General features: G+C 38.2%; 3 protein-coding genes across 6 annotated transcripts; 2 read left to right on the plus strand and 1 right to left on the minus strand.

Annotated features, from left to right (window-relative positions):
• The first annotated feature begins 37,109 nt into the window (after positions 1–37,109).
• On the plus strand, positions 37,110–39,375 carry LOC132059712 (pentatricopeptide repeat-containing protein At1g13040, mitochondrial). Of its 3 annotated transcripts, none has more exons than XM_059452442.1 (2): positions 37,110–39,036; positions 39,290–39,375. In XM_059452442.1, exon 1 carries the CDS (start codon positions 37,481–37,483, stop codon positions 39,014–39,016), a length of 1,536 nt encoding a protein of 511 aa, XP_059308425.1. In that variant the 5' UTR covers positions 37,110–37,480; the 3' UTR covers positions 39,017–39,036; positions 39,290–39,375. The 3 variants fall into 3 exon arrangements, with proteins under 3 accessions (XP_059308425.1, XP_059308427.1, XP_059308426.1); XM_059452444.1 differs by having other exon boundaries at positions 39,341–39,375; XM_059452443.1 differs by having other exon boundaries at positions 37,110–39,028; positions 39,338–39,375.
• On the plus strand, positions 39,260–45,856 carry LOC132059714 (uncharacterized). 2 transcript variants are annotated; one of them, XM_059452447.1, is made up of 3 exons: positions 39,260–39,403; positions 41,976–42,085; positions 45,020–45,856. In XM_059452447.1, the coding sequence occupies exons 1-3, from the start codon at positions 39,328–39,330 to the stop codon at positions 45,242–45,244; spliced, it is 411 nt and encodes a 136-aa protein (XP_059308430.1). In that variant the 5' UTR covers positions 39,260–39,327; the 3' UTR covers positions 45,245–45,856. The 2 variants fall into 2 exon arrangements, with proteins under 2 accessions (XP_059308430.1, XP_059308429.1); XM_059452446.1 differs by lacking the exon at positions 39,260–39,403 and having other exon boundaries at positions 41,561–42,085.
• A 567-nt stretch (positions 45,857–46,423) lies between these two features.
• LOC132059713 (proteasome subunit beta type-7-A) lies at positions 46,424–54,489 on the minus strand. Its single transcript, XM_059452445.1, has 9 exons — positions 54,328–54,489; positions 54,099–54,250; positions 47,708–47,849; positions 47,509–47,605; positions 47,343–47,412; positions 47,164–47,268; positions 46,971–47,069; positions 46,789–46,873; positions 46,424–46,677 (listed from the first exon to the last, which is right to left on the minus strand). Exons 2-9 carry the CDS (start codon positions 54,243–54,245, stop codon positions 46,601–46,603), a joined length of 822 nt encoding a protein of 273 aa, XP_059308428.1. The 5' UTR covers positions 54,246–54,250; positions 54,328–54,489; the 3' UTR covers positions 46,424–46,600.
• Between the last annotated feature and the right edge of the window lie 9,120 nt (positions 54,490–63,609).

Consider the following 63,609-nt stretch of genomic DNA (forward strand, 5'->3'; position numbering starts at 1 on the left):
GAGCAAACTAACATAAGCTCGGAGAGGTCATGGAACCCTTCTAAGGTTAAAAAATACTCTTAACAAGCGTTAAGCAAGTGTCTAAAGGTTTCGGGATCAAGCAAATCGAAGAAAATAAGTTTGTCAAAAATTTGGGAAAATTTGACAGAATTTTGGACAGGAAATTTTGAGTCAACTTTAGAGGGGCATATCTCCTAGAATACGAGGAGTTACGGAATCCATAACCCATGTAAATTGAATTTAATTGAGTCTAGTTTCCAATGCAATAAACCGTTCGTCGATCTAACATCAGAGTAGAAAGTTATGGGCATTTCAAGATTGGCTGGCAGAGGCCCTTCACGAACGCGAAGGCCAATTTTGGAGTCGGTGGAACCGACTTTCAAGGGGTAAAAATACCCCCCATCAACCCCATTTTTTCATCATCCTACACCCTCACGAGTTGTAGAAACCTCCAAACATATCCCCTAATCACCTATAGCCCATTAGATCAAGAATTCAACAAGATTACGCTAAACTAGTCTGTGGACAGTGATTGTTCGTGCTTCTACGTGATGTTGTAGTGAGTTTGGTTTTGAAGCAAGTTGTGTGATTTGAAGTTCTTCAAGTATAAGGTATGTTATTCATCTTGAATTTGATATTAAGTTGTTTTTGGAGGATTTTAATAGTTTAAAGTAAAGGAAAACGTAGCATAAATGCCGTAGTTTGATATGTTGATGTTATTGGCCTATGGACTGATTTTCGAAGGAAGTTTTGGATGGATTTGTATATGTTTGTCATGTAGTATCTTGATTATGTTGTTTTTGATGTTGTTATTGATGTTTGGGAGCTGTTTTGGAAATTGGAGGAAGTAGATGATATAGGGGAAATGCTGTCCGATTTTTGTTAGCTTACCAATTAAAGTAGTTTGATCTTATAAGCGTTTCAACAACTTAACCTTGGTGCGAATCATCTTGAATGTAGATTTACAAGTTCAGGAGGATAAGCGTTAAGTAGCAAGGAGACGACAAGGTATGTTAAGGCTATCCCTTTCTTTCTTAAGGCATAATCCTATTGCTATAAACTTTCACAAATGATGTCCATAATGATTCATTACATATAAATGCTAGAAACTTACATTCTTGATGTTCTTACGATATTATTGATGTTGGTCTCACCTTATGATTATTGTTCCTTCAAGGTGAGATATGCCAATGATGTTAGCTCCATAATGAAAATCGGAGGTTTACAGACCTTACGTCACTCCGATGAATTTAAAAATGTGTTCTTAAGGAATGTTTTGTAGGAAATGAATAGTATGCTAGTTGTGAGATCCCTAATGAGGTATTTAGTGCTAGAAGAGAGGTTTATGATGTACCTCAGGATTTGGTTAAGGTTTAGTTAATCGGGAAGAAGTCCTAATGGCCCAGAAATGTGCTTATAAGTCTTATGTGATCATGTAGGCATTAACGGATAAGTGATGACCATGAGAAGTGCATAGAGATTACTCATAGAGGTCTGGTTATGATGTTGACTATATTTACCACTGGTCTGCAGCCAGTTGGGCAGTTATTACCACCGAGCTATGGCCAGTTGGGTAGATATGTATTTACCACCATGCTATGGTTGGTTGGGTAATTACCACCGAGCTACGGCCGGTTCGGTAGATATGTATTTACCACCATGCTATGGCTGGTTGGGCGGTTAATTACCAAATCGTACTACTACGCCGAGCGGAAGCCACCGATCAGTTGGGCAGTTAGCACAAGGATAATAAGTAGTTCAGGACCACAGTATTGTGCATAGATGTAGCTAAGCACAGGAAATCATAGAGAGACATAGATGCTAGATTCTCATTGGAAAGTCAAAAATGCTAGGTTGATTCTTATCCTTCTTCCCTTCAGTATATGACTATTTTCTTACATTTTTCGCCTTACATACTTGGTACATTATTCGTACTGACGTCCCTTTGTTGTAGGCGCTGCGTTTCATGCTCGCAAGTCTTTAGATATAGGTTGACGGATCTCTCAGTAGGATACCAGCTCAGCAGGCAGAGTCGTGGCACTCCACTTGCTTTGGAGTTGCTATGTGAGTCAGCATGGTTGCATATGCATTTGCATGGGTATGGCAGGGCCCTGTTCCAGCCATATTATGTCATGTACTCTAGTAGAAGCTCGTAGACAGATATGCACAGTTAGATGTCTTATGATCATCTCGGTTTATAGTTTGTTATATTATTAGTATGGATAGCCTTACCGGCATATGTACTTGGGATGAGCTTGATGACGTATGTATATTATCTTTTGGGCTTGTGTCCCTTACAGTTTATGATATTTATGAGTTAACATGATGGCCCACTCAGGTATGACTAAGAGATGCATGTATGTGGTGCTCGGTAGGTTATCTCCGGGTGCCCGTCATGGCCCTCCGGTTGGGTCGTGACAGAAGTGGTATCAGAGCAGTTCTGTCCTAGGGTTATGTACGAGTCGTGTTCAGTAGAGTCTTGTTAACTGGTAAGAGCGCGCCACACTTATAAACAGGGGGCTGCAGGATATTAAGGATGGTTACCCTTTTTTGTATCCTAGATTGTGCTATAGAGCTGAGTCATAGGGTGTAAATTTTCAACCCTGGCCTCAGTTGTTTTACAGTTTGACGAAGACTCCTTCAGAAAGGACTACAGGTGATTTGAGGACTGCAATGACGACAAGGGGAAAAGAAAAAGAGTAATATTAAAGAGGAACGTGGAATGGAATTTGTGGTTAGGAAATGGGTTAAAATTGTGAATACATTGATAGTAAGGTGGAAAAGAATATGTTGTGGTAATAAGGCTAAAGTATGATTAATCCAGAAGGGCACGTGTGGGGAACATGGTTCGATGAAGAGACTATATGTACAGAATTATGAATGATGGGTAATAAAAGGAATCAGTAAGATATGAATGACTTGTAGGTAAGAGGAGATAGTATAGTATGAGGAGATGACTTGAGAAGTTAAGAAGGTATGAGGTTCAGGTATGTGCACTTGTATCTACCCCCAGAGAAGGTCCAGACAGAGACATCAGTGTCTTCAGGTGCATAATGTTCCATTCCTTATGACCACGAGTCCTCTGAGGCTATTACTGTTATTACTTGTTGTGGCCCTGTGCGGCGTTGTATACTTTGGTTTACTGCATGACAGGATGGTAGTACTATAATTACAGAAGAAGTACTGCCAAAATTTCCATAAGATCTCTTAGTGTTTAATATTCGAGGACCAATTTTTTTTAAAAGAGGGGAGAATGTTACACCACGAAAATTTATGCGTCGTTTGCGTTGTGAGTAAACTAACGCAAGCTTGGAGAGGCTATGGAACCCTTATAAAGTTAAGGAATACTCTTAACAATTGTTAAGCAAGTGTCTAAAGGTTCCGAGATCGAGCAAATCGAAGAAAATAAGTTGGTAGAAAATTTGAAAAAATTTGGCAGAATTTTGGACAGGAAATTTTGAGTCAAATTTAGAGGGGCATCTCTCCTAGAATACGAGGAGTGACAGAATCCAAAACCTATGTAAATTGAAGTTCATTGAGTCTAGTTTCCAATGCAATAAACCGTTCGTCGATCTAACATTGGAGTAGAAAGTTATGGGCGTTTCAAGATTGGCTGGCAGAGGCCCTTCGCGAACGCGAGCCAAAGGTCTCGCGAAGGCCAATTTTGGAGTCGGTGGAACCGACTTTCAAGGGGTAAAAATACCCTCCCCCCCCCCCCTCCCATCAACCCCATTTTTTCATCATCCTACACCCTCACGAGTTCTAGAAACCTCCAACCACATCCCCTAATCACCTATAGCCTATTAGATCAAGAATTTAACAAGATTACGCTAAACTAGTCCGTGAAAAGTGATTGTTCTTGCTTCTACGTGATGTTGTAGTGAGTTTGGTTTTGAAGCACGTCATGTGAGTTGAATTTCTTCAAGTATAAGGTATGTTCTTCATCTTGACTTTGATATTAAGTTGTTTTTGGAGGATTTTAATAGTTTAAAATAAAGGAAAACGTGGCATAAATGTCGTAGTTTGATATGTTGATGTTGTTGGCCTATGGACTGATTTTCAAAGGAAGTTTCGGATGGATTTGTATATGTTTTTCATGTAGTATCTTAATTATGTTGTTGTTGATGTTGTTATTGATGTTTGGGAGCTATTTTGGAAATTGGAGGAAGCAGATGATATAGGGGAAATGTTGTCCGATTTTTGTTAGCTTACCAATTAAAGTAGTTTGATATTATAAGCGTTTCAACGACTTAACCTTGGTGCAAATCATCTTGAATGTAGATTTACAAGTTCGGGAGGATAAGTGTTAAGTAGTAAGGAGATGACAAGGTATGTTAAGGCTATCCCTTTCTTTCTTAAGGCATGATCCTATTGCTATGAACTTTCACAAATAATGTCCATAATGATTCATTACATATAAATGCTAGAAAATTACATTCTTGATGTTCTTACGATATTATTGATGTTGGTCTCACCTTATGATTATTGTTCCTTCAAGGTGAGATATGCCAATGATGTTAGCTCCATAATGGAAATCGGAGGTTTACAGACCTTACGTCATTCCGATAAATTTAAAAATGTGTTCTTAAGGAATGTTTTGTAGGACATGAATAGTATGCTAGTTACGAGATCCCTAATGAGGTATTTAGTGCTAGAAGAGAGGTTTATGATATACCTCAGGATTTGGTTAAGGTTTAGTTAATCGGGAAGAAGTCCTAATGGCCCAGAAATGTGCTTATAAGTCTTATGTGATCATGTAGGCATTAACGGATAAGTGATGACCATGAGAAGTGCATAGAGATTACTCATAGAGGTCTGGTTATGATGTTGATTATATTTACCACTGGTCTGCAGCCAGTTGGGCAGTTATTACCACTGAGCTATGGCCGGTTGGGCAGATATGTATTTACCACCATGCTATGGATGGTTGGGCAGTTATTACCACCGAGCTACGACTGGTTGGGCAGATATGTATTTACCACCATGCTACGGCTGGTTGGGCAGTTATTACCAAAGTGCTACTGCCGGTCGGGCAGTTACCACTGATCAGTTGGGCAGTTAGCATAAGGATAATAAGTAGTTCAGGACCACAGTATTGTACATAGATGTAGCTAAGGACAGGAAAGCATAGAGAGACATAGATGATAGATTCTCATCGGAAAGTCAAAAATGCCAGGTTGATTCTTGTCCTTCTTCCCTTCAGTATATGACTATTTTCTTACATTTTTCGCCTTACATACTCGGTACATTATTCGTACTGGCGTCCCTTTATTGGAGGCGCTGCGTTTCATGCTCACAGGTCTTTAGATATAGGTTGACGGATCTCTCAGTAGGATACCAGCTCAGCAGGCAGAGTCGTGGCACTCCACTTGCTTCCAAGTTGCTCTGTGAGTCAGCATGGTTGCATATGAATTTGCATGGGTATGGCAGGGCCCTGTTCCAGCCATATTATGTCACGTACTCTAGTAGAGGCTCGTAACAGATATGCACAGTTAGATGTCTTATGGGTTTATATTCTGTTGTATTATTAGTATGGATAGCCTTACCGGCATATGTACTTGGGATGAGCTTGATGACGTATGTATGTTATCTTTTGAGCTTGTGTCCCTTACAGTTTATGATATATGAGTTAACATGATGGCCCACTCAGATATGATTAAGAGATGCATGTATGTGGTGCTCGGTAGGTTAGCTCCGGGTGCCCGTCATGCCCTCCAGTTGGGTCGTGACAATACTATTCAGGTCTTTGAGGATATTTTACAGGCCTATGTGTTTGACTTTGGTAGTCATTGGGATCAGTTCTTGCCTCTGGTGGAGTTTGCTTACAAAAATAGTTACCATTCGAATCATTATATGGTAGGAGGTGTCGTTCCCCGATTAGTTGGTTTGATGCATTTGAGGTTAGGCCTTGGGGTACAGACTTGTTGCGAGATTCATTGGAGAATGTCAAGTTGATTTAGGAGAGACTTCTCACAGCTCAGAGTAAGCAAAAGAGTTATGCTAATCAGAAGGTTCGCCACTTGGAGTTCATAGTTGGTGAGCGGGTTCTGTTAAAGGTTTCACCCATGAAGGGTGTGATGAGGTTTGGGAAGAAGGGCAAGTAGAGCCCCAGGTACTTTGGTCCTTTTGAGATTGTTCAAAGATATTGGTGAGGTAACCTATGAGTTGGCTCTGGCTCCTGGTTTGTCGGGTGTTCATCCCATGTTCCATATTTCTATGCTCAAGAAGTATCACTCGGATGGTTCTCATGTGATTTAGTGGGATTAAGTGTTGAGGTCCAAGGAGATTGCTTCGGTAAAGGTTCAATGGAGGCATCGTCTAGTCGAGGAGGCTACTTGGGATACTGAGTCGGACATGCGGAGTAGATATCCCAAGCTTTTTGGCGATTCGGGTATTTCATTTCTCTTTTATGTTTGAGGACGACATGTGTTTAAGTGGTGGATGATGTAACGATCTGTTAGGTCGTTTTGATTGTTTAGCCTATTTTACCTTAAATGACCCTTCCAACTAGTTTCTTTATGGTATATTTGACTTGCAGAGATGAGTGGTGCAATCCCTTAGGCTTTTTGGTGGTTTTGGTTAAGAAAAGGAGTTTTTGGAAATCCTTATGCAACGGGTTGACCATAGTTAACATTTGGGGCAAATGAGTCTTTTTGGAAGTTTCATCGATTTCATTGGGTCCGTGATGTCGAGTATTGATATAGTCTATGCGTCCACCAAACAGTATATGAGGGACCTGGTTGTGTACCAGTTCCCTTTTGCAATGCAATAAGTAAAAAAGGTATTGTTTTTACCGTGGAAAACTCCTTGCTTAAGGGATTAAAAACCACGACCTACCCCAGTAGGATTTCCACTCCACTACACGAGCAACTTCCGATTACAACCTATTATAAGTTAGGAACTAACTCCCATAATCCCTCAACCCTTACAGTAGTAGCAACCTAGGAACTAACTCCCGTAGTCCCTGAACTTTACAATACGCCAATTGTGTTACACCCCGTAGTTCTGTACGTTGAAATTCTGTTACACCTCGGAAAATTTCCCCTTAGCGTGCAGTGAATAGACTAACGAAGGGCATGATGTATACGAGGTTTGGACAAGTGAGAAATAGTCTTTAATGGTCCTAATTAAGATTTCCAAAGACATTCGAGTTAAGGAAAGAAAGTTATGAAGGAAAGCGAGTTATAAGTCGTGTGTCGGGCAAATTACGAGCATCAATACAATGATGACTTAATGATATGTTGGGGAAGGGTTATAACGCCCCTTATATTGTTAATGAAATGATAAACAAGTGCTAAGAAGGTTCCATAAGGATTGGAGATCAAACGACGCGACGGGAACAACTTCGGTGGAACTGTGAGTACCACGACCATGTTCCACGGACAGCACCCTTATCCACGAACCGTGGATGAGTCCGTGGAACTGCCAGCAGAAACGGTGGCTGGCTGGTCGTGAACCACGACCAGTTCCACGGCCAACACTAGGTTCCACGGACCGTGGAACAGTCCGTGGAACTCCCGACGGGCTGAACTTAGTTCAATTATATAATGATGTTCCCACTTCTTTTATTTCATTTCCACACTTTTCTTCAACTTCTCAAGACCTCTAGAACCTTCCACATATTTCATCCACAAGAAAACCAAGGAAATCAAGGATCAACAACAAGAATTGGAGTGAATCAAGTGTATGAAAACTCACTAAAGTCAAGAAATCTCAAGAAAGGTGAAATAGGGTTTTGGTGCTAAAGGAGTACTTCCACTCAAGGTTTGTTTCTACGTTATCTAAGGTAAGTTTTATGATATTTTCATGATGTTTGAAGTGTTAATAAGTTGAAACACTTGGATTGTAGAGGAATATAGAAAATGGGTCATAAAAGGGTGAATAGTGTCATTATTGGGTAATAGTTGAAATGAATCATGAAAATGGATATGTTGAGATTATAAATACGTTATAAATGACATTTAGAATAGGGAATAAGTATTGTATGAGAAAGAACGCGATAATGGACTTTGGTCATGATTATGGAGAATTGGAGTGAAATCGTGAAATGCGAATAATGTAAATGAATGACGATTGTTGTTATGAATGTTGGGGGTTGATATGGAATATGGCGGAAAGTAGTACAAACAAAGGAAATGCTTCCCAGTAGGATCTCCCCTCAGCCGCAATCAGTGCGCTCCATTGGTCCGGAGTTGCAGCCCTTTTTGGTATGCTATCTTGATATGTAGATATGTGAGTACGACAAGGCCTTGTCCTGTCTTTTCTACAGTTTATATTCCATAGAGTTCTGTAGATAGTGGGAACGTCATGTAGCTTTGTGGTCTCCTATTTTATGTACAGTACGTGTAGTGGCCGTGTCGGACTGCATTGTCACCCTTTGCACGTATACTCTTATATATATATACATGTGTATAATTTATGAGTCTTCGAGGTAGAGTTTATTGCATAAATTTTACAGTAGATGCTATCGTTCAGATATAAGTTAGAAATGGGCCACCAGGTTATTTAGGATATGGCAAGTACGAGTTTAGGGGTGCTTGGTCAGTAGTGGTCGGCACTCATCACGGCCCATTGATTTGGGTCTTGACAGATTGCAAACACCTCCATTTGACTAACTCTAACCAAAGACACTAAGGTTGACTACCTCTAGCCAAACCCAACTATTACACCTTAGACTACACACTAGCTAAGGGCACCACTTAATAGATTGAAAGATAAACTGCTTAACGACTACTAAGAATTTGAAATACTTACAACAACTTCTTATAAGAGGAGTAGGTTTACAAGTTAAAACACAAACGAACAAATACATACAACAACCTAAAGAACATAGACAATATCTTGTGTCTAGATCAGGTTCTTCAGCTTATAGATGGCTTTGTTCTTAAGAGATCTTGAGAAACTTGCATCGGCAGATTTTGCACAATTTGATTAGGTATTTCAAGTCTACCAAATATGTTGCCATCATATTATATATATATATATATATATATATATATATATATATATAAGGGGAGCATATGGGGTGAGAAGAGACCACTCTTCAATTTTAATCTAAAGCATGGGCCAGCTCAACTGTTATCCTTGTGCAGTGAGTAGATCGGCTTTACAGCTGTCTCTGCTTACCGTGCAAGGTGCACAGAGAGCATATCACAGACCAGGTCTCTATCTAGTTCTGAATCAATTTGACAATCATCAAAACGCTAATGCACTTGGAACAATCAAGTATGACTTGGTTGAGTAGTCGGTTCGGTTTTCGAGGAACTCGGGCTATTTTGGACCTTTGGTTGGAATTTTGACTTTTAAGAGAATTGGAGTTGACCACGGTCAACACCGGGTCAAGATAACCTCTTTTGAGAGTTCTGAGTGCGCAAGCAGGTCAATTTAAAGTCTTTGCTTGTCCTCAAGCAAGTATCTTTGCTTGGCCTCAAGCAAGTAACACAACACATATGACTCGACTAAGATATCACAATGTCTTAGATATCACAAAGTAATAATGTCTACAATGATTTTGGCTTTTAACTACAGGCATACATATTTCTCACACATAACCACCTCACTTTTATACTCACAGATACAACACATAACTCAAATTTTCTGACTCACAATGACGCTTCAATCTATGACATCACATTATCAGAAGTATCAATACACGTACAAGTGTCACTTCGAGTGGTCACTCCTTTTTACACATTCAACCCTTATGCACTCACATAGACCAAAGAATGTCCCTAAACATATATGCACAACAAGAACAGGGACAAAGACAAAGAAGAATAGAAAACACTCACACTCACAAAGAACTTCACAAAAAATCATCCAAAGAAAGCCTAAGATTATTTCAACAACCAAACTATCCTTAGAAATCGAGCACGACTAACGGGCAAGTTCTAGATTACAAATGCAGTACATGAACAATAACTAAAAGCTCACACACAAAATAGCATAAGGATCTCTTTTGTTAAGTCAATGTAACCTCTCACGCGAACATTCATTACACGCAATACCCCAATACTTATAATGTCACAAAAAGAATCATACATGTCAATCAACAAAGAATATCTGAGTATGCATAAAAAATTGGAGGGGTCACTTTAATTCTTGAATTTCAACCAACCATGCCAAACATGCCATAAGTTCAAAAACCACTACCATATAAGAGATAAGTACTCTATTTTAACTAAACAACCTAAACATGCCAGATTAAACAGAAATAAAACCCCTCAGGAAAATAATACTAGCAAAGAAAGGCCGAGGGGGTTCCTAGACACATATATACAAGGTACAACAATCAACCAAATAGCCCAACCCCAACCAAAAATTTTACATTGTCCCCAATGCATCGAACTAAGTACACGGATGAGAGTTAGGCATACCTGGGCGCACTAGGCGCTGGGAACATCACGAAACGTCTCCGCCTCAGAAGTCTGAACTGACACCACATCGGCAGCTGGCTGAGGGATGACAGGTGGCAATGTCTGGCTAAGCTCGGGCACCTCTACCTGGGTGCCCCTCGAAGATGCCCCTACCTCACTGCTGGCTCGTGCTACCGAGCGATTCATTAGCAGGGAATTATAGACGACTATTTGCATGTTCTCATCCACTTAGAGGTACAACCTCCTAGTCACCTCCTCTGGATCCTCACCAAATAGATCCACATCGTTCCATTCCTTTTACCTTTATTCTGAATCGAGAAGTCATCCTCATCATTCTCCTCCATCAAAATTTTGGACATGCATGAGCGACGATATATCCATCAGTATTGTTGGAGTAGGATCCTCCAAGTCATTCTGCTCTCTCACCCGCAATGCCTGAATATCAGCCTTCAACTTATTAAGCTCTTCCCGAAGTGGTCCCAAATCACCCCCGGGTCCTGCCTTCTCTAATACAGCCAATCCCGTCTCAAACCCATCAAGTCTCTCATGGATAACCCCATGAGACTGCTCAGTCACTGCCTGCACCGCTACTATAGCATCCTTAATATCTTTCTTCACAAACTTCCTGATCTGTTTCATGATGATAGAAACCTACTTATCAGCCCTTGTTGCTTTGATTGCAATCTCTTTGAAGTTTTTTTTTTTTTTTTTATAAATGCAAAGGGGTCAGTCCCTCTATGTATTGCAGGTAGAGGAACAACTAAAAGTTGGACCTGCGAAGAAGTAGGCGCGGTAGCAAGTGATGCGGCGAGTAGCAATGGACGAGTGCGTGATAGCCAAGGCAGTAGCAATGGGAGGTGCCTCAGTGGTGGCATCCTCTGTGGCCCCAAGACTAGGTTCGTCCTGAGTCTCTCCATGGTCAGCAGACATCTCTAGCAATGCACATCATTACCATCATCTTTGCTCTTTCTCCAGTCAGCAACATGTGAGGCCCAAGTACAATGATCATTGAATGGAATGCTCCTCACACTAGCTCTCCTACACAACTCAGGAATGAGGCACAGGAACATCAATGAGGTGGCTGGCTATGGTGCTCTCTCTCTGATCTCCCTAGCATTTAGTCACCCCATATTTATTAGATACCCGGACATCAAAGCTACTACTACCACAGCCTGGGTGTAAGGGAATTGTCATTCTGTGTGGAGAGCAACTTGTACCTCACTAAACTCCACCAAAATTTGGCTTCCAGTGTAAGAGTCCTCTTGAGAATATTTGACTTCGAATTCGTCAGCCAACGTGAATTAGCCCTTGCTATCATAGTGGCTATCCATTTAAGCACAGTGTTTGTCGCTCTCCTCTCTAATTTATTCACATATTCGGACCGAACATTAACTGGCATTGGGACTCGCTGTATGGGTTGGCCTGGTCTTTTTATCTGCAATAGTGTGGCCCCATATGATGCATAGAATTCCTAAACAAGGATCGGAAAATATTCACCAGGAAGGTCACCGAAGATGTTACACCTCGAAAAATTTTGCGTCGTTTGCGTCGTAAGTAAACTAACGTAAGCTCGGAGAGGTCATGTAAACCTTATAAGATTAAGGAATACTTTTAACAAGTTCTAAGCAAGTGTCTAAAGATTTCGGGATCAAGTGAATCAAAGAAATTAAGTTTATCGAATTTTTGAAAAACTTGGCAGAATTTTGGACAGGAAATTCTGGTCCAACTTGAGGGAGGTGTATCTCCTAGAATATGAGGAGTTATGGAATGCATAACTATGTAAATTGAATTTCACTAAGTCTAGTTTCCAATGCAACAAGTCGTTCGTAGATACGACATCGGAGTAGAAAGTTATAGGCGTTTCGAGATAGGCTGCCAGATGGCTTCTCCACGGGGCCCATTTGGAAAGTCGGTGACTTTCAAAGGGTATAAATACCCCCATTGTCCCCCCCCCCCCTATCATCATTTATACTTCTTTTGAGCTCTAAAAACATCCATATACTTCTCCTAAACACTTATAGCCCCTTAGATCAAAAATTCAATAAGATTACACTAAACTAGTTCATGAAAAGTGTTGTTCTTGTTTTTACTTGATGTTGTGGCGAGTTTGGTCTTGAAGAAAGTTGGTGTGGCTAAATTTCTTCAATTATAAGGTATGTTCTTCATCTTGACTTTGATATTGAGTTGTTTTGGAGGATTTTAATGGTTTAAAGTGAAGGAAAACATAGTATAAAGGTCGTAGTTTGATATGTTGATGTTGTTGGCTTATGGGCTGATTTTCGAAGGAAATTTTGGACGAATTTGTATATTTTTGTCATGTAGTATCTTGATTATGTTATTGTTGATGTTGTTAATGATGTTTGGGAGTTGTTTTGGAATTTGGAGGAAGTAGATGATATAGGGAAAATGTTGTCCGAATTCCGTTAACTTATTAACTAGCTAAGTTTGAGTGTGTAAGTGTTCTTATGGCCTGATTGTTGTATGAATCATCTTGGATGTAGATTTTCAGGCTCGGAAGGTAGACTTTGAGTGGCTAAGTAAGCAGCAAGATATGTTAAGGCTGTCCCTTTCTTTCCCAAGGCATGATTCCATTGCTTCGAGCTTACACAAACTATGTCCATAATGATTCCTCTCTTAGAAATACTAGAAGCCTATGGTTCTTGATGTTCTTATGATATTATTGATGTTGGTCTCATCTTATGATTATTGTTCCTTCAAGCTGAGATATACTAATGATGTTAGCTCCATAATGGAAATCGGAGGTTTACCGACGTTACATCACTCCGATGAATTTAGAAATGTGTTCTTAAGGAATGTTTTCTAAGGCATGAATAGTATGCTAGTAGAAGATTCCTAATGAGGTACTTAATGTTAGAATGAAGGCTTAGGATGTATCCAGAAATTGACTAAGGATTAGTTAACTAGGAAGAAGTCTTAATGACCTGGAAATGTGTTTATAAGTCTTATGAAATCATGTAGGTATTAACGGATAAGTGATAATCATGAGGAGTGCATAGAAATCACCCATAGAGGTCGGGTTATGATGTTGATTATATTTACCACTGGGCTACAATTAGCTGGGTAGATTATGTATCACTATTTACCATCGAGCTACGGCCGATTAGGCAAATATGTATTTACCACCATGCTACGGCTGGTTGGACAGTTACCACTGATCAGTCGGGCATATGCGCTCTACCATCGGGCGATAATCGGTTGGGCAGTTACCACCGTGCTCGCCGGTCGGGCGGCGCTAGCACCGTTGGGCAGATAGTACCAGGATGATAAGTAGGTTAGGGAAACAGTATTGTACATAGTTGTAGTTAAGAACAGGAGAGTATAGAGAGACATACATGCTAGATTCTCATTGGTAAGTCAGAAATGCCATGTTGACTCTTATCTTCCTTCTTTGCAGTATATGTTTATTATGTTGCATTTTCGGTATACTTACTCGGTACATTATTCATACTGACGTCCTTTTGTTTGTGGACGCTGAGTTCATGCCCGCACGTATAGACAAACGAGACGAGGAGCCTCCACAGTAGGCTGCCTCCAGGCACCACCTCTGATTGGTGAGCTCCACTTCTTCCTGGAGCATTGCCGAGTCAGGGATTGTATATGTATTTTTGTGTTATGGGTACGTCGGGGGCCCTGTCCCGACTTATACACTTTGGCTATGTTCTTAGAGGCTTTGCAGACAGTTTCCTATATACAGATTAGTCATGCCTTGTCAGTTCTTATGTTGGCCTCGTGGGCCCATTGTACATATACATATACATGATGTTATGTTCATGGTTGGCCTCCTTGTCCTTATTTTGTCGCCGTTGAAGATACGGCCCGTACAAATAAGTATGATCCGTGCTTTCTAACATACTTCTAGGACAGAAACATCAACTTTGTCTTAACTTAATACGATCAAGGATACGGTCTGTATAAATTTATACAGCCCGTATCTTGGACCGTATCTCCTTATACTTGACTTTCTTTCAGTTTGACCTGTACAAGTTCAGACACCACACATACACATATATTTCATGGTTTCACTTCCTCATAGATGGGGAATAGGTATTGGGTTACTCAGACTTCAGCCATTTTTAGCAATTTATTACCATTGGCATTTTGTCGAACAATTTGCGGGCATAAAAATTTCGGATTTCAATTTGATACCGTCAATCAAAATGCCCTCCAACTCAGCGGGATTTTGATATACTAGTCACTATGAATCTTATACAACAAAATAGCATACCAATTTTCTCACCCCCAACCAAAATTCACTAAACAAGATTTCCACCCCATTAAACCCTAAGCTCAACAGTGGTACACAACCTAGAAGATCACCCATACCGTATTGTGCAAAGCAAGAGTAAATAACACATTAACATACCTGTGAGTGATGACCTTGTTGACACAAGTTATGAGCAGTAAGAGAAGAATAAAAAAATAATCTTTCTTTGTCTGCAGTGTTTTGGGCGTAGGAAAGTGAAGGGAGAAAATGGATGATTAGGTGATGGATTTACGGTAAGTTAAGGAGAGGTTATGGTGGTGGGTTCATTTATGGAAGAGGTTGATGGTCGTGGGTCAGTTATAGGAGGAAAAATAAGAGAGTTTTAATTTGTGTTAAAGTGGGAAAGGCGGGATGGTTTTAAAACCCTTACCAGAATTTTCGACAGAAAAAACGGTCCGTACATTTAAGTACGATCCATATTTCATCAGAACTTACCTGTTGATTTTAATGACATGGCATGTATAAATCTGGGACGTATTCCTGATTGTATATTTAAGTATGGCCCGTACTTCTGGTCCTATTATTTTATGGCACAAAACAAAGGAGCAACTTTTCTTCCCTCATTGATATAATGCAAAAATAGGGTCCGTATAATCAAATACGGTCCGTACTTCCTGGTCGTATTGTTTGATATCACAAAGCAGTGATCAACTTTTCTCCCCTCATCGATACGACACAAAAGTACAGTCCGTACAAATAAATATGGCCCGTTTTTGCCTCTCTTACTTAACTTGTTTCTGCATTGTATTCCTACACAAAAGTAAACATCAAGCAGCACAAAAACTACTAAAACAATACAAAGAAATAAAAGAAAGCAAAACTAAAAACTTTGGGTTGCCTCCCAGGCAGCGCTTGATAACGTCGCGGCACGATAGTGTTACCGTTTTACCCTGAGTTAGGAGTGTAGCCATGCTTCAACTGGTTCCTATCAACAATTCTTTCTCCATCAATGCACCAATGGTAATGCTTCACCCTATGGCCATTCACCTTAAAGGTTCGAGTTCCATCTCCGGACTTCAATTCTATTGAGCCATTCGGTGAAACACTTACCACTTGGAATGGCCCGGAGCATCTAGATTTCAATTTGCCAGGGAAGAGCTTTAGCTTTGAGTTATACAGCAGGACATCATCACCTTTCTGAAAATCCCGCTTGAGGATCTTTGTATCATGATAGGGCTTCATCTTTTCCTTGTACAAGGCTGCACTCTCATACGCTTGGTACCAGAATTCATCCATCTCATTCAGTTAAAATAACCTCAGCTTGGTTGCTTCCTCTCAATCCATATTTAACTTCTTCGATGCCCACATGGTCTTGTGTTCAAGTTCGACTGGCAGATGGTACGCCTTTCCAAACACCAACCTATAAGGGGAAGGTCCAATGGGTGTTTTAAATACTGTTCTGTAGGCCCAAAGAGCATCATCAAGCTTTCGAGACTAGTCGGTCCTATTTGCATTGATCGTCTTCACCAAATTACTCTTTATCTCCCGATTAGAGACTTCCACCTGGCTACTAGTCTGAGGATGATATGGAGTGGCCACCCTATGCTTGACATCATATTTTTTTAGCAGTACCGCAGTTGCTTTGTTACAGAAACACGTACCACCGTCACTAATGATAGCTCGTGGGGTGCCAAATCGGGTGAAAATGTTCTTCTTAAGAAAGTTGGTGACACTCTTCCCTTCATTATTGGGTAAATCCATTGCTTCTACCTATGTTGAGACGTAGTCGATGGCCACCAATATGTATTTCATACCACATGAACTCACAAAGGGCCCCATCAAATCAATGCCCCAAACATCAAAGAGCTCTACCTCCATCACAAAATTCATAGGCATCTCATGCCTCTTAGAAATCGTTCCTTGGCGTTGGCATTGGTCATAAGACCTTGCCATCAAATTGCATCGTGATAGAGAGTCGGCCAGTAATATCCACACTCAAGCACGTTAGTCGCTGTGCAATTTCCACTATGATGACCCCCGACAGGAGAGTCATGACAGGCTTTCAAAATATCCATCACCTCAAATTCGGAATACGAATGGTGTTGTCGGCGCATGTTCGGAACAAGTATGGTTCATCCCAGTAATACTGCCTGCAATCTCGCAAGAAATTTTATTTCTGGTACGCTTTGATCTCGTCAAGAATAAGGCCAATCACCAAATAATTCGCTATGTCCACATACCATGGTGCCACATCACATGACACAGCTAGAAACCTTTCGTCTGGGAATGCATCATTGATCTCAAGTTCTTCTATTGGTCTGTCGGCTTCCTCAAGCCTTAATAAATGATCTGCAACCTAGTTTTCTAACTCCTTTCAATCTTTGACCTCAAAGTTGAATTCTTTCAATAAGAGAACCCAATGAATCAACCACGGCTTAGCAGCTTTCTTCGCCATTAAGTATCACAGTGCTGCATGGTCAGTGTACACCACCACTTGGGACCCAAACAAATAGGCCCTGAACTTCTCAAAAGCATACACTAGCAAGTAGTTCTTGTTCGGTCATTGTGTAATTCATCTGGGCACCACTCAATGTCTTGCTAGCATAATAGATCGGGTGCATGATCTTGTTGTGATGCTGACCAAGCACCGCTCCAATTGCGAATCCGCTAGCATCACACATCAACTCGAATAGTATTGACCAATCTGGTGAAACAATAACATAAGCAGAAGTAAGTTTCTCCTTCAACTCCTCAAATTCTTTGCGGCACTTCTCATCGAACTCGAACTTAGCCTCTTTTTCAAGAAGCTTGCACATGGGATTTGCTATTTTTGAAAAATCTTTAATAAAGCCCTGATAGAACCCGACGTGCTCTAAGAAATTTCGAACTCCTTTAACTGGGATGGGTGGAGGAAGATTTGAAATTACGTCAATTTTGGCCTGATCTACCTCGATTCCCTTTTCAGAGACTGAGACCAAGAACAATTCCTTCCTTCACCATAAAGTGACACTTCTCCCAGTTAAGAACCAGAGTGGTGTCCTCCCACCTCTTCAATACTCGACCCAGATGGTTAAGAATATAATCGAATGAATCACCAACAACAAAAAGTCATCCATGAAGACCTCCAACAAGTCCTCCAAAATTTGAAGAGATAGACATCATGCAACGCAGAAAAGTGACTGGAGCATTGTAAAGACCGAATGGCATTCGGCTGAATGCAAAGGCCCCATAAGGACACGTAAATATGGTCTTTTCCTGATCCTCCAATGTAATATTAATCTGTTACAGCCAGAGTACCCATCCAAGAAGAAATAGTAAGACCGCTCCACTAGCCGATCAAGCATCTAATCAATAAAAGGCATAAGGAAGTGGTCCTTGCATGTTGCGGAGTTAAGCTTTCGATAATCCATACACACCCTTCACCCTGTAACAGTTCTTGTCGGAATCAGCTCATTCTTCGCATTGGGCACCACTGTGATGCCACCCTTCTTCGGAACACATTAGATTGGGCTAACCTATTTACTATCTGCAATTAGTTAAACCACTCCAGCGTCAAGACACTTAATAATCTCTTTATTAACCACTCTTGCATCAGTGGATTCAGTCTTCTCTGATGTTCAACACTCGGTGTGCTATCTTCCTCAAGTTGAATTTTATGCTCACAGATGCCAGAAGGAATACCACGAATGTCTGCAATGATCCACCCTATAGTTCACCGATGATCTCTCAGAATTTCCAATAACCTCTTTATCTGCTCATCAGTTAGCAAAGCAAAAATAATAACTGGCAATGTATTATCCGGACCAAGAAACTTATACCTCATATATGCTGGGAGCTGTTTGAGCTCAAGCTTTGGCGGCTCAATAATAGATGATTTTGCTGGAGGAGTTTTTCGATTCTCAAGATCAAGAGAACAATTTCTTTGGCTGATAAGAATAGTATCCCAATCCTTCAAGCGAATTTACAGTCTCTACATACCCCTCCATATTATCTGCATCAAAATTGACTAGGATAGCCGCTAATGTCTCCCCAAGGCACTTTTCTTCCATCTTGAATTCAAAAACCTCGTCTACCATATCTATAACATCAATAACTGAAATGCTTTCGTAAGCACTCGGTAGTTTCATTCCCTTGCTGTCCTAAAAGGTCACCTCTTCATCGTTAATATTAAATTTGATCTCGTTCCTCTTGAATCCATGAGAGCCCTTCCAGTGGAAAGGAAAGGTCTCCCTAAAATAATAGAAATATCTCGATCAACAGCATAATCAAGAATCACAAAATCTACCGGTAGAAGGAATTCGCTAACCTGAACAAGCACGTCATCAACAACCACAACTGGCCTCTTTATGGATCTATCAGCCATCTGCAGTCGCATGTTGGTAGGTCTAGGTATTACCAACCCCTATTTCTTATAGATAGTAAGCGACATTAAGTTAATGCTAGCCCCATTATCACATAGAGCACAAGCAAAATCATGATGGCCAACAGGACATGGAATAGTAAAAGACCATGGATCCTCTTTCTTTTGAACTATAACGACCCGATTGGTCGTTATAGTCTTTTCAGCACTTTTGACCCGAGAGGACTGTTGGCATGCTTCTCGAGGTGCTCGGGGTTGATTTTGGGATCGCCGCAGCGATCCCGATGCCGCCATATCGGTATCAGGCCTGTTATTTCATTAAGTGTGTATTAAAAGCCCTTAGTCTCTCATTTATTACTATTCCGGAAATTGAGCTTTTGGGAGAAATTCTAGAGGATTCTTGGAGAAGATTTTTGGTGGTAAGTCCTTCTAATCTCTCTGCTATTCCATTATTCCTAATCATCTTAGAATCCTTTTTCCTTGATAGTTCATTATGTAATGGAGGATTAAAAGTGGGTTTAATGAATATTCCTTTTAGGCTTCTAAATCATGATTTGTTGATTGGGTTAGCTTCTTTAAGCATTGAATTGATGATTAGAACTCTTATTTCATAACTTCTTCCTAATTAGAAGCTAATTTGTGGAATTGGAAGTTAGGGTTTATACCCAAATTTGGGGGGTTTTGCCTAGAATCTGAATTAGAGTGATTTATTGATTATTCTAGCTTGCTAATGATGGGAATTGATCACCTTGCGGTTTAATTTAATGTTATGACCTTTAGATCCCTAATTTCACCCTTCTAGTTCATAAACCCTATTCCATAGGTTGGGGATTTAGGTCGTGATAGAAGTAGGGTTGGTTTTGATATTCTTCTTGATTCTAATTTCATGATTCGCATATGCCTAGACTTTCTTGATCTCGAGGCTCAGCAGAAAGGAAAGTCTAAGGAGTGATTGTTGGTGTTATTGTTGTTCGGCCTTCCAGGTAGGTTACGGTTTACCCTATAGTGAGACTTCGTTTAGCGAAGCATATATTTAGACGATATTGTTGGAGAAAGCATGTAAACCTTCGGGTATGAAGTTGGGTTGGATATTGTCATAGGTTAGGCCCTGTTGTGTGATTGGGGCTAGCCACCCCGTTGTGTTGTGACTTGATTTGTTCTATTGTTGTTGACTTGATGCCACGTGGTGATAGTAGATATTGGAGACTATTATTATACCTCTTCATGATATTGAAGTATCTTACTTGTTGACGTTTGATACGAGGATAGTATTATATATGGCTTGTGTAGCCTTTTCTTGATATTGTCGGCGTACCCATGCTTGGTACTTGTGATATTGATTTGACTGTTGATGACGAGATCATGCTTACTGCTGAGTTGATTTATATAAGTCTTGATAGGTCTTATAGTGTTGTGACTTCCATACCATATTCGTTGGTATTTATTGCATTGATTTAGCATTTATGCATTCATACATAATGGAAATGGTTTGGAACTGATTAATAAAAAACTTATGGTATTTATAAGAGAAAATGTTTTAAATACCCGATGGGAAATATTATATGATATGATTTGATAAAGATCGTCCGTGGGCAAAGATCCGGAGACTCGTTACCGTTGGGCAAAGATCCGAAAGGAGTGGTACATGGACTCCGCGAGTCGCCCATGGGTTGTGCCACCGAGACGTCGATACTTCCGTCCGGAGTACATGTGTACACAGCATTGCATTTCATACATTATTGCATTGCATTGCATTATGCCTTATATCGTGATGATCTAGTGATTTACTTGTGTTATTTGGATTCGGATTGGATATATTGAGACTTGGCACACTTGGGTTTAGATGCTATAACCTAGGTGATGACGTATACTTGGTTCTGAATTATGTTTCACTTATACTTGTTGAATTGTGTAGTTCAAATTTGAGGCTTGCGTCAAGAAATTCAATTGTTGTGATTCCTATTTTAGGCAATTGCAGAAGAAAATAAACAAGGAAAATGCGAAAGAAGTAGTACTAGTAGTAACCAATTTGATGTAGTTTTATTTTTGCGATTTGGTGACCAGAATAATGCGTATGTTATGGAATTGTGTCCTTACGTTTGAATTTGATAATCAAACTTTATATGATCTGAGAATCATCCTTGGTTGTGAGATGAAAATCTTTGTTGATGTGGATATTAAGAGAAGAAGGCGTAGATGAGCAGAAGAAGTGAGAATGAGGAGAAGAGAAGCGAACAATGTCCTTTTTCCAGTGTTGACTAAACTTTAAATTTCAAATTCCTGGTCAAAACTTAAATAATAGCCCAAAAATGGTTATTGGTGCATCTCACCGTTTATGCTTCTTAATGGGCAGAAATAGCCTTTACTAGTCGCTTTTGGCCCTAATTTTGAAAAATATCCATTGTCATGGAATTACAAATTCACAGGTGAAAGATCATTGTAAAAATTGATATAACAGATGGTCCACGCCAATTGTTTATCTTTCTTCCTCACATTCCATTCATGACCTAACGACTATCAATGCTCTAAAAGGCATGAGCATAAGGTGAGACGTTTTACATGTCTCAGCGAGGTGTAAGCCCCGAGGCATGGGGCGTATGCCCCATGGTATTTAATTTTTAGTATTTTATAAATTAATAAGATAAACATACAAATAAAAAATACATTAAATTTTTTTTTTTTAAATAATAAAATTAGTAGAAAAATGTAGATATCTATTATCACATGCTAACATGTGCACGAACCATTAAAAAAATCTTGAAAAGCGAATGAGCAATAACATGACTATGATAAGACATAATTAGAGTTGTAAATATGATATTCCATCCTAATAATTCAAAAATAAAAATGACAATAATATAAATTTATTGTTTTAAAACCTAAAACTAGATAACAAATCAATACTCATTACAATACAAATAGCCAGAATAGAGTCTAAACATTATCTAAACTGAGCAATACCAAAAGAAAATTCTAAACTAAAAACTATCTTGAAAAAGATATGTTGAAGAATGCTAAAAATATCTTGTAGAAATTTTAAAGCATAATAAAGAAGGAAAATGCAAGCATAGTAAGAATTGGAGGACAAAACTCTTTGCTTTGTAGTTTGCACTTTGCATACAAAGGTCTAAAGTGTTTCTGTAAACAACAAAGAGAAAAGATTATGAAATTAGGACAAACAATTAGAAAAAACTTTTAACTTTTTGAGATTTTTGGTTTGAGAATGTCACGCCCCAAAACTCACCCTAGACGTGACCGGCATCCGACGTCATGAACAACATTGGAAGAACCTAAAAGATGCAATAACAACACTTGAACCCGCCAGGTTCAATAATCACCTCCAATAGTTTATCAAATAAATTCAAACGAATCATGATATATGAATTCAATTAGCAAAAGTCTTTAATATTATAAAGCTTAATCAAAACGTGACACATTCCCAAGAGTTAAACAACTCAACAACTACCCACAAGAATGTATACTATGGAGCTTCTAAGATAAAGAATAATAGTCTGACACATCGGGACGCAGCCCGCTAAAATGCTAAAATAATGAATAAATATATTGGGGGTGTCCCACGAATGAACATGTGGGCTCACCAAGTCAGCAGCAATAGCAAGTCCTTCCTAAGCGCCTGAAGTATCAAGAACCTGCTCTTCTCCGTTACCTAACATACCATTAAAAATAACAATGATATGTTAGGTACAAAAATATAGTACAATAATACTTAAAGAAATCAGTTCTGAAACCCATGTGAAATCAATGTAAAAACAGTTATTCAACTTGTATATCTCAATAAGCATTATCAAAACCGATTAAGAAGCCTCTTGTCAAGTTACAACTTTCAAATATGCCTTTCAAATTGATCACGATTATCAACAATGCCTTCCATGAAAGAATAAGAATATCACATGCCAATACGGCCCAAGAATAAATCACATCGAAGGGATGACCGTAGAGGTTCCCTAAACACGACAAGCGCGCCACGAATATGTAATTCTCGGTGGCTATCCTTCCTCCCGAATAGCTAGGCATAAACCACACTCCGGGTGGCGAACCCGGTAGTGGCCACTCTTCCTCTCGAATGGCTAGGCAATTACCTCACTAGGATTCATAGTGGCTACCCTTCCTCCCGAGTAGCTAGGCCAAACACAACAACAAAGTTCATAGTATAGAAGCCGATTCAAAATTTGTCTCAAAGTATGTCACAACATCAATTAGCATTAAAGTTCATAATGCCATATCGTAAAGATAAATCATTTCAATGAATGTCTTGAAAACGTTTACACTTCTTTAACCAAGATTTCAATGTCATAATTCATCATGAAAACATTAATACCAATCCTTAGCCATCATTATTGATTATCTCTTATAGAGGAAAAATGATTATGATTTCATATACATATATAGAGGATAATACAATCAAGGTTTAATGTGGGCTTGTCCCCTCACGCACACCAACCATAATCAAAGCAAGGAATAGCGTTCAAAAACTTTTAAAAGGAGATATACATCCAAAACAAGTTTCCAAAAAGATACATACGTTCGAAGAAGGTTTGCAAAAGAGACATACTTCAAAAGAAGGTTTTCAAAAGAGACATACTTCAAAAGAAGGTTTTCAAAAGAGACATACCTTAATTCCCGCTCAAGCGTACTTCCCACAATCCAACAATTATTATACAATAGTTTTAGATAGGAGAGATAAGAACTCTAACCTATTTCCACCCATAAACCCTTCTTACCAACAAAAGCTAGGGTTTTCATGACTAGAACGTGTTCTTGAACACTTCATGAATTAATCATGGATTCTAATCCCATAGGATAACCTACGCTAGTCTAAACCCTTTCAATAACATCAGAAAAGTCAAGAATCATACCTTATTGAAGGAATATTTGTTATATCCCGTATTTTGGTACATTGGGATAATCCGAGTTAGTCATGATAAGTTAAGGACAAGGTTGTAATTTCTTCCGATTTTAAAAGTGCATAAGTTGCATATTCATCTTTTCATTGGCATGGAGTGTTAAGGGTAAAATTGGAATAAGGAAAATTTGGGGTCAAAAGTGAATTATGGAAAGTTGAGCATTTCATGAAAATTAAGGGCTAGAAGTGAAAATTTGAAAACTTAATATTTCATGAAAATGGCCATATGTGGCCATGTGTTGGATGTGGGCCATAGGCCACATGTGATAATTATATATGGTGAGATAAGATGACAATTTAGTCATCTTCATCATTTAGCACATAGAAAAATCAAGAAGGTTGGAGAACAAAAGCTTGAACCATTCGGCCATGGAAAAAAATGAAGACCATGAATAGTGATCAAAACAAATTATTTCTTCTAGCTTTTCTACTCATTGGAAGGTCCTAAACAACATGAAGTGGTTGTTGGAGCAAACAAATCCTTGGTTCTTGCAAATCTCAACCCTAGCCAAGTTGAAGAACAAAGTGGAAAAGGGTAAGTTTAATCCTCTTTTTATATGTTATGCATGGTTTGTGTATGTTGTGGAGTGTGGAAATGAATGAAATTCATCAAAGCAAGGTGTGTTGTGTGTGTGCCGTGTATATGTTGTATGGTGTAGGAGTGATGAATTAATTGTATTTAGCATGTTTGAGTGTGGTTGTAGTGTGTAGAAATGGATGAAAAATTATGGAATTTATGTATGTTGATGTTGGCCGTATAGGGGCTATTTTTGGCAAGTTATGGCGAATTGATTTTACTTAGTATTTTGGTTGTTGTTGTCATGGATTATGTGATGAGAATGAAGGTATTGAATGATTCAAGTTGAAGTTGTAATTGTTGTGGATTTGGCCGTATATATGTGGTGTTGGTTAAGAATGAAGGACAAATTTTATTTGGTGTTTGGGTTGTTGTGTTGTGGGTTCTATGATGCAAATGAAAGTTTAATGGTTCGTATTGAAGTTATAATCGTTTGTGGCTATTTTGGAACCTAATGTGATCTTAATATAGTTTCTTGTATTTATGAGATTAATGTTGTGAACGTGTGGATTATTGAAGTAGTGGATGAATTTGGAAGAAAGAAATGTATTGTTGTTGTTCTTATGGTATTTGGAAGTTTCGGGTAAGGTAGTATAATGGTTGAGTTGTTTTGAATATTGTGTGGATTGTTGGAAGCATTCTTGAATCTTATTTGAATGATCTCGGATTAGTATTTGAATATGTGGGCGTCGATGTTGGTTTGAACGTATGTAGTCGAATTGAATGAATGGAATGTTGTCGAATTATATGGGAAAAGAATTACTAATATTAGAATGCATTTTGGAATTAGTTATTGATGTTGTTTGTATGGTTATTGGTATTGTTGTTGAAGAATTGGCCGAGTTAAATTCTCGGGGTGTTGAATTTTCAGGGGAAATGCTGCCCAAATTTATGTAAATAAAGTGCGAGCTTAAAATGGGATTCCGAGGTGCCTATGACTAATGTTTGGTGTCTAATGACGTGTTGTAGATTTTGAGAAGCCGAGACTTGAGTTTGGATTAGCTTAGAAAGCGATCAAGGTATGTGAAGCTTACCTTTCCTTCTTTTGGCATGATATGGCTAAGCTATGATACGTTACGAGCCTTAGGGGTAATTCTATTCGTAAAGTCCGAGCATGTTTACGATGCTGATTTGCTTCTTGATGTTGGCATCCTTATATGGTCAAGCTATGGTTTATATGTCTTTGTATGATTGGTTTTCAAACGTTGCATAAACAGTTTTGTTTTCAAAAGAGTTTTGTAACTACGAACGACCGTAACTTTCACATATGGTCTCGGATTGCTATGAAACGTTCGTAGAAGTTTCTATAACGAGTAATAATCTTTAACTTTCATAGGCGGGCCCAGATTGGGTTGACGCTCGTCCATGGGTCCCGCGACTTTTCTATGTTTGGTTCTAACGACCTATTTTTGAAAAAGCTTAATGTGGCTATGCTTCCGACCCCCGAGTATGATTACTTATTTGTCTGTCGAGTTTGAAATGAGGATTTTTATGCATATGATTTTGATATGTAACTATGATTTCTAAAGTTCTGTTTGATCTGTTCCCGAGTGACGTTCGGAGGAAACTTGATTTGACTACTGTTTTGGCTTTTAAATGAGGGCTTGTTTGATCATTCTGTTGAGTCGAATAAGGATTTATGTGCGTATGGTTTCTCGGTTCGTAAATGATGTGTTTTCCGGAGTATGATGTGTCCGGTTCGCCGAGCCCCTTTTTGGCCGGGAACCATGTATGGATTATGGTGTTATGATGTGTCCGGTACGCCGAGCCCCTTTCGTCCAGGTACTGTGTATATATGTATGATGTGTATTTCGAAAAATGATGTGACACGAAGTCTGATATGATATATGATCAGTTGGTATCGAAGCCGGTGGTGGGACAAACCCAGTGGTGGGGCAAACCCAGTGGTGGGGCAAACCCAATGGTGGGGCAAACCCGATGATGAGGCAAAATTCCACATTGGTTTAGGCCAATCCCACATTGGTTTAGGCCAATCCCACACCGGTTTAGGCCAATCCCACTGCTGTTTAGGCCAATCCCACATTGGTTTAGGCAAATCCCACATCGGTTAATGTTATCTCATATGATAAGTTATGATGTTATGATGTGTTACGGTATGAATATGATGATTATTCGCTTATGTCACTCAGTCCTATTATGGGCCGGATATGATACATGACTTTGATATGCATGATTCGTATTTCAGGAAGTAAGCATTTTGGCATTCTGATTGTTATATTTATCTTCTGTACCTCTGATGTACGATTTGTGTTTCAGATGCAAGCACTTTGGTATTCTGGTCATTATGCTCACTTTCTGTACTCCTTACTTCGGTTATGACCTCATTTTCTGTATGCTATGTGTAGGAAATTTGGGTCCACCCATAAGGGGTGCTTAAGGCCCATTAGGGTAATTAAACCTAGCCCTAATATTTCCCATATAATAACACTTAGAGTGTAAAATAAAATACTTCTGCAGTATTTTTCTGCTCTTCTCTTCTCTACAATATATTAGGGTTTAGACTGTGATTTAGGGGTTGCTCCAATATATAGTGACAACCACCATCGTGCCGAAAATTCCAGCCGCGCTTCGACTTTCGCTTCCGCTACACGAAGAACACGTAAGTTCTCCTTTTATGGTTTACGCGCTATCTAATTAATTTAGATTAATGTGCTATGTGTAAACCTTCATTGGTATCAAGAGCCATAAGGTTGGTTTTACGGTTAAGAAAAATAATTAAAGAACTGTTCTGATTTACTGTGTGTATTTAGAACTGAGTATTTATTTTTTTGCACTGTGCAATTGGAAATAATAAAATTTCGTAGTAAACTGATTTAAAATTACGTTTTAAGTCAGGTTAATATTTTCTTATATCTGGATATGTTTCGACTCAGAACCTTTATCAATTTTGTTCTACGGATATGAACTAAAAAAAAAAAAAAAAAAAAAAAGGAGGTTTTTTTTCTTTCTTTGTTCTGTTGGCCGTGGATAGATCCAACAGTGTGAGTAGAAACAGAAGAAAAATAATGACACCCAAAGAGAAGAAGAAGTAGGAGGAGAAGCTTCCGTAAAAAGGATATTTGAGTCAAAAGAAGTGCCACCATGGCACAGTTAGCATTGAGTTTTTTTTGTGTGAGTTTCATATTGGGAATTCTTTTCACTTTCATTGTCATGAAACTGAGTCTCACAACTGATATTATACCTGCACTCAATGTTTCTGCTGGACTTTTGGTTTTTTTTTTTTTCGTCATGATTTGGATCTAGGTCGTTATAGCCTTGATCGTATGGCTAAGGCTGTACTGAAAAACATTGGGATGTGACAACCTAACATTATTTTGGAGAAGATATATTTTTTTAATGGGTTTGAGTAGTTTTTTTCCTTGACAGCATTACAAGACTTGGGCTTAGAGCCCATATCAATTTGCTAACAGAACAAGTGAAGGGCTAAAGGCCCAGTTCACACATTGCTGCATTTGTTTGGGCTAATGGCCCGAATTAAAGGTTTTAATTTTATAATTCAAATCCAAATTAAGAAAATTAATAATATAGACTTAATTTTCAGAATATAAATTTAGTATTTAATCTGGAATTATTATCCCAATTAAAAAAAAAATGTTAATTTGTTTAACATTAGTTTTTTTTTGTTGATGTGCTCAACATGCTTGAAATACTAATTAGCTTGACAATAAAGTTATTTGTTATTTTTTTTGCTTGGAAATGTTAATTAGTTTAACGTTACTTTCACGTTAATTTGTTTGATGTGTGCTAAATGCTAATTAGTTTAACATCATTATGGTAAAGTCTATGTTAACATTTTTAGCATGTATAATCGTTAATTAGTTTAACACATTTTATGTTAATTTAGCATGAAATATATGTTACTTGGTTTAACATTAATCTTGCTTGATTTGTTTAACATGTGTACTATGTTAATTAGTTTGACATTAAAATTTCATGTGAATTTATTAGCATGCGTGTAAAAGTTAATTTGTTTAACTAATAATCCATATGGGATTATAAAATCATGATAGACAATTATGTTGCCTAAATATGATTAAGATGCTAAGCTAGGTAATTGACTAGGCTAATTTTCATGATATTTTAATTTCTGGATGATGATTGGGAACATAGTGACCTCTCGACTCCATGATTATATATATATGTTTATTACCTTAGTCAATTGATGCTTAGTTTCATAATATGTATGTGTGTTGATCATAGTGCCTTGCGTTTTATTATTTTAATGGTTCTCATTATTTTTTTGTGTGTTAAAGAATGACTACTGCTTCGAAAAACATTGTTCTTTGAGCTAAACAAAGGGTTGAAACTCAATGGTGACAACTATGAAACTTGAGTTTGAAAGTTCAATATGTCTTTGGAAGAGCAAGAGGCTCGAGGCCATTAACAACGTCATGAATGAGCACTGAGGATGGCAACACGGTTCAACATGGGCGTGACGCAGTAGAAGCGTATTATGCTTGGCGGAAAAAGGACTCCACCGCACGCATTACGTTGCTAAGCACCTTGGATGATGACATCTGGGGAGTTCAAGGATCACCAAAGGGCTATGGAACTTTGGATTGCTTTGAAGAATAGGTTTGGTACTGTTCTCTTCGCAAGGCTAAGATCTTGACGATCAAGTTTCGACTTCTTACAAGAAACGCCCGAGCATTCAATGAAAACGCATCGAGGCAAATGACAAACATGATCGGGGAGTTAAAAGATCTTTCGAGTAAATGTGTTGACCGATGAACAACAAATTCAAGCATCATACGCTCTTTGCCTAGTTCGTGGGATCATATGAAGATGCACTTGACTCGCCAATAAAGAATCACAACTCGGAAGATGTCGGAGGCATCTTGAGTTAGAGGAGGAACGACTTGAGGCTGCAAAGCCAATACCGAGATTACATGGCAACAACCTCCAAAAACAAAGGTGATCAAAAGCGAAAGAACTGGGGAAAGAAGAGAGGGCCACCTCAAACTCAGCCAGCTCAGCCTGCTAAACGAGCAAAGACTCGAAAAAGGAAAGAATAGACGTCCCAAACGTGTCAATGTTGCTAAAGTGAAGTGCTATAATTGTGACAAGAAGGGTCAACTATGCCAAGGATTGCTACGAGCCTCTAGAAAGGTATTTCATAAAATTCGAATTAGTGAACTTTGTGTTTCTAGTTGTTTACTAATCAATCTAATCCTTTGTGGATTGTAGACTCGGGAGCAACGGACCACATAGCTTGGGAGCGCAATGCTTTTGTTGAATTTCGGCGACTTTCACATGGAGCAAAGTGGATATATGTGGGAAACAACAATAAAGTTGCTTTTGAAGGGATCGGTACATGCAAGTTAGTCCTGCGTGGCGCCGAGACCTAATTCTACATGATGTCCTCTATGCACCAACAATTCGTCGGAATGTTATTTCAAATTTTTTGCTTAGGCTAGGATTTAGCTTGTTTTTTCATGACACTTATCTCAAGTTGACTTATGATTCAACATTATTTGGTTTTGGTCATGTGGATTTGGATTATGGTTCATTCAATAATAATGCTAGTTTTTCTATGTTTGCTTCTACAAATAAATATGATAGTGATGTAAACATATGGCATGCTAGACTTGGTCATATTGGCCAACAAAGAATGCAAAGGCTAGCAAAACAAAGTTTGCTTGCCGACATTGAACATGTGGAATTGTCCACACAGAAAAAATTGTCTAGCGGGAAAATCTGCACGAAAACCTTTCGGTAAAGCGACTGGGCCGAATATCCTTTGCAATTAGTCCATTACGATATACATGGGCCTATGAATATTAGAGCTAGGCATGGAGCAAGTTATTTCATTACATTTATTGATGATTTTACCCGTTTCAGTTATGTCTATTTAATTTCCCACAAATCTGAAGCAATAAGTTGTTTCAAACGCTATATGAGCTTAGTGGAAAATCAATTAGACAAGAAGATAAAAGCTCTTCAAACTGATTGTGGCCGGGAATACTTATCAACTCAATTTAATGGGTTATGTGATGAAAAGGGAATAGTTCATCAGTTGACTATCCCAAATACTCCACAACAAAATGGTGTTGCGGAGAGAAGAAACGAACGCTCCTAGAAATGGTTAGGTCAATGATGGCACAAGCCAACCTCCCATTAATTTTTGGGGTGATGCTGTCGCCACCTATGTACTTAACCGGTGCCTTCAAAATCAGTTGCAACCACTCCATATGAGTTATGGACTGGAAGACATCCTGACCTGAGTGTATTAAGACCTTGGGGTTGTGCTGCATATACACATGATTCCTCTCACAAATATGGCAAATTGGGTCCGAGAGGAAAGAAAAGTATCTTTATAAGGAATGCTACTAAACCTCAAAGGTTATGTGTTTATAGGTCGGCAAAACGGTGGATGTGTAATCGAATTTGAATCACGAGATGTCACATTCTTAGAGAATGAGTTTCCTAAGAAGGAGAGGTAGGTCAAGACCTATCATTGTTTGAGCTAGGATCCGGACGTAAGGATCTCTTCATTCGAGTGGGTGTATTTTAGCAGATGATGAATTAGTTTCTCATCAACAACCTCTTCCATCATCAGGTGCGAATGAAAGTAATCCTTCTACACTTAATGAAAGTGACCAAATGGATCTTGTTCCAAGTGGGAGCGAGATGGTCACCGATCTTGTTCCAAGTGGGAGCAGGTTAAGTGTTCTTGATCCGAGTGGGAGCAACGTTGATCCAAATGGGAACAATGATGAATCACAAACTAGACGTGGTTCTCGTAAAAAGACTCCCCGCCGACGATTTGACATTGAAGGCGGTGAATTATTTATGATGCTCCTGCAAGATGAAAATGAGCCTAAAAATGTAAAAGAGGCTCTCTATGCCCTTCTAAGGACAAATGGACAAAAACAATGGCATTTAGGTTGGAGTCTATGAGAGTCAACAAAGTTTGGGAACTAGTTGATCTCCCTCAGGGACGCAAAACTATTGGGAGTAAATGGGTTCTCAAAATAAAGCTCAAGGCTAATGGCACAGTTGAAAGATATAAGGCTCGACTAGTGGCAAAAGGGTATACACAGCAGAAAGGAATAGACTATGACGAGACTTTCTCCCTCGTTAGGTTTACCTGTCATTCGTCTTGTTCTAGCTATAGTTGCAAGCTTGGATCTTGAGTTACATCAAATGGATGTAAAGACCGCCTTTCTCAATGGAGAATTAGATGAAGAAATTTATATGGAACAACCCGAATGTTTCATTGAAAAGTACACGAACAAAAGGTTTGTAGACTTTTGAAGTCTATTTATGGCCTCAAACAATCTTCAGCGCAGTGGTATATACGTTTTCGAATGTTGTCCTATCCAATGGTTTTACCATGATGGATGAAGACCATTGCGTTTATACCAAAAGATCAAGAAACAAGTTTGTGATTTTAACATTGTATGTAGATGACATACTTATAGCCGGGAAATGATAAGGAGTTCATTACCGAGATAAAGTCATGGTTATCATCCCAATTTGAGATGAAAGATATGGTGAAACCGTATATATTCTTGGAGTTAAGATTTCAAGAGATCGTCCAAAGAAACTATTATATCTCTCAAGAGAATTACATAAGAAAAGTTCTTGAACGATTCAATATGCAAATAGTAGCCACGATACTCCTATCGGTAAAGGCCATGCCTTGGGAAGTCAAATGTGTCCTAAGACTCCTGAAGAGAAAGAAAAAATGAGCCGAGTTCCTTATAGGAGCGCAGTCGGAAGTCTAATGTATGCTATGGTGTGTACCAGACCTGATATCTGTCAAGCAGTTGGCTTGGTAAGTAGATATCAAACCGAAGCCCGGAGTTTAGCACATTGGCAAGAAAGAGAATCATGAGATATGCTCGAAGAGGAATGGCCGATTATGCACTTTGTTACCAAGGCGACAAAGATCTCTGCGATTAGTTGGATACGGTGATGCGATCACAGGAGATCTAGACGAGAGGAAGTCTACCTCGGAGATATGTTTTCTTACTCGGTGATGGCGCCATATCATGGAGCGAAGAAACAATCATGTATATCGCTATCTACTATGGAAGCCGAATACGTGGCTCTCGCATCGGACAAGAAGTCGTTTGGTTGAAAAAGGTTCTTGGAACACTTATTGATATCACAAGATCTTTGAACTAGTTTAGTCTACCGTGACAAAACAGGGCGCAATTTCCTCTACCAAGGACCCTAAGTTTCTATCATAAAACCAAACACATAGATATCAAGTATAACTATGCGAGAGACATGGTTAAACGCAAGGTAGTGAACGTGAAGTATATGTCTACAAAAGATATGTTAGCAGATCCATTGACCCGAGCCTTGTCTGGGATGCATTTGTGAGACACACTAGATCTCGGCGTTGCGTAGATTCTAAGATACTTCATTTTTGTTTAAATTCCTCATGTTCACAAGACGATGTTCTTTAATTATCAATAAAGTTGATTTACATACATACATATTTTACATGTTGAATGTCATGTGCATTCGTTGCTTTATTTGTTTTTTAAAGTATGTGGGTAGACAAGAGGTTGGCATTCTCACACGTGTAACCGCCTCCTTATCTTAGTGATGAGTGGAGATGAGATTGAATTTTAAGAAAAATTATCGAATGGATAATTTGAGAGCTGTCAACTTAAAATCATGAACGTCGCATAAATAATGACATAAGGTCGTTAAGGTGAAAAACGTTCACCTAGTCTACTTACTGAGCCAGATGTGAGTTAAAAATGATATAGTAGATAAGGAACTCAAATTTAGATACTTATGGTGTCTAAATATCATCTGTACAGCATTCTTTACGAGATAAAGACATACGATCCCTAGGAAAGGAGAAAATGTTGTAGCATGTGTTTCATACCATGTGTGCTAATGTCGACCAATTGGGTTAACATAAGTCCATTCTCAACTTATTGTTGTGTCAGACCCGTAGCCTTTATGGTGGCTCAAGATTTGTACCCTTTGTGACTCGGATCAGATACTTGAGACTTAGTTTGATGTTAGCTATCTTAGTGTGCTTCCAAAAGACCATGCATACAGATTCGGTCTGGCGGAGTATATCTAGAAAAGCAGTTAAACTAATGTTAAAAGGATCATGAGAAGAGGAAGATCATTGAAAGGATCTCATTAATTTGTATCCACTGGTGCACCAATTATAACTTATGAGTTACAATTGTGAATACAAGAAATAATGGTATATGAGATTTTGGAGATTATATCAAATGTGATTCATATGATCTGGGGTACTGCATGCTTCATGATCTACTTGCGGTTTGCACCCCGACGAGAGGCTATATACTCTACCGGATGTATAGCACTTAGCTCTCACGGTATGTATTTGGTCGCACGGTCTACTTCCCCGTATGAATGATTGTGGAGATGAGTTGAAAAATGTTTATCAAATTAGATGAGCACTCCCGTTATGTGTGAGTGGGAGATGTAGGAAATTGGGTCCACCCATAAGGGGGTGCTTAAGGCCCGTTAGGGTAATTAAACCTAGCCCCTAATATTTCCCATATAATAACACTTTTATGTAAAAATAAAATACTTCTGCAGTATTTTTCTGCTCTTCTCTTCTCTACAATATATTAGGGTTTAGACTGTGATTTAGGGGTTGCTCCAATATATAGTGACAACCACCATCGGCCAGTAATTCCAGCCGCGCTTCGACTTTCGCTTCCGCTACACGAAGAACACGTAAGTTCTCCTTTTATGGTTTACGCGCTATCTAATTAATTTAGATTAATGTGCTATGTGTAAACCTTCACTATGCTTTACATGCTCAGTACATATTCCGTACTGACCCCGTTTCTTCGGGGGCTGCGTTTCATGCCGCGCAGGTATATACAAATGAGTAGAAGAGGTTCCAGCTGGATTGGCGAGCTCCATTTCCCCTCGGAGTGTTGCTTTCAGTCGGGTGCTTTGTTATGGTATACGGAGTTATGGTAGAGACTTTATGACGATGTCGTGTGTATAAGACGTCGGTTGTAGCCTATGTAAGCTGGTGTATTATTATGCATTATGTTACAGATTTGTTGTGACTACAGATTTTATTTGATTTGAAAAAGACAAAAGGCATGCTTGTTTATGAAAAAATTTCATTATGTGCTTATGTCATGTTTTACGGGCCCAGTATGATTATGAGTATTACGAAAGTCAGCGGGTTCTCTCGGCCCTAGGTAAGGGTCGGGTGCCCATCATGCCCTATCAGAAATTAGGGTGTGACAATATTAACGTCTCCAAATGTCCCTTTGTTCTTCTCTTTCTTGGGTTTCAAGAATCTAGGGTTTTTGGAAGATTAACTAGTGTTAATTTGATGTTAGATTGATGAAGTAATAGTGGGAATTGATCAAGAACTCACCTTATATGTTTTGGGGAAACCCTAGGGTTATTTCCTCTCAAAAAGTCGGCCAAAACGAAGTGGGACTCAATATAACGAAGTTAGGCTTTTATAAAATTCGGGAAAAATCGCTTCAGGCATAAAATGGTCTGGTGCGTCGCACGGGCATCGCCCAGGGCGGTGCACACAGTGTATCTATTACTACGGCGTCAAAATTTTGATTTTCCTGAAAATATTGATTGGCGCGCCGCACACGCCTAACTTTACATCGCACAGACAATGTTCAGTAAAATGGGGATAACTCCTAGCACAGAGATCCGTTAGAGCTAGGCGACCTACCGTTGGAAAGTTATTTCAAAGATCTACAACTTTTATTCAGGAAGTTTTTCCAAATTCCCAATCTATTTTCACGAAACTGTCTTCGAAGTCAGATCTATTGAAATTTAGACGAGTTTGAGAACTCTTACGAACTTCACTATTTGGGTTGACTTCAAAACGACTGCTTATCACCCAAATTCATCCCGAATGGATTAATATAGCTAAAATATCATCTTATTACTAGTTTTACACATTCACACCTAACCTAAATTCACGGGGTGTTACAGAGAATTTACTATGAGTTAACTTTTGTATATTTAACTTTTATAAAAAATATTATTACGTAATTTTGGCTCAAATTTAAAAAAGTTCTCGGGGCTTACGGCCCAAATGAATGCCAAGAATGTTGGCCTTACGCCCAAGCAAATGCCTCGAAAGGTTGGAGCTTACGCCCCACAAGTACGCCCTAGTGCATTTTTGGTACACCTCGCCCTGAAAACGCCTTCTAAAACACTGACGACTATCACTATTTCGGTGCGAAATGAAACTCATAGTATATATATGAGTAATTCAAAGGATAAATATATATATATATTTTATAGGATTTAATTCATTTTAGTAATGAACGATAAAGGACAACGTCACACCAGATGTCCTATTCTTCAACTTAGCAGAAGGGGCATCTTCTCCCCCTTACTCAACATAGGGCCCAATGCTCATACCCTTTTTTATTTGATTAGGGCTCTGGATGAGGCCCTTTTATTTGTCCCTCTCCTAACTCTATAAACCACTAGTCTTCCCTAGTCCTTGAAAGCCCTCTGGGGGCCTAGCCCTTTTTCTCAAAGAAAGCAGGAGATGCGGCTTAGCCATCTTGCACTAGTCCCTTACGATAAGGATGAGAAAAGGTCAAGTGGGCAATAGCTAAACATTGTAGCAACACAATTCAAGCTAAGTGTGGCTTGTGTACAACCAACGAGCTTTTTGTACTTGTAATTGTGATTCGTTTGCTATAATCAAGAGGTCTTTCTACAGAAGCTCCATGAATAGTCATTTTTTATGGTTTTCCGTTTCTCACAGCTACTCATCCCTAGTTCCAACTGGCGCAACAATACTTCCCTCACATCGGATTCACTTGTCCCACCCCCACGCCCACTTTGAAGGCCTACAAAAGAGCTTATAAATGGACTTTCATGTACAATTGTCTAGAATAGCTTATCTAAATTGTTAGTCCCACCCTACAAGGTCTTTAAGTAAAAGGAAAATAAGACGATAACTTATCATGTGCATCTATATCTATTTCTAGTTTATATACTCTTCTAAAAGAAAAAGCTTTTTGCTCACCCCCGCAAAAGGCGTATGGGTTGACTCTATCTTTTTTTATGAGTTAGCATGTGAGAAGTAAAGACCAGTGCTTAGAAATCCAGCTAACAAAACTTTTCACTTATATGACTCTTGGAATGTACTTTATAGTTGAATGAATAAAAACGAGTTATAGTGTTAACGAAAAACCCCTTTCTATTCAATATCTCTTAGTAAGGCATTCGCTTTTTTTTCACTGCATATCGCTCTGAGCGAATGAACACAAGTCAAACCGAATATGAGAAGGAAAATGAGATCATTGTCTGATCTTTATCATCGAATCCCCAAATGAGCATCTTCGAGTGTTTACGACAAACAAGCTATTTTCTTTTTCTAGGACTGGAAAATCCTCTATATATTAGCATACCCGTATCGACAGTTGGACTAGCATTCTCTCCGCTTTCTCAGCGATCACGGAAAGTCTTTTAAGAAAAAGGCTTCCCGAAATTTCCGTGGCATTTAGATCGGGATACCCTGACATGATGAAGACTGACCCCTTTATTTCGAGGTACAATAATATACTAGAAAATCACTTGGGAATTAAAACTCTATGACAATGACTACTTTTCAATTATAGGGGATAAGAAGCAGTAGTTGCATTTCCATGAAGCTTCAAGCGTGAATTTGGCACTCTACGAAAATAGTAGTAGCTAGTATTGTATCTTCAAGTTAAAAAGGACGAAAAGTGGCCAGTGAATGCATTTATTATGCCCATAAAACCCGCATCAAAGCCCATTATTAAAGCTTAGAACTCGTCTCCGGCATTTGGGCCCCTTTCTTCCTCGCCGAAACCACTTTCTCCTCCCCCAAACCCCTTCTCTGTTAAGCACAAAAATCATAACAATACTTCACTTTAACTTCATTAATCATTATTCCTACTATACTCATGTGACAACATCAATTTCAACCTTTAATATATTGGTGTATTGAGTTGAGCTGAGAAGAAGCGATGCTATGCTTTCATCGCTTCTGAGGAAGCCTTAAATTGATATGTATAAAACTCTTGGTAAGCATCGACTCATATACCGTGCTCGCATTTCAAATTACGTCAAAACCGGCTTAGTCAACGAAGCACTCCAAGTGTTCGACAAAATGACTCAATCAGATTGTAGAGTTTTCAGCATTGATTACAACAGAATTATTGGTGTTTTGATTCGTAACTCGCATTTCGATTTAGCTGAACGTTATTACAATGAAATGAAACCAGTTGGGTTTTCTTTAAATTCATTGACATATTCAAGATTCATTTGTGGTTTGTGTAAAGTTAAGAACTTTGAGCTTATTCATAGGTTGTTAAATGATATGGATAGAATTGGAGTAGTACCCGATTTTTGGGCGTACAATATGTATTTAAATCTCTTGTGTAGTGAAAATTTGGTGGATGTTGCGTTGGAGTTGCTTAGAGTAATGGGAGAGAAAGGACGAGAACCCGATGTTGTGAGTTATACCATTGTTATTAGTGGGTTGTGTCGGATTGGACGTTTCGATAATGCTGTTGAAATGTGGCATACGATGATTAGGAAAGGTTTAATTCCGGATAATAAGGCGTGCAGAGTTCTTGTTTTCGGGCTTTGTGGGAGTGGTAAGGTTGAATTGGCGTATGAGTTGACGTTGGGTATTTTAAGGGGTCAAGTTAAATTCAATACGGAAATATATAATGCGTTGATAAATGGGTTTTGTCGAGCTGGTAGGATTGATAAAGCGCAAGCGATTAAGACGTTTATGAGGAGAAACGGGTGTGAACCGGATTTGGTTACTTATAATGTGTTCTTGAATTATTGTTGTAACGAGCTTATGTTGGAAGAAGCGGAAAAGTTGATAGAGAAGATGGAAAGAAATGGGTTGGAACCTGATGGTTATAGCTATAACCAGCTTCTTAGAGGTTTATGCAAAGCGAATAGATTAGATAAGGCTTATAAGCTAATGATCGACAAGATGGTGACGAAAGGTTTGGTAGATGTTGTATCTTACAATACTATTATTAGAACACTCTGCAAGAAAGACCACAGTAAGAAGGCTTACAATCTCTTCGAGGAGATGGAGCAAAAAGGAATTGTTCCTGATGTTGTAACTTTTACAATTCTTATAGAAGCTTCTTTAAAAGAAGGCAATTCTAGTGTAGCCAAGGCACTTTTTGATCAGATGATAAGCAAGGGCCTTTTTCCTGATCGTGTACTGTACACTTCTATTATAGATAACCTGTGCAAGACAGGTAAAATAGGGATGGCTCAGAGCATTTTCCATGATATGGTGGAACAGGGTGTTGCTCCTGATGTTATCTCGTATAATGCACTAATCAACGGATTTTGCAAGGCTTCTAGAGTAACTGAAGCGCTGAGTCTTTATGAAGATATGCAAGCTAGAGATTTGAATCCTGATGAAATGACCTTCAAATTGATTATTGGAGGTCTCATACAGGAGAAGAACCTCTCAGTTGCTTGTGCAATTTGGGATCAGATGATGGAGAAGGGTTTTACGCTTGACAGAGATTTATCTCAGACTCTTATTAATGCAATCAACTCATAGGTTGAACAGTATCAGGAATGGTTCGTATCTCTGAACACCCATTTGGTTATATCTTTTTGCATGTTTCTGATGGAGCACCTATGTGGTAACATCTTTTACATGTTTCTGATATTTATTTGCATACTGGGCAATTGCTTATTTGTCAGATAAAAGACTGTTCTACATATTTCTGCGTCATCTAAAATTTTAAATTGAATAGTTGAATATAACGTATGATTGCCTTTTAAAATATTTTTTATATAAAGTTGGTTTCATTGGAAGTTGGATTTTCAGGTTGACTTGCTTTGAATCCTTCTCATGGGCAAATTTCTATGGGTTCTGCAGCTCTCGGAACTCATTATTGTAGATCTGTTTTGCTCTGCTCAAGAAAATGCCAAAGCCAACAAGGTTTGTTTGCTTCTTTTCTGGAAACTTTTCATTGACTAGCAACACTTGTCACTGATATGGATAGTTAAATTAATGATTTAAATCATAAGACACCACCATCTATTGCCACTAGTAGTTTGTATCTTGATATTTTGCTTTCTTTTTTCTAACATTACTGTGCCAGGTACCTTTTCTGAGCCGAGGGTCTACCGGAAACAACCTCCCTAACCCACAAAGGTAGGGGTAAGGTCTGGTACATCCTACCCTCCCCAGAGCCCACTTGTGGGATCATACTGGGTTTGTTATTGTTTTTGATGATTAAAATCATAAGACAAAAGAAAGAACATATAATTTTTGTTTCTCATTTTGTTCTCCCTCCCTTGCTCCCTTTCTCTCTCTATCTCTCTCTCTCTCTCTCTTTCTCTCTCTCTCACACACACACACAGTGGCGTACGCATGATTTTGTGTTAGCAGTGTCGACATTTAAAGCAGTGAAATATAAATAAATTATTATAGTGACGTCATATATTTTAGGAAAACATATTCAAGCTGAATTATAAAATCCACCAAAAGAAAATGATGAATGTTTTCAAGAAATTCCTACTAGAAAGAAAAAAATGAAAAAAAATATTAAAAGAATTTACATTTGAAAGAGCAACACACAACACCAACAATTGCTTTTAGAGTTGCAGGCTCTAGCTCGGTTTAGATATTACTCCCTCCGGTTAAAAAAGAGTGTTCACTTACCAAATCAAGAAAGAATTAATCTTATTTTTTCAGATTTGCCCTTATTATTGTTAAGTGACCAAATCGTAATACCTATTTACTTAGGTGTAATTTAGTCAAATTATTTATTCTTGCCTTGGATTTAGTATTTTCTTAAAGTGCAAATGGCTAAATGGACACTCTTTTTTAATAGGAGGGAGTACTGCTTAGGTAAAGCGTTGAAGTTAATAGATAAATGTCATATTGGCAATAGAATGATGTTTGCTCAGTTGGATAAGTTTAGATCTTTTGAGCAAGGCGTCAAGAGTTCAAATCTCTGTGGCTTCTTTGTTTTTGGATTTGGAATTAGAATAGAATAAGCCTAAAAAACGTTTTAAAAATATGCTACTCAACGGGAACGAATGCACGACCTCAATGCAACTGTTGAAGCGCCCCACCAGTGAGCCACCAATACTGTAGTGCTAAGCAGTGGCATCTCTTTTGTATTTATCTAAATACTTTCGTCTGAATAGTATTATACATATATAAATTTAAAAAAATCCCGATCAAGCCGTGTCTGCTGACACCCCTCGGATACACGTGGGTCCGCCCCTGCCCACACACACACACACACACACACACACATATTCTGTTTGATTGGAGACTTCGAATATTGAGAATCTTTTGTACTTGTTGTGCAACAAGAAGGAACTAAAAGTGGAATGTGGAGTTTAACTCTGTTAAAAATGTCGTGGACACAGACCTTGCGCTTTTGCCCTCACAGCTCAGAATGAAAGCAAGTCATGAAAGTAAATAATAATTTATCAATATGCTAAGAAAGCCATGAAAGGAAACAATAATTTGTTAATATTTTGAATCCCAAGTCTTGTGCATCTGGAGGAATTGCAAAGAACTGACGCTTGTGAAAAACGATGTCAAAATCACAAGGTAATGATCTTATGAGTTCCAAATCTGACTGTAGAATAATGGAGGTAGTATGTAGCAAAAAACAATTGAAGTTTAGTATAACTCCAGATCATAGTCAGAGCCTCTACGGCAGAGAAAAATTTATTACTGAAGGCACTTAGAGTTGTTTCCTTGTTAGCTGACTCAAAATAACTTAATCTTCTCTGATATCACAGTGTTGTGCTGCATTTACTCACTTATCCTAGTGTCATGATTTTATTGATCATTTTGTGTATATCTAGTTGTTAAAATGTATAAACAAAATGAAGAAACATCATTAGCATGGATCAATTGATTGTAGAGAGAGCTCACTTTTATTTACTTAAATGTCTTCAACAATAATCTTGCCAATTACAACCTTTAGCATAATCAAATTCACTGGATTGTTTAATTAAGATATTGACGCACAAATCTATTGCTGATGCATTAAATTTAGGAAATTAAATGGATGTCTATAGCACCTCTCAAGTCAAAAACATGTGTTGCTTTGTTAACCCATATTTTCCCAATCAAGTACGTATTTTGCGAATGATACAGGTCTCATGTGAGATTGAGCGTGATCTTAGTACGGATTACACCCTTTTTTCTGCTATTTGGTTCTGCAATAATGGCGAAAATGTCTTAAAATAAGATGGTTGTCAGCTTGCTAGATTTGTTAGTCATTTGAACTTCTAAAGCTGTCAATTTTCATATGTTTGTCAATATTCTACTTAAGATGCACTCTGATACATTTTTGGTTGTGATATCCGCGAACCCAAAGTATGACCATCTTCTTTAAATCCTTATTGGGTCACTTTTTTTTTTTTTTTTTTGTTCTTTATGTGACTTTCAATGGTGTGAATGTCCCTCTTTTGGCTTATTTCTGTCCTCAAGGTAATTGGCCACCAATTTTTGTTGAAGGAGGTTGAATATTCATATACAGGTCACAATGGTAAACAATCTGGCCAAGCTTCTTGGAGAAAAGTGGAATATATGCAATGGATGATTTTCACCATGCTAACAGAAGAGGCTGCTCAAAAACTTGTGGAGAAAGTAAGCCTGTTATACAGATTATTTGTTCAGTTTTTAACTTGTCAGTGTTGAGAAAATATAGCTATGTTGCAGGAATGTTTTGGGTGGGATAATTGTTTAAACCTGTCCTATTATCACCTGACAAAAGATAGTTTCTTAAAAAGGAGAAGGAAAATTAGGGTGAATTTCACCCATTCCTTCCTCCTTTTTCTTTGGACTTCAGTAACTCAAATTCATGAAGGAATGAAGAGAGAGAATCAATGTGGATCCCTTTTATTTACTTGAAATGGTGAATCCCATTAAATGGAGGAATGAGCTATTGAACTTACTTTATGGAAAATGCTAGACTAGACAACAATTCTTAGCAAGGAATTATGCTGGCCGACCTAGTAGCTTACTTCACTACTCAAAAACAACTACTATGCCTCGATCCCAAGCAAGTTGGGGTCGGCTATTTCATGTTCCTATTGAGCTCCAAAACTACATCGAGTTTGTTCCCATTTGTCACTTTTTCCCAATGTGGCACATTATGTGAACTTCACAGACAGGAGAAGTGTGAACAGCCAAAATTTAGTGGGGAACATATTTTCTTATCAACTTTTTTTCCGGTTCTTTTCTTTATTTAGTTATGAGGGTCCCCCATTTTGACCCTCTTCCCCGCACTTCTCCTCCAAAATTTCTGGAAAATTGGCAGCTTGCCAGTTAAATTGAAAAATCCCAGGATTTTCTCTAACGTGAAACTGTGATAGATTATTAGTCAAGGGAGGATATTTAACCACCACATCTAAGAAAAAACAGTGGAAGAGATAAAATTTGACACAACAAAACAAATGCCAATGAGATAACTTTTGTATGTTTTGATTGCTTCCTCAAAAATGAAAGAGGCATAAAAGATTCAAATCCAGAGAAGTACAGAATAAAAGCCAACATAGTTAGAAGAGTTCCCTCAACATACCCGGTGTAATCCCACAGGTGGGGTCTGGGGAGGGTAGGATGTACGCAGACCTTGCCTCTACCTTTATGGGGCAGAGAGGTTGTTTCCAATAGACCCTCGGCTCAAAGGAAGCGTAGTGATTGGGAAATAGACAGTTTTTGCCAACTACTTCAACAATTGAACTCATGCTCAATAGAACAAGACAGAGCAGATAGACTAGTTTGGGTCAACAGCAAGGATAAGGTATTCTCGGTCAATAACTGCTACAAAATGTTGTTGCAACAGTTTAATCAAGGAATTCCTAACTGGCCATGGAAGATGATTTGGAAAACCAAACCACCTACGAAAGCAGCTTTTTTTGGTTGGTTAGCAGCTAGGGATGCTTGCCAAAAACAGTATAAGTTACTAAAGGACAGGTTTTTCCTTGTGTAGTTGAGGCTATTTGAGGAAACTGTTGAACATCTTTTCTTGCATTGCAGATTTTCAAGGCAATGTTGGGAACTATTCTTTAGCATAATGGGCATATCTTTGGTGTTACCAGAGAAAATTACTAGCCTGTTGAAAGTGTGGTAATCTCAGGAGGTTAAAAAGAGCTTAAAAATAAAATGGAGAACTAAGGCTGGAAAGAAACAAGGCATGCTTTGATGGGAAGAAGTTACAGATTTCTAGAGTACAAAACAAATGCATTAAAAATCTGTACTTTTGGTGTAATAGCAGTACTATAGATAGGATGGAGAAGTATTTGGACTTTTTACACTTGCTAGGAGACAATATGTAATGTGGATTAAAGAGTTTTGCTGCTAGGTCCTGTACCTTTTTTTCTGTACCAACTTGGTATTTCTTAATAAAATCTTTACTTATCAAAAAAAATAAAAATAAAATAAATGAAGTGTAGTCAATGCAGAATTGCAAAAGAAATAAGATAGCAAAATATCAAGATACCAAACAAATGGAGCAACACATAGAGTTAGAAGAGTTCCCTCCAGGGATAAAATTTAGCTTCCACCCAAGCTTCAGTCATCAAGTCCATTTACCAAAAAATTGTGTGGAACAATGCAAATTCCATTACCATAGCAAAATAATCCCCCATATATGGCCTTGGTTAAATATTACTGGGAACTGATATTTGCACTCCATTTTATACGCTGGGGAACTGATTTTCGCACTGCATTTTTCTATACTCTTCACATAAAACCCAAGTACTTGACTACTTATCCAGGATTATAAAAAATTCTTAACTAATTACATTCTTAGGAAATTTCCAATATAATTTTTTTATAGGAGATAATGATGGAAATATTAACCAGCCCACCTATCACCTGCACTTTGTGTCAATTCCATTCCTTGCCGTTGTCCTCTTACAGCCCCCCCGAAAAGTTTGTATGCACTTCTCTTCCTAAATGAATTATTAGTTCATTCACCCTTCATTGTTGACTCAACCACAACGTCATTGCTGGAAGAGTAGGCATGCATGGCTGTCCCTATCATATCAAAACAATCCTTTGAACAAATTATAAATTAGAAGCTAAGCTTTCCGAGTTTGTAGTGGTAAAATCAAGAGTTGATAAATTCACTCACGCCAAGGGGATACTTGTTTTTCCAATTTCTTATTTCTATGATTATGATAGATTAAGAAATAGTAGATAAACAATATGATTCTTGTTTAAGAATGTTTGTTTTACACTTTGGAGATGGCGCAACAGAGAAGAGGGCAGCTGATAAGTGTTATGGAGGAAGCAATGTGGTAAAAAAAAATGAAAAAAGGTTTTTTGGATAAAAAATGAAAAGGTTTCAGAGAACACAAAATTCACATCTTTATATTAACTGGGAGGGTTAATAAATTATAGAAGAGGCAGCCAATTCTCCATGTATCAGTATGTAACCCTAAACACACACACACTCTCTCTCTCTGTCCGCGGGCGGAAAAGTAGGGGTGGGCTCTATGTTTCTCTCTCTTTTACATGCCCTACATATCTAAACATTGACTGGTTTTTCTTTTTTCTTTGTGCTTCACTTCTCAGGTGAGTGTTTCCGAACTCCGTCAACCAAGGTCGTGGCATTTGCTATTGTTTGTTAGACTGTTGACAGTGAAGGATAAAAGAGGATTCCTGCTGCATAATGTTTTGCAGTCCAGGTGGAAGTTTCTTTACTATGTCTTCTTGAATGACTGGTTGGATAAGTGGAAAATGTTTTTCAAATTACAGACTTGCTACCAAAGGAGCAACCTCTCTGCCCCTTCAGGGTGAGATACAAAAAAGACAGGAAACAGGGAAAACTTTGAAAGCAAAGCAAGCCCTTTATTTTATGTTCGTTATGCGGATTCAGGCAGGACTGATTAGATGGTGGAAAACTGGTTTAAGAGAATTACTATTCTTTTGTTTTTCATATTATTCCGAAATGAAGAATAGTAAATGATGAAGAGACTTGAGGACTTTTGTGTTGCAATTCCCTACAAATTGACAAAGATGAAATGAGGATGAATGGGAGCAACAGTGTTCTTCTTGATTAAATCCAGCATGTGTGCGTGGACATGGATCTGCACAGGAGCAAGTTTGATGACAATGCAGTTCCTGATCTTTGAATACTGCTTTCACCATCCTATAAGAGTTCTGGAGAAAATTGCGGGCACAGACAGTGATAATTGGTATCAGTCTTTTGGATTATGGTTTCTCGGAAATTGAATTCATGGACATCAGAATGCTGCTTCTTCAACCAGGATGTAAAACTGTGTGGCTCTCATTCTACCATACATGTAACTGAACTTTGACGTTTGCAAATAATTAGATTCCTCTCATGCAATGTGGAGGGAGAGACATGAAAAGAGTATTATTTATATTTTCTATGTTGTCCGAGAACTAGTCTGTGTTCCTGTTGTTGGTCTTGTTCTTCTTGCAATTGGAGTTCAGCGTTCAGCATCAATGCTTTGCAGTTATGAGTCCAATGATTAGTTAACATGCGTGGAGCAAATCTAACGGCATATAGGTCCAAGTCTCGTTTTCAAGACTTACTATGAAAGTAGACAAATTTTGCGTTCGTTATATCTGGATTTGATTTTTGTTTAGTTGTTGCTAAAGTTTTTTAACATAGGTGTAGGTGTAATTTGTGTTTGGCTTAACCAAGAGAAATGGCTTCCCATGGTCTGAGTTGGATTTTTAAAAGTACTTTTCAAGAAAAAGGTTTTGTTGTATGAAGCAAACAAGTTTTCTTTTGGGGTACCAATCTAAACCAAATGTGGAGAGGAATATGTGTAAAAACAAGAATGTTAAGGAGGCACAAACAGTACGGCTATTTAGAGATGTTTTATTTGGCACCGAGTTTATATTGTTATAATTTAGCAAAAGGAGACAGTATTAGTAAAACGCTTTTTGCCTAAGTTGGAACCATCTATTTGTAACTCAAGTCTCCAACAATCAAGTATTGAAAGCAGCAAAAACAAACTACAAGCCAATATTTCATTCTCCAGCACTGTTTGGAAGCTATATCTGATAACGTTGATGGAGCAGGTCATTTAGAAAATTACAAACACTTGATACTCTGGAAAATGTTTGACAATGCAACACCCCTTCAAAGAAATGACAATGGAACTCATCATTGCAATATACTTATTCTTCCATAGCATCTCCGCCTTCACTCACTTGTACCATCTCTCTCAATGGAATAATCTTTGTAAGAAGAACTTCTGTAAGCACAATTCAACTAACCACATTAGCATTTTACAGAAACTAACTTGTATATTTTAACAAGGTATTTCTCATTTATATTGGACGTTGACAAGTATGAGAATACTAACCGGTCTTTTTAGGGAATGAGTAACCCTTCTGTGGATAGGTCCGGGGATTAGGTGACATATGATTCCTTAGGTACTCCGTGTGACCCTAACAAATCAGCATATGAGTTGAAATACTACCAAAAATAGAACGTGGATTCATATGATAAGATGAAAATTGTCATTGATTGCTAAAATGAGATTACCTTTGTTATCACACAGATATCAACATTGCTTCCACTACCAAGATCATTGAACACCCCAGACAATATGGCATCTGCTACTAGCTTTATCCCTTCATCTTTCTGCACCAAAATGCCATCTCAACATTTGATAATTTACAACGTACATAGAGGCCTAATTCAGTGAACTAAATGTAGCTGCAGAAAATGAACTTACACTTAACCCTTCCCGGTATTGTGACTCAAAGATAGCCATAGCTGCAAGGGAACCAGAGCCCATTGTAGCGTACGGCAGAGTATCAGTTGATCCATGTGGATAAATCTGAGAACAGACATTAACCAGCAACATTGAGGAATTTTACAATGGAAAAAAATAATAATATACTAACCACTCACAGTATGCAGATGTGGCCCTGTGACATCAACCCCACCAAGGACCAAAGCAGCTGAGACGTGCCCCTGGTAGCTGGTTAAGAGCACATAGTTAAGCCTCTGTGTCAGCAATTTAATAGCACGTAAAGATGTTATTCTACTACGAAGTAACATTAAAATATATGGTCACCTGAAAAGATGAGACTTCAAAAGAGTGAGAGCTGTCACAACCCTGGATTCACGACCAGTGTGATACCTATGAAGCTTCAGTTGGGAACTGACCATGTCTACAAAATAGCAGTTGCTACTTAAGGTATGAGAAAGGGAGAGATTTGTAAAGAGATGTTATTATTGCAAACAGAAATACATGCATATGAAACCCAAATTACCCGTTACTGCCTCAGTATCAGCAGCTGTCCCTGCTCCACAGCAATATATGTTAGGGGCCATGTAATGAATCTTCTCACAGTTCTTATCAGCAACAATGGGTCCTTCAGTGGCTCGCGTGTCAGCTCCAAGAATGACACCATCCTGGAATACAAAAGATATTCTTAAACTGTTCACTAGCAAAGTCTGCTGGTAAAACATGCATTCAGCAATCATGGATAATTATTTGACTGGATACTCCTAAATGCCACATTATCCTCACAAGAACATTTAAAGATGTATATTAAACGTAACTTCCTGAGTTTGCTGATCCCTCATGCAACATCACATGGATAATCAATCAGACAGGCATTCATTTAAGCTATGTTAAACTAAAAAAAATGAAGATGCAGGTATATCTAAGACGCCGTAAACAGGAGAAAAAGAAAGAAAAACATGTAAGAATGGCAAAGACTTTTTGACAAATACCATTCAGCAATGCAGTTAGCTATGTATGTGGTTCTTAATTTCATACATGGAAGATAGCCTCAAGCTAATAGCTGTTGCCTCTATTACTAAAGACCGAAGGCGGTGGCTTTGTTGTGGTTGTAATTGCAAAGTCATGCTAGTTGTGAAGGATTCTTGCTCCTGCAGCTGAGAAGTGAAAGCACGCCCTTCTTTACTCACATCTTAATCTGTAAAAGCACCTTCCCCTCGATGATAAGGTAAGCTCCAGAATTAGCGGATCGCCCAATCCTTTCTTTCCTTGAAGTAAGCATGGAGCAGAGCTACTTCTGCCGCAATTTGAACTAAACTCAATGCTTGGCAGGGGGATTTAGGAGGTCTTTGCAAGTATGTTTATCTTATCGATAAAACGAGTTTCATCTTATTTTTTGTCGAGCTACTCAAAATATTCCAGTTGGAAAAAAAGAATAGCGGAGCCAGACCTCATCTCTTTTCTTCTGTGTCCCTCAAAACAAGGGCGTAGGTATCAAATGAAAGACGATACTTTCAGCAGTAGGCAACATCATTAATCCTTCAGAATGATTGGCACACAAAACTCCCCATGCATAAAATAAAATACTCTTTTTTCTCTTTTCTTTCCCTTTTTACTCCAAATTTGTCAAAGAATCTCTAATAAAGAAAGACAAGTTTTCGATGGTAAGATAAAGTTGTTTTACCTGCACAAATTCCTCACAGAAAAATCCTATTAACCTAAGTTACTCGGAATCTTCACTTTCGGTCAGCAACCATGTCAACACGACATGGATGTGGGTGAGGGATCCATACCCGATTTGGTCAAACGATTTTGGGTACTTTGACCAAAATCGATAGAGAGATTTGAGACAGACAGAGATTTCTGAAATCATAACAAAAGCTAGGGCTATTGCAATAGCCATGTTACACCTCTATATCATTTGCAATAGCCATGTTAAACCAAAAAATAGCAAGGAGATGCATCTGTACTTAGTAATAATTACAGATTCAAACTTGCACTCAAAATTTGTGCATTATTTTCGGGCTAAATAGTCCACTATATTTTGGCAATACTTTTATAACTCTATTTTTAGATATTTGAATTACTATTGGCCGAATCCCAGCACCAGTGTCCATACCTGGATCTGTACTCCCGAATCTTAAAATTTAGATCATGAAGGATCCGACCTCTAGATTCACACCCGTATCAGACACCCGCACCCGAGTCCGAGCAACTTAGTTATTAACATATGCTGCCAACAGCCGAACATTAAATACCAGTAGCAGAATATTTGGTCTAGATATAAAAAAAGGGCAGCCCGGTGCACTAAGCTCCCGCTATGCGCGGGGTCCGGGGAAGGGCCGGACCACAAGGGTCTATTGTACGCAGCCTTACCTTACATTTCTGCAAGAGGCTGTTTCCACGGCTCGAACCCGTGACCTCTTGGTCACATGGCAGCAACTTTACCGGTTACGCCAAGGCTCCCCTTCACCTATGTAATCTATTTCAGCACATACAATCTAATGCGTATGAGGGTTTTTACCTTAAGAAACTTCAAAAGCAATGAAGTTACTCTCTCATGCTAAGTTACTCGGACTATTCGAAAGTGTTGCCGCACCCGTGTCGGATCCTCCAAAAATACACTACTTTTGAAGGATCCGACACGCACCCGACGACATTTTAGAAGAGTCCGAGTAACTTAGCTCTCATGTAGTTTGCAAAACCATACTTGTCCAAAGAAATTAAAGCAAACAACTAGTTAAACAGGCATTAACCACAGTACTCAATTGCCTTTGGCCTGAAATGATCTCTTTCCCAACTAAATGATGGAATCTTGCAATGCTCTCTCCATGTTGTACTGCAATGCAGATGACCCAAACCAAAGGTCTTTTTTTCCCCCCCTTAAAATAAAACAAATTCTGCATAAAATTCCAGCATCTAGATGAAAATATAGTAGGAGAATGCTAACGGCCTGTGCCTATAGCACGACAATGAAAGCACTGCTTTTACTTTTTCATTCATGCAGTTATTTTAAAAAAAGTTTGGACCAGTTTGCCTGCACCTAGACTATTCAACCAGTTTGCCCACCCGTATAAGTACCATACAGAGTTATCAAAGGTGCGCTTAAGCCCTAAAGCGAGGCTCAAAACGTGTTGAGCGCTTCGCCTCGCTTAATGTGCACTTTAGTGTCGTCATCAAAGCTTTAAGACATACTTTCTCTTGCCAATGAGAAGAAGCGACACTAAACACTAAACAATTGATATTTCACTTTATCGTTAAAAAAAAAATCAATTTCTTTGTCCATATATTTATTATTCATGTTTATAATTATTAGTTTTAGACTAAACATATATATTTGTATATATTCTCCACTTGCGCCTTTTTTTTCAAAAAGCCCACGCTTTATTTACGTTTTGCGCTTAAAGCCCCAACGGACCATAGAGCTTTTTTGCGCTTTTCGCTTTTGATAACACTGGTACCAAATAACTTTGTCCACCAAGGTTTAGATATACTGAAAGAGATCACCTACCTTTTCTATTTTATTTCTAGTAGGATCCAAATCCCTGATCTCTCCATTATCTCCATTCCATTCTTGCAGTTAGTGCACCATTGAGAATAAGTCCTTATGTGAATCTCATTGATGACTCGAAAATGCTATATGTGTTTTGTGTAGTTTCTTCTCTGTTTTGTTTTAGAGTGGTAAAGAAAGGGTGATTTTCTCATTTGCACGTCTTGAGTTGATGTTTTAGCGTGAAAAAGCCTAATCGGTGCTGGGTGCAACTGATATGAGAGAAACAATCTTGTTAAGTTTCAAAAACATGAGCATCAAGGCTCAAGGGCTCACACCAAGGGCAAGGAAGTTTCAAGAACATGTGCATCAAGGCTCAAGGGCTCACACCAAGGGCACGGAAGTTTCAAGAACATGTGCATCAAGGCTCAAGGGCTCACACCGAAGGCAAAGAAACTAAGAGTAACACCAAAATAGACAAGGAAATGACTCATTGCAGTAACGAGATCGCAACAGTTTAGTGCACTGTGTTGAGAAAATAGGCGCTCAAAACACAGCGTCTTGTGGGGTGAAGGCTGAGAAATTTACAATCAATTGCACCACCTGCTATCGGGAGCACTTTTATAGGGCCAATTCCGTCTTTTCTAATGTTTTGGACATAAGACATAAATACTGAAGGCTCGTCGTTTGAGGATGATTCAGCCATTTGGAGCAAAAAGGACTGTACAAGAGCAAGGCGCGTGGACAATGAAAGGATTACCATAGAGTTTCATTGTTTCTCCATTGTTCTTGAGTTTAAGGTATCTTTTATTCATTTTCATTATTGTTGTCACTGTGATTATGAGTAGCTAGGTACTCTTGATCTAGATTTGTGGCAGAAGTCGACATGACTGTTGTGATTTGTATGTTTCTGTAGTTACACTATTGATTTAATTGTGTATTTGATCATTTAATTGTCTGCCAACAATTGAACCCTATCTATGCATCCTACAACAACAACAACAACAACAACCCAGTGAAATCCCACATCGTGGGGTCTGGGGAGGGTAGAGTGTACGCAGACCTTACTCCTACCAAGGTAGGACGGCTGTTTCCGAAAGACCCTCGGCTCAATAAAAGCATAAAAAGAAGTAAGATAAAGTTAAGAGATTCGGAAAAGAGATTCAAAGCGATATGGAAGAAATAATGCAAGCATCACAGATAACACAGGATAATCACCACACAGGAAATAACAGATAATAGCAGAAATCGGAGCAGAGAACACAGGATAATCAAAGCATAGGAAATAACAGATAATAACAGAAATCGGAGCATAAAAATTTGTATTGCAATAATGCGACTACTAATAAGAACGGATAACGAGACTATCTACTAGCCTTCTACCTTAATTTGGGTCCTCCAAACCCTCCTATCTAAGGTCATGTCCTCGGTAAGCTGTAGTTGCGCCATGTCGTGTCTAATTACCTCTCCCCAATACTTCTTCTGCCACCCCTACCTCGTACCGAAACCATCCATGGCCAACCTCTCACACCTCCGCACTTTGGGCATCCGTGTCTCTCCTCTTCACATGCCCAAACCATCTCAATCTCGCTTCTCGCATCTTGTCTTCCACCGAGGCCACCCCCACCTTATCCCGAATATCCTCATTCCTAATCTGTCACTCCCGGTGTGGCCACACATCCATCTCAACATTCTCATCTCGGCAACTTTCATCTTTTTGAACGTGAGAGATCTTAACTGGCCAACACTCCGCCCCATACAAAGATAGTCGGCCTAACCACTACTTTGTAAAACTTGCCCTTAAGTTTTGGTGGCACCTTCCATCCTAGTTTGAATTATTTCGTTGAACCCTAGGTTGAACTTGAATATAGGGAATCAAAGATTGCTCTGTATTCAAGAATATATGTTCTTGAACCTTGCATTGGGGGATTGATTTTTTCGTGGGTAGAATAGAATATATTGACTCGCCACCGGTCAATTGTGTTAACCTTAATGCATTCTTTTTAACTGAAATCTTGCAGAAATAAAGGGAGTTAGTTAATTAGAGAATAAGAGATCTAAAGACTCTTATTACTACACGTGAGTTTTAACGTTAACAATTTAGTGCATAGAACTTAATGGAATAAATGACATTCAAGACAGAAGTGTCAACGGAAGTTGCAACTCCAGAATCTTTACTCTCTGATTATTCTAAAACATTTTACTGATGGCTTTCTTAGTTCGAAGCATTTCACTTTACCTCTTTTTCAATTCAACCAACAATTCTCCTTTTAGGGTGTGTTTGGTCCGGAGGAAAATACTTTTCAATTTCCCCATGTTTGGTTGGTCAAAATATTTTGGAAAACGTTTTCTCTAGGAAAACGAGTTCTTTTAAAATAAGGAAAATGACTTCCCTATTGAAAGTAGGGAAAACAAATTTCGTAAGTGACATTCCAAGTTCATTATCTCCTCCCTACCATCCACCCAACACCCCCAACAACCACCCCTTGACTATCCCACCCCCACTCCCCACCCCATACCACCCCTATAGTGTTTTGCTAGATTACAGACCTGTTTGGCCATAAGAACTATTCACTTTTTTCCGGAATTTTTTTTCATTTTATTTGAAAATCACCGTTTGGCCATGAAAATTCGAAATACAACCAAAAACCTTGTTTTCACTTTTTTCAATTTCAGTACATTCAAACAACCAAATACTCTTTGCAAAAACTATAACCAAACACAATTTCATCTTCAACTCCAACCTGATAAATTCCAAATAAAGTGAAAAACATTTGGTTTCTATGGCCAAAGACCTAATACATATAAATGCACTTGGGATAATACTTCTTTTCATACTTACCAAACACTATAAAATAAGCAAGAAACCCAATTATTTGCCAATAAAACATTTACTAGGAAAACAGTTTTCATGGAAAACATTTTCCTTCATCCCAAACACACCCCTAGTCTAAAGGTTTAGCTATACGGCATCCACATTCTTGATTGTGGAAAGTTTGGTTACTCGGCATTACTAGAGCTATTGCATAATAACCAGTTGAGACCGAAAATAAAAAAGGGAAAAAACTGATATAATTAGACAGTCTCAGCAGAATTATTTATTATGAAGCAAACAAGAGTATCGTTAATGCCAAGAATAGTACTGAATAGGGTGTATAACTAACACAGGTTGAAACACTACCAACAAGGGATTAAATAATAATAACAAAGCTAATACCAGTATTATTTTCTTTAAAAAGTAATACTTCCTACCAAACGACCCCTAAGGGTTTAGCTATATGGTATCCACATTCTTGTTTGTGAAAACATTAGTTACTCGATATTACTAGAGCTACCACATAATAACAAGTTAACACCCAAAACAAAAAAAAACTGATATAATTATACAGTCTAAACAGACTTATTATAAAGCAAAAAAGAGTGTTACCTGAAAAATTAAGCCAACAATGGTAGTACCAGTCTTGAGGAAAGAAGGAGACTTAAGTCCTTTATTCACAAGCATATCATTCCTTCTACACAAATCAAAGCTAAATCCACCCTTTTGAGGAACATCTATTGTTGCCTTTGACGCCATTATTGCTGCTCAAAATAAATAAATCAGAGACTGAAAACGCAAATCTTGATTACAAAAAGCAAACAGAATTAATGGTTTTTACCGAAATTTAAAACCCTCTGATTGAAGTTTTCAGTAGTGATTTACAAAGCTGATGATGATTTCAAATTAAGGAACTGGAAGACGATATGAATAGTGGAGATCTTGGAGAATAAGAAAAGAAGCTATGAATTGGGCCTGCTGATTTTTGTGGGGCAACTAAATGTTTTGGGCTCATTTTCAAGTTTTATTCGGCCCGATATTGCACGGGGTCACCTATTTCTGGGTCGGTCTTTAATTTTTGTCCCTCAAATTGTTGGTCTTTAATTTTTTTTCCACTAACATTCTGGGTTTGAACCCTAACAGAGTATAAAAAAAAAATCACAAAACAGAATTTCGTAGCAAATTATGCCTATTTGGGCAGAAGTTCTGCCCTAAGGCCTAACTTCTTTAGAAACCCAACAGAGTAAAAAAAAAAAATCGTAAGACAAGGTATCATAGCAAACTATGCCTATTCGGGGTAAAGTTATGCCTTAAGGCATAGTTTCTAATAAGGGGTGTCAATGGTACGGTTCAGACGATTATTTTATAAAATTTATATCATACCAATTTTCTGGCTATTTCATTTTGTAGAACCAAAATTAGACTTTTCAAAATCATCTTATCATCTCGGTTTCTCTTCGGTATCGGTACGATTCGGTTAATTTTCGGTATTTTTTCAAAAAAGAATATCATGTTATAGTCACTAGTAAAAGTTAAGACACGATATCATGCATATTTCTATAGGACTTTGGCTAAAACTCTCTAGACATTTTTACCATTTAAAGGGTGATGAATCAAGAAAAAATGAAAGACGGTAAGAATATAGATTGATCCCACAATTTTACGGTAGCGTAAAGCAATATTAAGCAAAGACAAACAAATATAATTTAGATCACACGAGGGGACAAAAATCAATCAAGATGGGATTCAGGAACAGAGTCTACTAAGATTAAGTATCCAATAAGAGAAATTTAAAATCACACCAGTGAAAAGATATCTAATACTTTGTAACTTTCTATCCAAGATCGTTGGAATACCTTGTAGCTTACTAGCTAGTTACTACTTGAGATGCTAGAACTAATTTAATTTCAATAGAAGTAGTATAATAGGTTTTAGAGTTGGAATAAGTGTTAATTATGTTCCCGGCTTGTAATCATTTTCATCATCCCGATCCCAAGGCAAAAAATTTAATATTTTATTATATTTAAATTTATTATATAAGATATAATTTACACATATAAATTTAGTACAGTTCGGTATTTTTTATAAGATATAATTTACACATATAAATTTAGTATGGTTAGGTATTTTTTTGGTTTATTTTTATAACATTAAAAACCTACCTAATTATTCGGTACGGTTTTAAGTTATATAAAACTCATGATTTTATTAAAAGAAACCTAATAATCGATTTGGTATGGTGCGGTTCGGTCGGTTAAGTTGGTTTTTTGAAAATCATTGACACCCCTAGTTTTTATATAGAAGTTATGCCTTGAGGCATAGTTTTTATACAGAAAATAGGCCTTAAGGCATAACTTTTGCTCGAATTGGCATAATTTGCTATGAAATTCTTGTCACGCCCCAAACCCGACCCAGGACGTAACAGGCATCCGATACTTTGAACAACACCGAAAGCACCTTATAAATCATTAAATGCCAAGTCACTTTCTAGAAGTCTATCATTAATTAATTCGACAAGTTATGAATAACTAAGTAAAGATCATGATCACAATTTATGAAATGAAACCAACGGAAGTCTATAATAAATAAGTTGTCAAAACTTAGCAGTGTCCCAAGAACGAAGGCGTGGGCTCACCAAAAGTCTGGAAGTAGCAAGATAGAGGGTGTCCTACGAACAAAGGTGTGGGCTCACCAAAAGTCTGGAAGTAGCAAGCACTCCTTGTCCGCACGCATATCATGAACTTTCTCCTAAACGTTACCTAACACATCATCAAAAACAACAATGGTATGCCTAAGTATTGGGTACTCAGTGAGTGTCTCTGGGACAATAGTTAAGAAAAAAATAATACTCCCTTTATTTCAATTTATGTGAACCTATTACTAATTAGGGAGTCTACAAGGTGGTTGTTTGACCACGTTTTCCTTACCTTTTCCTAAATTATTTGAATTTTAAATTATCATGACTTATAGCATTTTCTATGTAGTTTCTAAATATTTAAATTTTATTTTTACAAACTTAAAAAATCTATATCAAAATTTACGGTCAAAGTTATGAAGTTTGACCCTCGTACTCCGAAAAGGTTCACAAAAATTGAAATGGAAGGAGTATAATATAAAGCAGTAACACAGTGTAAATAAAGCAGTTTTGAAATCCAGAGATAAAACAAGTCCCCAAACTTAGCGAAATGACCAGTGAAAATCATTATGGGGGAATTTAGATCACTTTCAATTTGTTTTGCCATTTATCAGAATTACATCTTCCATTTATGAACTCAAGATCATCGTCATGTCACTCACGAACAATCACAATCATGTCAATACAGGCCAAGTCGATAAAACGAAGGGATGACCACTTAAGGTTCCCACAAAACCGCATAGAAGCACCACATCGGGGTTATGAACCCTTGATGGCCACTCTTCCTCCCGAGTAGCTAGGCTAAACACAAACAATAAAAGTCATGGCAAAATAGTCGAATCACAATCATAGCATAGGAGCCAAATCGCTCATTATGGATTATGTCCATCATCCCATTAGTAGGGATACATCAAATCATTAACGGGTTTAGAACCAAGTTCAAGTCATTAAATACGTTTCAGTTTCAACACAGTCCGTTCATAGAGCAGTACACATGGAATATCCAAGCCTTCCGAAATCAAGTTTGAGCATCCCTTATGGGGTAATTCATGTTCAAAGATCACAGCTTTATATTCAATTTCAATCATCCTTTGATAAGGAAAAATCATGTTACACCTCGAAAAAATTTGGCGTCGTTTGCGTTTTAAGTAAACTAACGTAATCCCGGAGAGGTTGTGGAACCCTTATAAGGTTAAGGAATACTTTTAACAAGTACTAACCAAGTGTCTAAAGGTTTCGGGATCAAGCGAATCGAAGAAATTAAGTTTGTTGAAATTTTGAAAAACTTGGCAGAATTTTGGACAGGAATTTCTGGTCCAACTTGAGGGAAGTTTATCTCCTAGAATATGAGGAGTTATGGAATGTTGGAATGTATAACCTATGTAAATTAAAGTTCATTGAGTCTAGTTTCCAATGAAACAAACCGTTCGTCGATACGACATCGGAGTAGAAAGTTATGGGCGTTTCAAGATAGGCTGCCTGATGGCTTTTCCGCGGGCCTAATTGGAAAGTCGGTTCCACTTTCAAAGGGTATAAATACCCCCATTCCCCTCATTTTATCATCATTCTACACTCCCTTGAGCTCTATAAACATCAATAAACATCCCCTAAACCTTTATAATCCCTTAAATCAAGAATTCAACAAGATTACACTAAACTAGTTCATGAAAAGTAATTGTTCTTGCTTCTACTTGATGTTGTGGTGAGTTTGATCTTGAAGAAAGTTGGTGAGGCTAAAGTTCTTCAAGCATAAGCTATTTTATTTATCTTGACTTTGATATTGAGTTGTTTTTGGAGGATCTTAATGGTTTAAAGTGAAGGAAAACAAAGTATAAAGGTCGTAGTTTGATATGTTGATGTTGTTGGCTTATGGGCTGATTTTCGAAGGAAGTGTTGGACGGATTTGTATATGTTTATCATGTAGTATCTTGATTATGTTGTTGTTGATGTTGTTATTGATGTTTGGGAGCTATTTTGGAATTGGTTGGAGTAGATAATATAGGGGAAATGCTGTCTGAATTCCGTTAACTTATTAACTAGCTAAGTTTGAGTGTGTAAGTGTTCTTATAGCCTGATTGTTGTATGAATCATCTTGGATGTAGATTTGCAGGCTTGGAAGGTAGAATTTGAGTGGCTAAGTAAGCAGCAAGGTATGTTAAGGCTGTCCCTTTCTTTCTTAAGGCATGATCCTATTGCTATGAACTTTCACAAATGATGTCCATAATGATTCCTTTCATAGAAATGCTAGAAGCTTACATTCTTGATATTCTTACGATATTATTGATGTTGGTCTCACCTTATGATTATTGTTCCTTCAAGGTGAGATATGATAATGATGTTAGCTCCATAATGGAGATCGGAGGTTTACTGACCTTACGTCACTCCGATGAATTTAGAAACGTGTTCTTAAGGAATGTTTTGTAAGACATGAATAGTATGCTAGTTATGAGATCCTTAACGAGGTATTTAATGCTAGAAGATAGGCTTATGATGCAGCCAGGAATTGACTAAGGTTTAGTTAATTCGAGAAGAAGTCTTAATGGCCTAGAAATGTGCTTATGAGTCTTATGTAATCATGTAGGCATTAACGGATAAGTAATGATCATGGGAAGTGCATAGAAGCTAATAGATAAAGAATGAACACTAGAAGTATCTAAAGGGTACCTACAGGGGATATTTGGATCGGTTTGCACGTTCCACAACTCATGCTTTTATATCTGGATTGGGTTTCACGTTCCACAACACATGCTTTCATACCTGGATCGGGTTGCACGTTCCGCAACACATGCATTCATATTTACCACTGGTCTACAACCAGTTGGACAGTTTATCTATCACTACTTACCACCATGCTACGGCTGGTTGGGCAGTTATGTATTTACCACCATGCTACGGCTGGTTGGGCAGTTATTACCATCGAGTTACGGCCGGTTGGGCAGTTACCACTGATCAGTAGAGCAAATGCGCTCTACCATCGAGCGATAATCGGATGGGCAGTTACCACCATGCTACGGCCGGTGGAGCAGTTACCACTGATCAGTTGGGCAGATAGCACCAGGATGATAAGTAGGTCAGAGACACATTATTGTACATAGATGTAGTTAAGCACGGGAGAGTATAGACAGACATACATGCTAGATTCTCATTGGTAAGTTAGAAACGCCAGGTTAATTCTTATCCTTCTTCTTTATATTATATGTTTATTATGTTATATTTTTCGCCTTACATACTCGGCATATTATTCGTACTGACGTTCCTTTGCTGGGGGAGCTGCGTTTCATGCCCGCAGGTCTTGATATATAGGTTGACAGCTCTCGCAGTAAGATACCAGCTCAGCAGGCAGTGTCGTGGCACTCCACTTGCTCCGGAGTTGCTCTGTGAGTCAGCATGGTTGCATATGCATTTGCATGGGTATGGCGGGGCCCTGTCCCGACCACATTATGTCATGTACCCAGTAGAGGCTTGTAGACAGATATGCACAAGTAGATGTTTTATGGTCATCTCGGTTTATATTATGTGGTATCATTACTACGAATAGCCTCGTTTAAATAGCTAAAATGACACAACAACACTCATTTAATTTGTTCACACCTAATCCGATTTACAAAATGTTACATTATCCCCCTCTCAGGATTATTCGTCCCCGAATGAAAGTCATGGTCAAAGATTTTTCACTAACCCTCAAATTTTTCAGAATTTTCTAAAGTTCTTTTGCAAAGTGAGTTATCCCCAAAGATAACCTATGACTAACCACACAACAATTAGATCATTCAAGTCTAAACACAAGAGTGAGGGATTCATACCTCTAGTCTAAACTTTTGCAGGAATTAAATCACCGAAAGGTTCAACACATACCTGCAATAGGGAATAAGCGAGGGTATCTCTTCTTCATGTCCTCCTCAGCTTCCCAAGTCATTTCTTTGGTATTATGGTTACGCCATAGGACTTTAACCGAAGCTAAATCTTGGTTCTCAATCTCCTAACTTGTCGATCTAAAATTTATACAGGTTCTTCTTCATAAGACAACTTTTCATTGATTTCATCTCTTCATGATTCAAGACATGAGAAGGATCAGGTTTATACAATCTCAACATCGAAATGTGAAACACAAGATGCACCATAACCATCTCCGATGGTAACTTCAATTTGTAAGCCACCCTTCCAATTCTTCTCACAATTTCATAAGGGCCAATGAAATAAGGGCTAAGCTTACCCATTATACCAAACTGTATAACTCCCTTCATTGATGACATTTTGAAGAATACCCTGTCACCCACAACAAACTCTAGCTCGCGACGTCGCATGTCCGTATACTACTTTTATCGACTCTGAGCTTTTTTGAGTCATTGCACAGTAAGGTTCACCTTCTCAATTGCTTCGTAAATTGAGTCAGGACCCAATAGCTCTACTTCGGTAGGTTCAAACCACCCAATTGGCGATTTGCAACACCTCCTATAAAGAGCCTCATAAGGAGCTATTTGCATACTCGCCTGATAACTGTTATTGTAAGCAAACTCCATAAGAGGAAGATGTTCGTCCCAATTATCCCCAAAATCAAAGTCACACGCTCTCAACATGTCTTCGAGAGTTTGTATAGTTCTCTCTGCCTGCCTGTCCGTCTGAGGATGGAAGACAGTACTCAAATTCACTCGAGTTCCCAAACCTTCTTGGAATGATTTCCTAGAAATGAGCAGTGAATTGTGTACCTCTGTCAAATATGATGGATGTCGAAAGCCCATGAAATCTAACTATCTCCTTCAAATATAGCTTGGCATAATGTGCTGCAGTATTCGTTATCTTTAGAGGAAGAAAGTGACCAGACTTTATGAGTCTATCCACGATTACCCAAATAGAATCAAACATGGTCTTTGTGCGGGGTAAACCCACAACAAAGTCCATATTAATCATCTCCCACTTCCATTAGGGAATCTCGATGTTGTGGGCCAAACCACTAGGCCTTTGGTGTTCAGCCTTCACTTGCTGATAGTTCAAACGCTTAGCAACAAAGTTAGAGATATCTACTTTCATGCTCTTCCACCAGTGGTGTTGCTTCAAATCCTTATACATTTTGGTAGATCCAGGATGCACAGAATATTTGAAACTGTGCGCCTCCACCATCAGTACTTGTCGGAGATCGTCAACGTCCAGGACGCACAGGCGTCTTTCTAACCTTAGGACATTACTACCAAAGATCAATGGAGCATAAAGTGTAATCACTCTTTTTCACCCCGTCTCAAAGTTTCACCATAAGTTTGTCCTCATAGTGTTTTGCCTTAATTCTCTCCACGACATCAGATCGTGCCTGAGCAATTCCCACTAACTCTCCATCTATTGTTTCATCAAGTTGGACTCCAAGACTAGCAAGTCTTCGAATTTCATTGCCCATCGGCATCTCTTGTGCATGCAAATAGGCTAAAGTACCCATAGACTTTCGGCTTAAAGCATCTGCAACAACATTTGCCTTACCAGGATGAAATAATCCTTCAACAACTCCAACCATCTTCTCTATATGAGATTCAACTCTCGCTATTTGAAAATATATTGTAAACTTTTATGATCAATGAAGACATCATAATGTTCGCCATATAAATAGTGATGCAAAATCTTTAGAGCAAAAACCACAACAGCCAATTAAGACCCTGTGAATTCAAACTTTAAAATTTGACCAAATCCGACTTAAAAATCTCAAAATCGAACCAAGTGCGGGCATGAGGAGCATTTGAAGGTAATAAAGTCTAAAATAAACTAGGAGGAGTGTGAAAGTGTTTTGTATATAAAAAAAAGGTGCAAGCTTAAAACAATTGCATGGCAAAGTTGGTCGCTAGCTCGTCAAGGTACGCCGACCTCGCTAGCGAGCCGGACGTCCCTTGCACCAGGTGCACGTGAAAAAACATTGGAAGCCGGACAGCGTGAGCTCGCACTTTAGGCAAACCTGGCATGCACGCGATGCGAGTTCTTGGCGCGAGCACACGTGCAGCAGGCCACTGGGCGGTTTGCAGAAAAGTTGTGGTACTGTATTGACACCCAATTTTGTTCTTCCTTACATTAAATTATTCTAATAAGCTGCTAGTAATATTTATAGCATTTTAAATACCACTACGAGCATTATTACCTTATTTTTACCCCACATATAATAATTTGTTTTACTGCATATTAGGTTAATATAATTACCAACTTTTAGATGTTAAAGTATTGTTTTATTTTGAGCACATCCATATATTTTATGAACTTCTATTTCATTAATAAAGGCCATAACAATTTTCACAAATATTTTTCGAGAATTATTCTATTTATTTCGCATTGTTACACAATATTATAATTATAATTATTATTATTATTATTATTATTATTATTATTATTTCATTATTTACTTCATTATGTACGTTATTTTATTGCATTACCATTTATCAAAAGAACATTTCTTTTCAACTATCCGGAGCATCAATTTAATTGGAAAAAGAGTATTTACTTTATTTTCCCTTTATAATTGTACAATTTTATTTACTACTCCCCCCGTTTCAATTTATATGAATCCATTCTTTGACGCACGTACATTTAAGAAAAAGATGGAAGACTTTTAAAACTTGTGGTTCAAAATAAGCCTTGAAAATTTGTTACCGTAAAATCATTCATAAAGTCAATTTGTTTCCACCAGAAAGTTAGGCCATTCATTTCGCATCGACTAAAAAGAAATAGAAAGCTCAAACAAATCGAAATGTAGTAAAGCAGTATTAGTTTACGATCTTGCTAAGCTACTACACGAAGGTAGTAGGTTAGCACCCTCCCCACTTTTTGATTTCCATAAATGCCATTACTCTTCCTTGCTAACTCATTTAAACTAGGGGCCTTTGTGTCATTTAACCAAAATTCCCTCAAATTCATTTCCCTCTTGCAATTTCATTTCCCTCCCACCATGAGTGACTAATCTCACCAATCAAGCATGTAATTTCAGCTAGGTAAGCAAAACTAAGGTTAAGTTTAACTATTCATCTTAGGCTGGCAATGAAATCGACACCAGTAGATAACTCAAGTAATTTTAAGTCAGTAATTAGTCGACACCAATCAAAAATAAAAATGCCTTCAAGTTGAGTTTGGTATCCCACTCAGGTTAATTAAACTTATTCTGTGTATGGTAGGTAATTTCGATAGGTATCCTTTTTTTTCCAGATTTGCAGCTTTGTTTCCTTTTCCTTCTTCATCTGGTCTCGTAGTCAAGTTTCAATTAACTCCATTTCGATATTTAGGTACTACTAATGATTATACAAGTTGAAAATTATGGAAAACAGAGATAAGATTACTATAGCGACCAAATCGAGTTAAGTTGAAGAAAGAAAGATTCATCGTTGAGCAAGAAAAAACAAGCCATAGTTTAGGTGAAGTACTATTGCACTTGGAGTTGGTGAAGAAGGTGAAGCATTGTGTTTTCATTTTTTTTTTTCTGATGAAGATTTAAGAGCCATGGCGGCATTATCTCCTTTCACGGGGAAA

The sequence above is a fragment of the Lycium ferocissimum genome, chromosome 6, assembly GCF_029784015.1.
Source record: "Lycium ferocissimum isolate CSIRO_LF1 chromosome 6, AGI_CSIRO_Lferr_CH_V1, whole genome shotgun sequence".
Classification (NCBI taxonomy): Eukaryota; Viridiplantae; Streptophyta; class Magnoliopsida; order Solanales; family Solanaceae; genus Lycium; species Lycium ferocissimum.

Bases quoted from the DNA above. Each gene is read 5' to 3' on its own strand.
- LOC132059712 (XM_059452442.1), top strand. From the start codon at position 37,481: ATGTATAAAACTCTTGGTAAGCATCGACTCATATACCGTGCTCGCATT.
- LOC132059713 (XM_059452445.1), bottom strand. From the start codon at position 54,245: ATGGCGTCAAAGGCAACAATAGATGTTCCTCAAAAGGGTGGATTTAGC. The intron at 47,850-54,098 runs GTAACACTCTTT...TTTGTATTCCAG, and splicing joins TTGTTGGCTTAATTTTTCAG to GATGGTGTCATTCTTGGAGC. The intron at 46,678-46,788 runs GTTAGTATTCTC...TTGTGCTTACAG, and splicing joins CTCATTCCCTAAAAAGACCG to AAGTTCTTCTTACAAAGATT.
- LOC132059714 (XM_059452446.1), top strand. From the start codon at position 41,894: ATGTCCCTCTTTTGGCTTATTTCTGTCCTCAAGGTAATTGGCCACCAA. The intron at 42,086-45,019 runs GTAAGCCTGTTA...TTCACTTCTCAG, and splicing joins CTCAAAAACTTGTGGAGAAA to GTGAGTGTTTCCGAACTCCG.